This window comes from Hemitrygon akajei, unplaced genomic scaffold, assembly GCF_048418815.1.
Source record: "Hemitrygon akajei unplaced genomic scaffold, sHemAka1.3 Scf000042, whole genome shotgun sequence".
NCBI lineage: Eukaryota > Metazoa > Chordata > Chondrichthyes > Myliobatiformes > Dasyatidae > Hemitrygon > Hemitrygon akajei.
Genome location: NW_027331928.1, coordinates 3,450,626 through 3,522,714, shown reverse-complemented (window position 1 = coordinate 3,522,714; position 72,089 = coordinate 3,450,626). Strand labels below are relative to the sequence as shown.

The window sequence follows — 72,089 nt, the reverse complement described above, 5'->3', positions numbered from 1 at the left end:
GCGCAGAGGGGAGAGATTATTTCCTTGGAATTATTTTGGTGACGGACACATATCTGTGGGGAGAAGGAGGCAGAGTTGGATTAGTTTGGCGACAGGCCTTGCTCTGTGAGAAAATACTTATGAAGAAGGATTAGTTTGGGTTCAGAGACAGATCTGAGGGGAGAGTGTGGAACAATTTGATTAGTTTGGAGACCGATCCAAACTGATCCGAGATATGGGCACAGGGTCGGTTAGTGGGTCCGGACTGACGTAGGGCTGAGGGAGCAGTGAGGGGCAATGGGATTAACCTAGAGACGGACATGAACTGTCTGGAGAGGGAGGAGCCGTGGGATGGATTTGCGGACCAACACAGTGCTCCAGGATCAGATTGTGCCGATGGGATTTAATTTCGGGACCGCGTAAATCTTTGGGGAGAGGGTGGGACAATGGGATTTGTTTCGGGACTGAAATAGATCTGACGTGCGAAAGTGGGCGTGTTCGATTCGCATTGGGACTGCCACAGGACTGTGGAAATCGCGAGAAGACGGACCGCAGGGTGTAGCAGAGGTGGTGTAACAATATAACAATTAAAGCACGGAAACAGGCCATCACGGCCCTTCTAGTCCGTGCCTCTCAACTAATCCCACCGACCTGCACTCAGCCCATAACCCTCCATCCTTTCCTGTCCAGTTACCTATCCATTTTCTTTTTAAGTGACAATATCGAACCTACCCCTTCCACTTCTACTGGAAGCTCGTTCCACACAACTACCACACTCTGAGTAAAGAAATTCCCCCTCGTTACCCCTAAATTTTTGCCCCCTACCTCTGAACACATGTCCTCTTGTTTAAATCTCCCCTACTCTCAATGGAAAAAGCCTATCCACGTCAACTCTATCTATCACCCCTCATAATTGTAAGTACTTCTATCAAGTCCCCCGTCAACCTTCTAAGCTCCAAAGATTAAAGACCTAACTTGTTCAACCTTTCTCTGTAACATAGGTGCTGAAACCCAGGTAACATTATAGTAAATATCCTTTGTACTCTCTCTAATTTGTTGACATCTTTCCTATAATTCGGTGACCACAACTGTACACAATACTCCAAATATGGCCTCACCAACGCTATGTACAATTTTAACATTAAATCCCAACTCCTATGTTCAATGCTCTGATTTATAAAAGCCAACATACCAAAAGCTCTCTTCACCACCCTATCCACATGAGATTACACCTTTAGGGAAATTTGCACCATTATTCCTAGATCAGTCTGTTCTACTGCATTCCTCAATGCCCTACCATTTACCATGCATGTCCTATTTTGATTAGTCCTACGAAAATGTAGCACCTCTCAGCCTTAAATTCCATCTGCCATCTTTCAGCACCCTCTTCTAACTGGCCTAAATCTCTCTGCAAGCTTTGAAAATCTACTTCATTATCCACTACGCCAGCTATCTTAGTATCATCTGCATACTTACTAATCCAATTTACCACCCCATCATCCAGATCATTAATGTATAAGGCAAACAACAGTGGACCCATTACAGATCCCGGTGGCACACCACTAGTCTCCGGCATCTAACCTGACAAACAGTTATCCACCACTACTCTCTGGCATCTCCCATTAGCCACTGTTGAATACATTTTACCACTTCAATATTAATACCTAATGATTGAACCGTCCTGACTGACCTTCCGTGTGGAACCTTGTCAAAGGCCTTACTGAACTCCAGTGTAGTTGGATTAGTTTGACGACTGTCACAGAGCAGTGGGGAGACATTGGGACAGTGGGATTATTTTGAGAACAGCACAGGTCTATGAGGATCGCACGGGTTTAATGGGATTAGTTTGGCGACTGGTTCCTGTTCCGCCAGATCTGTGGGTCTCTCTTCAATTGTTTTAACCATTTTTTGATAGGAATGATGTCTATGGTCTGTTGTACAAGGTGTCCTCTGAAAGTTCCTCCTGCAGTGCATGCAAATCGAGTGGATCGGGTGACAATTGCATTCATGATAAACACCATTTCATCTGCGAGAAGTCTGCCCCCTGCTGCCCGGATATTCCTGAAAAGATCCAGTTTCTCTGTCAACAGCCCGGAGAGCCGACTTGAATCAAATGATTACCCTGGCTTTCCCTTCCTTATCTCTCCTCCACTCTCACTCAATCCATCCTCTCAAAATACCCCTACAGATTCTGCCCCGACTAGCTACTCTCTTCTCCTCTTTTAGGAACCCTATTCTCCTCACTACACATGGAAAAAACATCTATCTCCTTCTTTTTCTCTATCCCTACCCCATCCCGCTCTTCCTCAGTCCCTCTAACTCTCTCTACCCTCTCTCCTACCTATTTCCTCGACATTTCTCCCTGAGCTGTTTCTCTGTTCTCTCTTCCAACCTTTTTTATCTCTCTCCCCCCTCTCTACCCCACTCTCTCCCTCTCCTCTCCATTCCCTCTAACACTTCCGTCTCCCTGATCTCTCCGTCTTTTTCCTTTCCACCCTCTCTCACCTCAATCGTGTCCCGTCTGGTTCTCGATACCCCAACTCTGGGATAAAGTCTGGGCGCATTCCCACTGTCTGTATCCATCTTGAGTTTATGCAACTTTGTAATGTTACAGCTATGCTCCAGGGAATGAACACCCCTTCCTCTCTCCGTCTCGGTCCCTCGAGTCCCGCCAATATTCCTGAAAATCTCCCTGTTCATTCTTTCCGGCTCAATGGCATTTTTACCAGAGCAGGGCGACCAAAACTGTGCGGCCTCACTGACGTCCTGTACCACTGCAGCATGACCTCCTGACACCTGCACTCAGTGCCCTGACCAGTGAAGACCAGCGGGCCAAGTGTCCTGTCCACCCTATCGGATGTTTTCCAACGGAATCGATATTTGATTTAATATCTAAGACTTATTCGGCTTGGAATTTCTCTTTTTTGCAGCATCAGCACGAAGCAAAGATGTAAAATTAATGAAAATTACAGATATTAATAAAACCGCAAAAATGTGGAGTTAGTTCTCGTGCGTTCAGAGATGCGTTTGCGCAGTGGGAAAATATGTCCCACTGCATCTCTTTGCTTTTTGATTTTCTCCCCGTTTAGAAAATAGTCTTGTTTCTGCAACCAATGTGCACGACCATGCATTTTTCAACATTGTATTTCATTTGCCAATGAACATTCTACTAATATGTCTAAGTTCTTCTGCATCTTGCCTTTTTCCTGAACGCTACCTGCCCCACAAACAATCTTCGTATCATCCTGCAGACTTGGACACAATGCCATCTATCCATCATTTAAATAATTTATATTCAGCATAAAAACACCCACCCTTCGCTGTCAGCCAATCAGAAAAGGTTCCTTTTTATTCCACTCGCTGCCTCCCACCAATCAGACAAAACTCCAACCATGTTGGTAACATTCCTGTAATACCATAGGCTCTCAACTTGGTAAACAGAAACATGGGTGGCACCTTGTCAAAGGCTTTCTGAAAGTCCAAACATACAACATCCATTGTATCAATTTTATCCATCCGACAAGAAATCTCGCCAAATAATTCCATCAGGTTCGTCAGGCAGAATGTCCCCCGAAGGGAAACCCTTTGGATGGTGTTTGCACCTTCTTCGTGTTGGCTTGAGGGTGTTTGGCCCACTGTAGATCCTCCGAGACGCTGACAGCCAGAAACCCGGGAACTTCAGATAAAACCATACGACACCGGAGCAGAATTGGGCCATCGAGTCTGCTCTGCCGTTTCCCCATCCCTGATCAATTTCCCTATAAGCCCCAATCGCCCGTCTGCACCTTGTCTCCCCTCATGCATTGTCTAATCAAGAACCTATCAACCTCGGCCTGAATCTCATCCAAATGGCTGGGCCTCCCCGGCTGCCTGAGGCATTGAATCCCACAAATTTATCCACGTCCTAATCATCGCCTTTCCACTTTTGGACTTCTTTCGGTCCTTTATTCTCAGGGTGTGCCTTCTGACCTCGACTCTTCTAGGAGAGCAACCATCCTCTCCACTACCCCCCTCCCGTGGCCATTCAGTATTCAATAGATTTCGAGTGGCTCAACCCTCAGTCTTCAGCATGACAGTGATCCCAGAGCCATCACACACTCCTCATATAATAAGCCTTCCAAACACGGAATCATTCTCGTGAATCTCCTATGAACCGTCTCCAAGTTAAACACATCCCTAGTTAGATAAGGGAACCAATTCTACTCACAATTCTCCGAATGTGACCTCACCAGTGACGTCCTTGCTATTACGTCCCAGTCCTCTCGAAATGAATGCTGTCATCGCATTTGCCTTCTTCACCACCGACTCAAGCTGCAGGTTACACTTTTGTCAAAGCAACACGAGGTCTCCCAAATCCTGCTGCACCGTAAATTTCATTTTTTCTTTCCATTTAGAAAATAGCCTCCGTTTTTATTTCTTTTTTTTAATCAAATTGCTTGTCCAAACAGTTACCGGCATTGTATTGTATCTTCCGCGTATATTCCCATTCTTTTAATCTGTCTGAGCGCTTCTGCAGCCCCCCTGCTTCCTCAACACAACCTGTCTCTCCGTAACGTTGCTACCGACTGTGGTTTCCGGATGAGGGAGTCTATCCTTGGAACACTCTCTAATTTAAGCACATCTCTAGTTAGATAAGGGGTACAATCCTACTCACAATGCTCCAAATGTGGCCTCACCAGTGACTTATGAAGTCTTATAATGACAACATATAACCATGTAACCATATAACAATTACTGCAGAAAAAAACAGGCCATCTCGGCCCTTCTAGTCCGTGCCGAACGCTTACTCTCACCTAGTCCCACTGACCCGCACTCAGCCCATAACCCTCCATTCCTTTGCTGTCCGTATACCTATTCATTTTTTTATAAATTACAAAATAGAACCTTCCTCTACCTCTTCTACTGGAAGCTCGTTCCACACAGCTACCACTCTCTGAGTAAAGAAGTTCCCCCTCGTGATATCCCTATATTTACCCTCTCAACGCTCAACTCATGTCCACTCGTTTGTATCTCCCCTGATCTCAATGGAAAAAGCCCATCCACGTCAACTCTATCTATCCCCCTCATAATTTTAAATACCTCGATCAAGATCCCCGTCAAACTTCTACACTGAAAAAGAATACAGATCTAACTTGTTCAACTATTCTCTGTAACTTAGGTGCTGAAACCTAGGTAATATTCCAGTAAATCTACTCTGTTCTTTCTCTCTATTTTGTTGGCATCTTTCACAAACTCGGTGACCAGAACTGTACACAATACTCCAAATTTGGCCTGACCAATGCCTTTTACAATTTTACCATTACATCCCAACTTCGAAACTCAATGGTCTGATTCATAAAGGTCATCATACCAAAAGCGTTCATCACCACCCTATCCAGATGGGATTCCATCTTCAGGGAACTATGCACCATTATTCATACAGTAGATCAATCTGTTCTACTGCATTCTTCAACGCCCTGCCATTTACCATGTGTGTCCTATTTTGATTATTCCTTCCAAAATTTAACACCTCACACTTATGTATTTCTGCCCACTCCACTAACTGGCCTAAATCTCTCTGCAGACTTTAAAAACCTACATCATTATCCACAATGCCACCTACCCTAGTATCATTTGCATACTTACTAATCCAATTCACCACCCCATCATCCAGATTATTAATGTATATGACAAACCAGATTGGACCCACACAGATCCCTGAGGTACACCACTAATCACCGTCCTCCAACCTGACAAACTGTTATCCACCATTCCTCTCTGGCATCTCCCATCCAGCCACTGTTGAATCCATTTTTCTACATCAATATTACTACCTAACGATTGAACATTCCTTAACTAACCTTCCGTGTGGAACCTTGTAAAAGGCCTTACTGAAGTCCATATCACCAAGACCAAGGAGATGGTGGTGGACTTTAGGAGATCTAGGCCTCATATGGAGCCAGTGATCATTAATGGAGAATGTGTGGAGCAGGTTAAGACCTACAAGTATCTGGGAGTACAGTTAGACGAGAAGCTAGACTGGACTGCCAACACAGATGCCTTGTGCAGGAAGGCACAGAGTCGACTGTACTTCCTTAGAAGGTTGGCGTCATTCAATGTCTGTAGTGAGATGCTGAAGATGTTCTATAGGTCAGTTGTGGAGAGCGCCCTCTTCTTTGTGGTGGCGTGTTGGGGAGGAAGCATTAAGAAGAGGGACGCCTCACGTCTTAATAAGCTGGTAAGGAAGGCGGGCTCTGTCGTGGGCAAAGTACTGGAGAGTTTAACATCGGTAGCTGAGCGAAGGGCGCTGAGTAGGCTACGGTCAATTATGGAAAACTCTGAACATCCTCTACATAGCACCATCCAGAGATAGAGAAGCAGTTTCAGCGACAGGTTACTATCGATGCAATGCTCCTCAGACAGGATGAAGAGGTCAATACTCCCCAATGCCATTAGGCTTTACAATTCAACAGCCAGGACTTAAGAACTTTTTAAAAGCTATTATTAATGCTTTTTTGAGATAGTGATTTAGATGCATATCATATTTTTTACTGAGTTAAGTATTGTATGTAATTAGTTTTGCTACAACAAGTGTATGGGACATTGGAAAAAAAGTTGAATTTCCCCATGGGGATGAATAAAGTATCTATCTATCTATCTATCTATCTATCTATCTATCTATCTATCTATCTATCTATCTATCTATCTATCTATCTATCTATCTATCTATCTATCTATCTATCTATCTATCTATCTAGACAACATCCACTATTTTACCGTCGTCAACTTTCCTAGTAACCTCTTCAAAAAATTCGATAAGTTTTGTCAAACATGACCTTCCACGCACAAATTCATGTTGACTGTTCGTAATCAGACCCTGTCTATCCAGATAATTATATATAACATCTTTAAGAATACTTTCCATTAATTTACCCACCGCTGATGTCAGATAACTGCTAGGTTTACTATTGGAACCCTTTTTAATGAATGGAACCACATGAGCAATACGCCAATCCGCCGGCACCATCCCCTTTTACAAAGACATTTGAAATATTTCTGTCAGAGACCCTGATATTTCTACACTAACTTCCCTCAAGGCCCTAGGGAATATCTTGTCTAGATCCGGAGATTTATACACTTTTTATATTCTTTAATAGCTCCAGACCTTCCCCTTCTTTAACCATCATAGTTTACATAACTACTCTACTTGTTTTCCCGACCTTACACAATTCAATATCCTTTAGCCTTCTCGCTGCTCCCGGCGCACTCCACTGCCCGCAGAACATCCGTGCTTTTACGTCCCAGTCCTGTCGAAATGAATGAAAACATTGCATTTGCCTTCATCACCACCGACTCAAACTGCAGGTTAATCATTTATGAAAACTACACGAGGTCTGCCGAATCCCTCTGCGCCGCAGATTTATTTTAATTTTTTTCTGTCCTTCAAGAAAACAGTCTACGTTTTCTTTTTCAGATTGCAAGTCCATGCAATTCCCAACACTGTATTCTAACTGCCACGTCTATTCTCATTCTCCTAATGTGTTTGAGTCCTTGACCATCTCCTTGTTTTCTCAACACAACCTGTCGCTCGGTAACGTAGCTACCGACTGTGGTGTCCGGATGAGGGAGTCTATCATCCCGTTGCAGAGGGACGGACCGCAGCCCGGGATTTGGAGTCGGTGATTAAAACTGGGGCACGTTTGCGTGCTGAATAATCCACATCCTGTCACGCGCACTCACAGTATTCGGGACAGAATTCCAGACGACTGGGATGGCGGAGTGCTGTGGATGGGTGAGAGGGGAGAATGCAGGAGGGAATGTTTGGGTTTACTTCTCATTTTCACTTGGGTAGTGTTTGATTCTATTGTGCGGGTTGGCGGGGGATAGCTGCAGAGGAACTAAACAATGTCTGAACCGTGAATGTGTGAAGGGATGGGTAAGAGTGAATTCACTCTGTGTCTGTACCAGAAAGAGTGTGATGGGACAGTGTCGAGGAAGCTTCACGTGTCTGAGCCCGAGAGATGTGTGATGGGACCGTGTGGAGAGAGCTTCACTCTGTGTCTGACATTGGGAGTTTGTGATGGGAAAGTGTGGAGTGAGTTTCACTCTGTGATATTGGGAATATGTGAATGGATGGTATGGGGCGGGGGGGAGACTCGCTCCGTGTTTGTCTGATGGAGTCATAGATTCTTATAATTTTGGCGTTGGAACAGCCTGCAAACAGAGATCAGGAGCGGAACAACTAAATGCTTTAAAAGGCAGCGCCTCTCGTTTTTCTCACAACAACCAATCGGTGAAGTGGATTCTTTACCACGGGCAAAAAAAAAATAAGATAGGAGCTATTGTTGGTGGGTTTGTTTTCAATTTATTTATTGTTTCCTTCTGTACAATTGCACTGTTAGAACAGTAGGCATGCCTGGCAGGAGAGTCGAATGCTCCTCTTGCAGGACGTGGGACGCCAGAGGGACCTCCAGTGTCTCTGCCAACTTCACCCGTGAGAAGTGCATTCAGCTTCAGCTTCTAATACTCGGGGTTATGGAGTTGGAACTGGAACTGGATGGGCTCATGATCATTCGGGAAACTGAGGGGGTGATAAGGAGGAAGTTAGACCCAAGGTTCAAAGGAAACTATGTGACAGTGAGGAAGATGAAAAGGGTTTAACAGCCAGGTCCAGTTTACCCGCCCTCCTGTGGCCAAACATCTCAATAACAGGTATAACACTTTGCATACCTCTGGGTGGGGGAGAGGGTTACAAATGACCGGGTAGATGCAAGTCTGACAAATGATGTCTCTGAGGTTGGTTCTGTAGTTCAGAAGAGAAGGGGGCGAATGAGATAAGATCAGCAGCTGTGATAGGGGATTCATTTTATGGGACAGAAAAGAGGTTCTGTGGGTCCATTTGACTGCTACTGAAATCCGCAGACGACCAGAACTGAGCTTGCCATCTGCCGAGCGAACGCTTGGGGGCAGCACATACTCCTGCCTGGAAGCCACGCCATACGACACCACGCTGCTCAGCTCCTTCATTTTCTCTGCCAAGAGCAAGTCTCTCAGTTTACAAATGAACTGGACTGGAACGAGTATCCCAGCTGGAAGTTTTCATTGAGGAGGGGGATTGAAACGGTTTAAACTAGAGATGCAGAGGGATGAAAAACATAATGCCAAATCTGAGAGTAGGGTGGCTATTGGGGCAGATGTTGTTACGATCTCCGGCAATGTCAGGAAGCAAAAGGTTGACACTGCCGGGTCTCATGTTATAAGCTGCGACGTTTCCATACAGGTCGTATTGTGCGAAATAAGAAGTACGAAATTAAGGGGCAAAAGTTTAGGGGTAACACGAGGGGGAATTTCTTTACTCAGAGTGTAGTAGCTGTGTGGAACGAGCTTCAGTAGAAGTGGTAGAGGCAGGTTCGGTATTATCATTTTTAAAAATGGATAGGTATATGGACAGGAAAGCAATGGAGGGTTATGGGCTGAGTGCGGGTCGGGGGACTAGGTGAGAGTAAGCGTTCGGCACGGACTAGAAGGGCCAAGATGGCCTGTTTCCGTGCTGTAATTGTGATATGGTTATATGGAAATGCAGATGAGCTCGGGGCAGGGGTGAACGACCTGAATTGTGATATTGTAGACACTAATGAGGCGAGGTTGGAGGACGGGAAGGAGCGTTACCTCAGCATTCCGGCTTTCGGTTGCATTAGTCGTGATGAAGCGTAAAAAAATCAAGGGCGATGGGCGGCTTGACTGGACACATTCGATTCATTGACAAACACAGGCAGAGAGTAGTTCCAGAGGCTCTTTGCAAGGGATCTGGGTGTCCGAGGAATGCGGGGAGATCAAGCCAAGTCAAGCCAGGTTACTTTTATTGTCATTTCGACCATAACTGCTGGTATAGTCCATAGTATAAACGAGACAACGTTTTTCAGGACCATGGTGTTACATGACACATTGCAGATACTAGACTGAACTACGTTAAAAAAAAACAACAACAACACAAAGAAAAAATCAACAGCACAACAACTACACTAGACTACAGCCCTACCCAGGACTGCATGAAGTGCACAAAAGAGTGCAGGGATTACAATGAATAATAAACAGGACAATAGGGCAAGGTGTCAGGCCAGGTACTGGGTATGGAGGAGTCTGATAGCCTGGGGGAAGAAACTGTTACGTAGTCTGGTTGTGAGAGCCCGAATCCTTCGGTGCATTTTCCCAGACGTTGACGTGTCCCAGATGGACGTTGTGTAGGCAGAATTGATTTACTTTAATTGATATATCACAGCTTTACAGGCCGATTGGTCCGTTCTATTAGGTGATTCACGTTCTCTATTCCGCAGGGAGAGTAAAGAGTGATTTGAACCCATCACGTGGGAAGAACACGGGGTGGGGTAGATCAAGGTCTTTGACGATAGATTGTGAAACACAGGGAACGACCACTTCATAGACAGCATAGGCAGTGAAGGAGCCACACAGCCCTCACCGTGACACCGACATCTCTTATCGTGAGAAGAGTGCGCCCCTCATCGACGCCCAGCAGCGTGACACCGACAGAGTTCCTCACCGTCTCCATAATCAACTCCAGATCCACTCCGATTTCCCGTCAGAAAGACACTTTCCTGCACTCCTCCCCGTCTCTGTCACACACTCCCTCCCCTACACCACTCCCGTCTCTGTCACCCCTTTCCTTTGCAAGCTGCCCCGTCTCTGTGACCAATTCCCTTCCCAGCACAGTTCCCCGTTTCAGTCATAACAACTCCCGGACGACCCTCCCGTCTCCGTGACCCACAGCATTCCCTACAGGCCTCCACATCTCAGTCGCTTCTCCCCACTGTCCAGTCTCTCTCTCTTGGTGTTCACAGGTAATTGCGGGGAGAATGGGATCGGGTTTCCGCCAGTCCCCTTTCAGAGGTTATCCGATCTTTCGCCTCTGGGCCTCTGCAGAGCTCTGAATGCACATCCAGGTCGTGTGGATCCACACCACTTGCTCCAATGGCTGCAATCGCACCGGCCTTTCCCTGGACACGACTCTCCGCCTCTTCGTTCCTCTTCCCTCAGCCCGCCACCCAGTCACGAACTCAAACACCATCTCCGAGAGACACATACAATCCGAGACTACCGGGACACTGAACTGCTGGGACTGGGTGAGTAGGGATGGTGCTGATGGAGGGAGGGAGCTTCGTACTCTGGTATGATGTGGTGCGATCCTGCGGGACTTAACATTTCTGACCCCGGGAACGAATGAATGGTTAATATTTAGTGATCATCACTTGTTGTCCGACGTAAGGAGTGGAGGATGTTTCCCCCAGGATCTGGCCCCGGGGGTGGGTGAAGGGATGGTGTGGAGTGACCTTCACTGCTGCTCTCACACCGGAGTGCGTGATTGGTCGGTACGGAGGGAGCTTCACTCCGGACTACACCCGGAACTATGTGACGGATCTTTGCGAGAGGAGCGTCACTCGGTGTCTGATTCGAGAACAGTGCGATGGGGTTGTGTGGAGGGAGCTTCGCTCTATGTCGGACTCATAGCCAAAGGTTATATAATCTCAGCGTTTGAACAGAATCCAGTTAAACACAGGGAGTGAAAAAACAACATAGTCGCTCACTCGTTTGGCGAGTGTGCATTAACAGCAGATATTCGCCGAAGTTTCGGCGTTTGATCAGCAACCGATCGGGGAAACGGATTCATTAGCGTGTGCAAATAAATATAATTCAGTGAAAGCGGAGCGGCCATTGCTGGAGTGGACACTCATCGACTGGCCATCCGCTGATTTATCTTTTCCATGCGTCAGCGAGGGGATGGTTGAGTGAGGGAAGGAGGAGAATGGTAGAGAGATTTCTTGCCGTTTATTCATTGTTTCCTTGTCTGTGATTCTTAAGTGGGCGAGCGAGCAACCGGAGGTCAATGTACAAATAGAGATCAGTAATGAATAGGGAGAATTCCTACTAGATCAGTATGAATAGTGAGGCGGATCTGTAACGGGAGGTCAAGCATTTAGATATTAAATTAAAGTCCATGACGACTATCCGTCCAGGTGAGGCCAGAAGTCGCAAGACCATGCAGTTTAGCACGTGGCCAGATAGTTGTTTTGTGTGGGAGGGCTGCGGAATTCGGGATCACTGCGCGATTCGCAACGATGGTGGGATCTGCACAGAAGAGAAGCTTTGCACCTAAAATGGTGGCGAACTGATATCTGAGCGGGCAGATTTGCCAGGGCTGTACAGGAGGGTTTCGGGGAGAGATGTTAAACTGGAGTTGCATGGGGGTTGGATTCAGAGTCCCAGAGCAGACAGCAGAGTCGATGTGGGGACAGGTGTTGCAAAGACCTCAGACAAGGGCCGGAATCAAAAGCTTGAACGTGATGCGACTGACGTCAGAGAAATGCGTAGATTCCAAGACTGGAAGTTTTCAGTAAAGGCAGAGCAATTCTTCTCTGAAGGTCACAAAGCTGCTCATAATATTCCGAATTAGACCTCACCTGTGCCTTTTAAAGTCGTAATATTCTAAAGGGATTGGACAGGTTCGATGCAGGAAGATTGTTTCCGATGTTGGGGAAGTCTAGTACGAGAGGTCACAGTTTAAGGATAAAGGGGAAGCCTTTTAGGACCGAGATGAGGGAAAACTTCTTCACACAGAGAGTGGTGAATCTGTGGAATTCCCTGCCACAGGAAACAGTTGAGGCCGGTTCATTGGCTATATTTAAGAGGAAGTTCTATATTGCCCTTGTGGCTAAAGGGATCAGGGGATATGAATAAAAAGAAGGTGCAGGGATCTGAGTTCGATGATCAGCCATTATCACACTGAATGGCGGTGCAGGCTCGAAGGGACGAATGGCCTACTCCCGCACCTATTTTCTATGTTTCTACTTTTCTAAAATTAATTCCTGGCAATTATATTCTTGCCCTCTGGAAATGAATGCTAACATTCGATATGCCTTCCTCACCAACGACTCCCCTTGTAAGTCATCCACCAAGGAATCACACACGAAGTTCCCAATTCCCTTGGCGCCGCAGCGAGAGAACTTTCTCCTCATTTAGAAAATCCTCCGTACTTTAATTTATTCTCCCAAAGTACATGACCATACACTTCCCCACACTGTTCTCTATCCGTCCATTTCCTAGTCAGAAAATAATTGACCTGCTGAGTCTAAAGGTGAAAGTGACAGCGAACCCCTCACCGGGTAGTGAGACTGCCGAAACCTGGAAGCCTGTAGCTGTTTATTCGGGAACATGACACATTTGTGTCTGCCTGAATGTGTTGGGCCCAGTGTTGATCCTCAGGGATGATTACCCCCCAGATTCCCAGGAGCTTCAAATCAGTGGATAGCGGCAAAATGCAGCCATTTCACCCGTCGGGTCTGCTCCAGCATCTGATCTTGGCTGATCCACTTCAGTCTGAGTCCCAATCAAACTCTGACTTAAATATGCCAGTAACCCCGCTCCAGGGCCGCCTGTGACAGAGAGAGAGAGAGAGAGAGAGAGAGAGAGAGAGAGAGAGAGAGAGAGAGAGAGAGAGAGAGAGAGAGAGAGAGAGAGAGAGAGAGAGAGGGAGAGAGAGAGAGAGAGAGAGAGAGAGAGAGAGAGAGAGAGAGAGAGAGAGAGAGAGGAGAGAGAGAGAGAGAGAGAGAGAGAGAGACAGAGACAGAGACACAGAGAGAGAGAGACAGAGAGACAGAGAGGGAGATAGGGGGAGAATGCCATGGAATAAGGAAGGAGGGCGAGAGTGCTCCACTGGAGGAGGAAGGGGAGGAAACCCTGCGGATGGAACGACTTTCAAGGGGAGGTGTTTACTTCACTCCGAGGAGGGTGTGGGCTCACTCACTTCGGTGTGTCATTTCGGGCTTTGACCTGGTGTCGTGGCTTCTCGCGGACTGAAGGCCTTGTAGCCCCGGCGATGAGCAGGAACAGACCAACGCCCAAACCAGGAACCAACGGTGGATGCATATCTCCCGGGAAATACAGGCTCTGTATGATTGACACAAATCCCTCCGACATTCCCTCCTGCCCTCAATATCTCCACCCTTCCTTCCATTCCTTTTCTCTTTCCCCTCCTATTTACCTTCCTCTCCAAATCCTTCGTCTATATTCCTTTTCCCATCCCTCCCCACGCATCTCTTTTCACTCTCTGTAGCGCTCCCCCTCCCCCTTCCTCTCCTCCACTCTGCCTCCTGTCATTCCGGCTCTCCATCGCCCTCTCTTTCTCCCGTTCACCTCCTCTTTACTCTTCCTTTCCCAATCTCTCGCCGAAACTCCTCACCCTCTATTCTCTACATCCCTCCGCCCTGCTCCTGTTTTCACATTTCCGTCACGCTTACCTTCCATCTCTCTCCACACACTCCCCCTTCTCTCACCCCTCTACCGTCTGTACACTGCCGCTCACCTCTCTCTCCGCTGACCCCTAATCTTCCCCTCTGTCCCCTTCCCCTCTTTCTCCCCACTCTCAACACTCTCCCCCCTCCATTCGAATATCTCTGAACCACCCTCTCCCACGTCCTGAATCTCTCTGCCAGCCTGCACTTCCTCCCCCTGCTCTCGGTTCCTCTCTTTATCTGCTGCCCACCTGGTGTCTGCTGGTGTCGGTTTGACCGTCTTCTCATCACGGGTTTCCTCTGACAACGGTCCTTTTCAGCTCAGAGACGCAGAGAGTCCTGTACAAGATGGACGAAGGCAGGACTTACGTGAATGTGAAGTTCGCAAAAACGGGCCCAGAGTCTCCTTCCAACGGTGAGTGGGTCAGAAAAAATGGAGGGAGAGAGCTCAATTCTGTCTTTGATCCCGGGTGTGTGTGATCGGACGGGTGGAGGGAGCCGCTCTGACTCTCACTGTCCTGTCCCCAGCCGAACCTAATGTATCGTACGTCGAACTTAAACTCAGGACCCTCTCTATTCCCCGGGTCCGGACAGGTGGAGGTCAGTTTCATCACTGTCAGTTTGACTGTGTTTAGCTGATGTGTTCATTCCTGTCGGGACATCTCAGTAGAAACGCACAATTAACCCTAACGATTAGTCAGAGGGAAACCACGAACCCATTACGTTCACTGTTCTGTCCCCAGCTGAACGGATGGGAGAGGCGATGATGGGGGAGCTCTGTTGGAGGGTTGGTGATGAGCCTGCACTCGGGCAGGGGAGTGGGGACCGCGCCAGGGAGGGACGGTATAGAGGGAGAGCTATGGATTAGTATGATGAGAGCGTGTTGTGGGAGATGTCGGTGAAGAGAGAATGTCATCGGCAGGGCAGGGTGGAGGTTGTACCGTAGGAGGGATGTTGAGAAGGGAGTATTGAGAAAGGGGCGCTATAAGGATGGGCCGAGGGTAGGAAATACCGAGGGAGGACTGATGAGGATAGAGGACAGTGGGAGGGACTCTGTATGAAATTTTACCCTAACTCTACTCTTTCTTACCTCATTCTCTATTTCCTCTCTCCATCTCCACCTCCCTCTTCCCCGCCCCTCTCCCTTTCTCCTACTACCTCAATAACCCTCTCTCCCTTTCCTTTCTCCTCCCTCTCTCTGTCTTTCATCCTCTCATCCCAGTTTCTCTCACACCTTCTCTCCCTCTTCTCCATTCTCTCTGGAATTTCACCTCACTCACTCTTGCCTCCCTCAATCCCTCAAACCTTTTTCTCCCCTTTCTTTCCCTCATCTCCCTCTTTCTCCCCACTCTCCCCTTCATTCTCTCTCAATCACTCACTGCTCAAACGCTCTACCGTCTCCCTTCCATCACCACCCCTCCTCCCTTCCTCTTCCCGTGCCCTCTTGCCCATTCTGTCCCCACACCCTTTCCTTCCTCTTACCCTTTCTCTCTCTCAATGTTCATACCCTTTCGCTGCGCCCCAATTTCCAACTCATTCCCCGCTCCACACACTCTCAGACGGGGTGTAGGGTGGGGAAGATGAAGCGAACTTCAGTGAAAGGGGCTTCGGGTATTTGTCTCATTGGGTTCTCTTCCAAAGAAGGTGTGACCGGCACAGAAGAGACGGTTTCAATTCAATGTGAGTTGCATTGCAATCCAACCATACATGAATACCCATCAATACAGTCAAACGAGTCTGCGTTACTCCAGGACCCAGATGCCAAACACAAAACCAACGAACACACAACGGCACAGAACCCTCAAAGATAACAAGCAAATGCAGAATATCAGACAAATGCATTCATGCAATATAAATGGATTTCATATGTTATTTCATATGTATTCCAGGCTGAGGGAGAGTTGATACAGGTCTGCATCATGACGAGAGACAGAGATAGACCAGGCAACTGGGGCATTTCTTCCCCAGAGAGAAAAGTTTAATACCACGCAGTGGAAGGACAAAGGGAGTATCTTTTCAGGAGAGGTGAGGGGCGAGGTTTTGTTTACACAGAGAGCGTGGGTGACTGGAATGTGCTGCCAGGGGTGGTGCTGGAGGCAAATCGATAGAGGCGTTTAATCGACTCTTTGTCATGCACGTGTGTGTACAGGGGTTGGAGGGAGATGAACATTGCATGAGGAAAAGAGTGTGATTTGAACACAGAGAATGGGAAGAACAGGGCTGGGTAGATCAGGGAATATGACGATGGATTGACAAAGTAAAGGAACGATTTTTCCACAGACGACATGGGCAGTGAACGACCCACAGGGAGAGGCCGATCAGACCCAACCATATGGCTAATCTGCGTTTTAACAGCGACCCTCATTATGACGGGTATCTGCTGGAGGATTCATGGTGAGTTTCACTCCGGTCGCAACGACCAATCCGCAGAGAATAATAATGGCCACTGTAACAGCGGCAAATTCCCAACATTACCCCGAAACACCCTTCACTGTGATGCCAAGACACCCCTCACTGTGGTACTGACGGGTCTCTCAGCATGACCACGACTCACCGCTCACCGTGACCCCGACACAATCTCCACCAACACATCACTCAACATGATACCGACATATCCCTCAACGTGATACTAACACACAACCTAATGTAATAACGATTCAACATAACACTGACACGCCTCTCGACGTGGTGCCGAAGCGTCCCTCACTGTGACGTGCACATGTCCCTCACTGTGACGCAGACACGTCCATCTCTTTGAAACCGACTCATCTCTTATCATGACAGCAAAAGCAACTCCACCGGAGCACCGACAGAACCCTCACCGTCACAAAGACACATCACTCACCGCGACCCCGACAAACCCTCAGAGCGTCATCCACTCAGTCCTCACGCTGACAACAACAGGAAACTTATTGTGACACCGACACATCCACTTTGACCACAACAGGTCATTCCCCGTGACACACTCCTCACCGTGACATCGACATTTTTCCTAATGTAACACCAATTCACCAAACACTATGACACAGACGCGTCTCTCACTGCAACACCGTCAAACCTCGCACTGTGACCCCGACATATCTCTCACCGTGACATAGAGATACACCGCGATGTGACCCGGTACACCTCTCACATGGGCCCAGAAACACCTATCACAATGACAGCTACACGTCTTTCACTGAAACACCGACTCGGTGTGACAGGGAATCAACTATCACCGCGATAGTGACGCAGCCCTCACCGTGTCACCAACAAAAACCTCGCTGGTACCCTGATATATCCCGCAGCGTGTCCCAGACACGTACCTCACGGTGGCGCCGACGTCCCATATTGTGCCCCCAGCACCCTTCTCCGTGACACTGACACACCACTCTCCGTGACCCGCTCAGTAGCGTGACGCTGACACACTATAAACGCCAAACATCCTTCACCATCTCAGATCACCTCTGACCGAAACTACAAACTCCTTTGGAAGAATATCACGAGATGAACAGTACCCAACGCCAATGTCGACTACTAGTCCATGAGTTAAACTCAACTTTAAATTTACTTTGAGGCAATTACTCACACCTCACCCTGACATAGGCAAAGCCCTCACCGTGATACCGACACATAAATTCACAATGACACCGACATAGTCCTCTCAATCGCACCGACACACACCCCAGCGTGACAATCGGACACACACCGTGGTCATGACATGCCTGTCACAGTGACACAGACACTCTCATCACAATGAGACCAGCACCCACACATTATGCAGATACTCCACACACCGGGAGACTACCGCCTCTCTGACATTTCTCTCGTCGTGACGTCGAGATTCTCTTCATTGTGTCCCGGTACACCTCTCTCCGGGGCACAGAAACACTTATCACAGTGACACCGACGCGTCCCTCACGGCAACTCGGACATGACCAGCGCTGAGACAGGGAATCGGTCATCACAACGATACTGACACAGACCCCATTATAACAACAACAAAACTTTCACCGAGGCATTGATAACCCCTCAGAGTAACACAGACACGCCCCTCATGTTTCCGATGACGCCTCTCACTGTGACACCGGCACATGCTTCACTGTGACATCCTTCACCGTGACACTGACACAACACTCTCTGTGACCCGTTCGGTAGCGTGATGCTGACTCACGTGTCACTGTAAACGCTAAACATCCTTCACCATCTCTCTCAGTATCACAGATTCGTCAGTCGAACGAAACATGCCACCGAAAATCCAATCTGTCCGATCTTAAACGAATGCACAGCGATCTCCGTCACCAGTTAACTGAGATGGAAACGAAGTACAGATCTGTCAACGAAACCAAGGCTCAAATCTGTGAATTGTTGGCCAGCAGAAGAGGTGAGGCATCATCCCCCTCTTTCACCCGCTCCTCATCACAGGGCAGGAATAGAGAGAGGAAGCGTCACTCTGTGCTTGATATCGGGAGTGTGTGAAGAGATGTTATGGAGGGTGATTCACTCTGTGCTTGGCCCGGTGAGTGTGTGATGGGGCTGCGTGGAGGAAGTTTCTCTCTATCACTGAATCCAGGAGAGTGTGATTGGACGTTGTGGAAGTGGATTCACTTTGTGTCTGACCACGGCTTTGTGAGACGTAACATTACAGCATCACTCTATGTCTCACTCCGGGAATGTCTGATGGGACAGTATGGATCCAGCTTCACTCTGTGTCTGACAGCGGGATTGTGTGATGAGGCACTGCCCAGAGAGATTCACCGCATGCCTGACTCCAAAATGAGTTTTGTCACCGTGGAGAGAGAGTTTCACTCTGAATCCGGAAGTGTGTGATGGGACCGTGCAGCGGGGGCTTCACTCTGTGTGTGAATCCGGGAGTGATTTATGGGACGTTGCAGAAGGGGCATCACTCAGTGTCTGATCCCGGGAGTGTGTGATGAGACGGTGTGGAATAAGTTTGGATTTTTAAAAATGGCTTAAAGGAAGAAAGTCGAGGGTAGTTGTGGAAGGAAAGTATTCTGCCTGGAGGTCGGTGGCTAGTGGAGTGCCGCAGAGATCTGTCCTGGGACCCCTGCTGTTTGTGATTTTTATAAATGACATGGAAGTAGAGGTGGAAAGATGGGTGAGCAAGTTTGTGGATGACACGAAGATTGGAGGAGCTATGGATGGAGCTGTATGTTGTCGAAGGTTACAAGAGGATATAGACAGGCTGCAGAGCTGGGCATAAAAATGTCAGATGGAGTTTAATCCGGACAAGTGTGAGGTGATGCATTTCGGAAGGACAAACCAGTAGACTGAGTACAGAATTAATGGTCAGTTACTTAAGAGTGTGAATGAACAAAGGGACCTTGGGCTTCAAATCCATACATCCCTCAAGGTCGCTGCATAGGTTGACAGGGTAATTAAGAAGGTCTATGTGATGCTAGGCTTCATTAACAGGGGGATTGAGTTCAAGAGTAGAGAGGTCATGTTACTGCTGTACAAATCTCTGTTGTGACCGCACTTAGAGAATTGTGTTCAATTCTGGTCACCTCATTATAGGAAGGATGTGGGAGCTATGGACAGGGTGCAGAGGAGATTTACCAGGATGTTGCCTGTTTGGAGAACAAGTCATATGAAGCAAGGTTAGTAGAGTTGGGACTTTTCTCTTTGGAGCGTAGAAGAATGAAAGGGCAGTTGATAGAGGTCTACAAGATTATAAGAGGCATACCTGTTCCCCAGGGCACCAATAGAAAAAAAAAACATCAGAGGGCATAGGTTCAAAATTAAGGGAGGGTAGTTTAGGGGAGACATCAGTGGTAAGTTTTTTACACAGAGGGTTGTGATTGCCTGCAATGAATTGCCGGGGATGACGGTGGAGGCTAAAACTATTGGGGTATTGAGCCTCTTGGACAGGCACATGGATGAAAGAAAAATGGAGGGTTATGAGGGTAGTGTTGGTTTAGTACATTTGTATGGATTATGTGCGTCAGCACAACATGGAGGGCTAAGGGCCTGTACTGTGCTGTGGTGTTCTATGGTTTTATGGTTCTATGGAGTAACACGGAGAAACTGACCCCGGAGGGGTGTGACTGGACGGCGTGCAGGAAATTTCACGACACGTCTGAACGCTGGAATGTGTGATGAAGCCATGGTGAAAGAGATTCACTCTGTGTCTGATTCAGGCAGTGCGTGACGAGACATTGTAGAGGGAGAAAACTATGTGGCTCACTCCGCGAGTGTGTGATCGGACGGGGTGCAGGGGACTCAAAGTTGTGTCTCACCCGGTGTGTGTTTGATGGGACTCTGTGTTCGACTCAGTTGCGTGTGATGAGAAGCTACTGCGGGATGTGGGGTGTGAGTAAATGTCTTTTGTGCGGGGGGGGGAGGGGGCGTTATGTTTTTACCTGACACGGGGAACGGTGACGCGTGCCTGGATGGTGTTCCGCTCTGTGTCAGATATCTCTGTGATAGGCCGGTGCGGAGGGAACTTCTGTCGTTTACTGACCCTTGTGATGTCACGGGGTGGAAGGAGCATCATACTATGGTTGACCACGGGAGTGTGCGGCGGGATGAAGCAGAGAGTGTTTCATTTCCTGACTACGGGATGTTGTATTGGGGTAGTGTGGAGGAAGATTCACTCTGTGTTTGTCAGCAAGACCGTGTGATGGGAGAGTGTTCAGGGAGCTTCCCTCCCTGTCTGACCCAAGGAGTGTGCAATACTGTGAATTAGGGTTAGGGTCGTGTGTGATGGGACGGTGTGGAGTGAGATTCACTCTGTGCCTGACCCCGTGAGTGTGTGATGGTGCGGCGTGGAGGAAGATTCACTCTGTGTCTGACCCCGGGAGTGTGTGATCGGACGGTGTGGAGGGAGATTCACTCTGTGTCTGACCCCGGGAGTGTGTGTGTGATGGGACGGTGTGGGGGGAGATTCACTCTGTGTCTGACCCCGGGTGTGTGTGATGGGACGGTGTGGAGGGAGATTCACTCTGTGTCTGACCCCGGGAGTGTGTGATCGGACGGTGTGGAGGGAGATTGACTCTGTGTCTGACCCCGGGAGTGTGTGTGTGATGGGACGGTGTGGGGGGAGATTCACTCTGTGTCTGACCCCGGGTGTGTGTGATGGGACGGTGTGGAGGGAGATTGTGTCTGTTCGCAAGAGCGCGTGGTGTGAAAGTGGACAGCATGCAGTCTGAACCCATGTGTGTGAAATCCGACTGTGGAGAGAGAGAGAGAGAGAGAGAGAGAGAGAGAGAGAGAGAGAGAGAGAGAGAGAGAGAGAGAGAGAGAGAGAGAGAGAGAGAGAGAGAGAGAGAGAGAGAGAGAGATTAACTCTGTCTGACCCCGCGAGTGTGTGCTGGGACGTTGTGGAGGGAGGTTGACATATTCTGATCCCAGCCGGTCCAATGGGTGTTATGGACGGAGATTCACGGTCTTTTGTTCCTGATTTGTAGAGCTGACGTGTCCTCAGAACTGGATCGAAAACGAAAATCGGTGTTACTTCATATCTTCCTTAGAGAAATCATATGATGGAGCGAGGGAACATTGTCCAAAATTTGATGCAAAGCTCCTCGAAATAAATTCAAATGAGGAAGAGGTATGTGATTCCCGGGGTCGAACATAGATTGAATCATTCCACACTCTCCCATCACACATTCCCGGGGCAAACCACAAAGTGAATCTCCCTCCACACCGTCCCAATGCACACTCCCGGGTCAGACACAGAGTGAATCTCCCTCCACACCGTCCCATCACACACTCCCGGGTTAGACACAGAGTGAATCACACTCCACACCGTCCCATCACACACTCCCGGTGTCAGACACAGTGTGAATCTCCCTCCAAACCGACATATTACACACTCCCGGGGTCAGGCACAGAGTGTAACTCCCTCCATACCGTCCCATCACACACTCCCGGGGTCAGACGCAGAGTGAATCTCCCTCCACACCGTCCCATCACACACTCCCGCGGTCAGACACAGAGTGACTCTCACTTCACACCGTCCCATCACACTCTACCGGACTCAGACGCAGAGTAAAGCTCCCTCCACACCGTCCCATCACACTCCCGGGGTCAGGCACAGAGTGAATCTCCCTCCACACTGTCCCATCACACACTCCAGTGGTCAGATCTAGTGTGAATCTCGCTCCAGGGCGCCCCATCACACACTCCCGGGGTCAGACGCAGAGTGAAGCTCTTTCTCTCTCTTGACCAACATTCTTCATACTCCCAGATTCAGGTATTAAAAGAGACTCCTTCTTAACATTAATTAAATAAGTTTAATTTCGCAGAATGTTGTTTCAAACGCTATCGTTCATCAAGTCAGAACATACTGGATTGGAAAATGCGCACACGGGTGAGATTCGGAATTTTACTGGCCTATGGCTTGGGACTGGGTCAGTGGGATTCGTTTGGAGATACACTGGGACTGTGGGAAGTGAGGGGCTCACAGTCGTAGATCAGATTCTGACACGGGGCTGTGGGGTAGAGTGTGGGGCAGTGCCTTTAGTTTGGGGAAATATACGGTTCTGTGGGGATATAGTGGGTCAGGGGGTTTAGTTTGACAACCGATACGGGACTGTGTGGAAAGTGCGATGCAGTGGGATTAGATCGGTGTCTGTCTCGGGTGACCTCCTGGAGCTGTTTTGACTCTGTTGAAATTGTCTACCCTTCTTTGATAGGGAAGCGGCTTCTAGTCTTATGTACAAGCATGGCACGGGAAGGTCCATCTGCGGTAACTGCGACTCGGACCCATGGAGGGACTATTGCAATGGTCAACACCATTTCATCTGCGAGAAGTCTGAACTTTTGTTCAAGGATATTCCCGAAGAGATCCAGGATATCTGCCAACAGTCTCTAGGGGCAACTTGAATCACATTACAATCCGTTTTTCTCCCCCGTCTATCTTCTCCACTCTTATCCTCATCCTCACATTCCCTCTACACCCACTCTGTCCCTCCCCCAACCATTCTCCTCCACAACTCACATCCCCTTCCCCCAACACTCTCCTACATCCCTCTTTCCCCATCAATCTCCTTCTTTCTCGCCATCTTTCCCACTCTTCTTTCCCTCTGCACCGTTCTCCACACCTCCTTCTCTGTTACCTCTCTCTCTCCTCTCCACCCTTTCTCACCTCACTCCTGGGCACTCTGGTTCTCATATTCCCCACCCTGGTGTAAAGGACTGTGCACATTCACTCTATCTATGCCCCTCGGGGTTTTCTGCACCTCTATAGTGTCACCCGTGCTCCCCAAAGAATAAACTCCTCACGCCGGCCTGGTCACCACAACTCAGCCACGCGAATCCCAGCAACATCCTCGTAAATCTCCCTCTGCACTCTTTCCAGCTCATCTTTTCTGCAGCATGGCGACCAGAACCGAACACAGTACTCCAAGTGTGGCCTCACCGATGTCTTGTACAACTGCAATGTGACCTCCCGACTCCTGCACTCAGTGAAGACCGGCGTGCCACATGTCCTGTCTATCTGTATCGCGTGTTTGCCACCGGAATCTCCATCTGATTTATTGTCTGTGACTTATACCACCCGAGAGTTGATCATTTGTATAATCAGTACTGCGCAAAGATGTAAAGTTAATTTAAGTTCCAAATATTAATAAACACAGCAAATGGGGGAATATCGACGGTGCTCATGGATTCAGGAAGCGTTTAGTAACCTGATGGTGGAAGGGAAGTAATTTGTTTTAAATGGTTGACTGCGGGTCGTCAGGCTCCTGTACCTCCTCCCCGATGGTACGAATGATGACAGGGCATTTCCCGGGAGGTGAGGGTCCTCAGTGATGGATGCCGTCCCTCTTCAATATGTCCTCGATGGAGGGCAGGGCCGAGAAACTGTGTGACAGCCAGGAAGGTGTCAGCGGTTAAGGAGCCAGTGCATTGTACCCCTGTGGCTATCCCTGTGAACAACAGATAATTCACTTTTGGATACTGGCAGGGTGTGGGCAGAGGACCAACTAACAGAGGAAAGCGACGGTAGTCGCGTCTCTGTTAGTGAGTCAGGGTTTCTAAGTGTGAGAGTAAACAGCTAGAAGTCCTTTAACTGAAAACGTAGGATTGGAATCACACTTCACTCTGAGATGCAGAAGCATAAGTCACAGGTATCAGCACCACAATGGAATGAAGGGAATTACAGAGGCACGAAAAGCTGGACACCATCGAAAACGATGAATAGAATAGTGTCTGATGCGATTGTGCTCCGGGGTGGTGGGGGTGTGGAGATGAAAAAACAGATAATATCTGAGCCGTGATTGTGCGATTGGACGGAATCACTCAGGAAGAAATCTCTCGTGGAAAGGTGTGAAGCGTGATTCACACGGGAGTGTGTGATGGGACGGTGCGTAGGGAAATTCACTCTGTATCTGACCCGGGGAGTGTGTGATGGGATGGTGTGGAGGGAGATTCACTCTGTGTCTGACCCCGGGAGAGTGTGCATCGACGGTGTGGAGAGTGATTCACTCTGTGTCTGACCGCGAGATCGTGTAATAGGTCGGTGTGGAGGGAGCTTCACTCTGTGTCTGATTACGTCTGTGTGTGATGGGACGTTGTTGTGGGAGCTTCACTCTGCGTCAGACCCCGTGAGTGTGTGTTGGGACGGTGTGGAGGGAGATTCACTCTGTGTCTGACCCCGGGAGTGTGTGATGGGACGGTGCGGAGGGAGACTCACTCTGTGTCTGACCCCGGGAGTGTGTGATGGGACGGTGTGGAGGGAGATTCACTCTGTGTCTGACCCCGGGAGTGTTTGATGGGACGGTGTGGAAGGAGTTTCATTCAGCGTCTGTCTCCGAAAATGAGTTTTTCACTCCTACTAAATTTGTTGTGTGGGATGGGAGCGCCGAAGCATCTTCACGGCTTTTCTGACTCCGACAATGTGTGATGTATAGTTGTTTAGGGAGCGTCACTCAGTGTCTGACTTCAGGAGTGTTTGATGGGATGGTTTGGATGTATCCCCACTCTGTGGCTGAAAACCGGCTTCTCAGACTCACATAAATATGGCGTTGCGACAGTCTCCAATCAGAGATCGGGAGCGGGAAGTGAAGTGTGTATTAGAAAGCAGCGCCTCGCGTTTGTTTGAACAAAAAAACAAGCGTTCATTAGCACGGGAAAATTAGGATAAGTCATGGGCTACAGATGGTGGATTTGTTTTGAGTTTATTTATTGTTTCCTTATTTATAATTGCACCGTTAGAACAGTAGGCATGCCTGGCAGGAGAGTTGAATGCTCCTCTTGCAGGATCTGGGACGGCAGGGAGACGTTCAGAGTCTCTGACTACTTCACCTGTAAGAAGGTCATCCAGCTGCAGCTTCTGACATTAAGGGGTTGGAAGTGGAACTGGATCATTCGGGAAGCCTAGGGTTGATAGGGATGACTTATTGTGAGGAAGTTAGACAGAATGTGCAGGTCGCAGGAAACTGGGTGAAAGTCAGGCCGATGAAAAAGGTTGTATAGCCAGGCGCTTTGAAGTGTGCCCCCTGTGGCCAAACCCCTCAATAACAGGTCTACCAGTTTGTATTCATTTGGATGGGGGAGGGGTCAAATAACGAAGTAGAGGGAAATATCTCAGGTCAGGTCTCTGGCGCCAATTTTGTCTCTATGGTTTAGAAGGTTAGGGGGAGGGCGAGATGAGGCGAGCTGTGGGGAGAGGGGATCATTTGTTCGGGGATTAGAAAAGTGGTTCTGTGTGCGATAGAGAGATTCCTGGATGGTATTTTGCCTCCGAGTGTCAGGGACACTACCACTCCGAGCGGGTCTTCTGCAATCTTCAGTGGGAGGGTGAGCAGGCGCAGTTAGGTTCGTGCGGGAGTGGCCAGAATTAGAAAGACAACAGCTATTAACACGTGGGTAAGGTGTCGTGATATGAATGAGGGCTTCTGATAGTTGGATCATTGGGTTCTCTTCCAAGGAAGGTGCGACCAGTGTATGAGGCCTTTTTCAATACAATCCTGGTTGAATTTTCATCCAATCTTACATGAATAGCCATTAATGCAGCTGGACGAAACAGCGTAACTCCAGGACCAAGGTGCAGAAACACCTATAATGTGTAAGGCTTAAAATAGGCCACAACACAGCTTGAGTCCAGGGGTCCACAGAATTTGAACGAAATATGGATTCGACACCAACAGAGGTTGTCTTCTGCCGAGCGAACAGAAGGGGGCGGTGCATACACCTGCCTGGAGGCCACACCACAACTCCCCCACATGGCGCAGTCCCTGGTTTTCCTCCGCCACTGAGCAAATCTCACCGTTTCCACTTCGACTGGCCTGGATCTAATATCCCAGCGGGATGTCCTGCCATTAGAGAGGAGGAGGGGTGGGTATTGAACTAGAGATGTAGGGGGATGAAAACAGAATGCCAAGACAGATGGTGGAGCGGTTGTTGGGACAGATGTTGTTAAGACCACAGACAAAGTGAGGAAGCAAAAGGTTGAGCCTGCTGGGACTTATGTTCTGAGCTGCCTCCGTTTCAATGCAGGAAGTATTGTACGAAAGGCAGATGATTTTAGGGCAGCGGTCAACGGCTGGAATTATGATATTGTAGAGACGCCGTTGCAGGGCGGGCAGGAGCGTCAGCTCAACATTCCCGGTTTCGGTTGTATTAGTCGTGATGAAGCGTGAAGTATTCAAGGTTGAGGGGCGGCTTTTCTAGTCACATGGGATTCACTGACAAACTCAGGGAGAGAGGGATTCAGGTGCCTCCCGTTCTGTTGGGTGATTTACGTTCACTGCTCTGCAAGAGGGGCAAAAAGACAGATTCAAACTCATCGTGTGGACAGATAAGTGTCTGGGGTAGATCAAGGACTTTGACGATAAATTGCCAGACACAGAGAACATCCACTTCACAAACAGCATAGGCAGTGAGCGAGACACACAGCTGTCACTGTGACACCTACACACCCCTCACCGTGACATGGACACAACCCCGAGCGGACGCTAAGCGACCCCATACCGTGACACCCAGACGCATCTGGACGCAATGTTGGAACTGGAACTGGATGAACCTGGGATCATTCGGGAAGCTGAGGGGGTGAGAGGAAACACATATAGAGAGATATTTACACCCACGGTGTAGGGTACAGGAAACTGGGTGACAGAGAGGAAGGTGAAACGGGTTAAACAGCTATCTCCAGTGCAGAGACCCCTTGTGGCCAACCTGCTCAATAATATTTTGGATACTTCTGGATGGGAGGAGAGAGGTGCAAAAGACAAAACAGGGGAAAATCTCACCGGTCAGGTCTCTGGCACTGACTTTGGTTCTGTAGCTCAGCCAGGAATAAGGGGTCAGATCTGGCGAGCTGTACCGATAGGATTGCCTTTGTCAGGGGAACGAAAAAGAGGTACTGTGGAAGAGAACGAGATTCCTGAAGGTATGCGGTCACTATCGTCACTAGTTTTTAGGTAGAGAAGGGGACACTGTTCTCAAAACTTATGTATGTGCAGGTGTGGATAAAATTAGAAAGAATATTCAGATAAAATGTGGCTAAAAAGTTAGGGTTGATGCTCACTTCGTATGTACAAAAAATGAAAATAGCAAGCATACGAAGGATGACGGTCAGTACATTCAGGCATTATGTACACACACACACACACACACACACACTGACCCCCCCCCCCACACACACACACACACACACACACACACACACATTTATGCAGTTTGAGGGCCCTTGGGCATTTTGAATGCCACGATAATCTGCAATTGTTCACAACAGAGATTGTATGCTGTCGAGCGAACAGTGGGGGGCAGCACAGTCTCCTGCCTTTAGGCCGCGCCACACCGCCCCCACCTTGCTCAGCTCCTTCATTTCCTCTCCCATGAGCAACTCTCTCAATTTACACCTGAACTGGGATCGAACTAATATCCCACGGTAAGGTTTGCCATTAGAAGGCGAGAGTGGGGTATAAACTAGAGTTGCAGGGACAAGAAAACATGAACTCTATTACAGATAGTTGAGTGGTCGTTGAGACAGATGTTGCTAGGACTTCTGAAAAAGTCAGGAAGTAAAAGGTTGAGCCTGTCGGGACTCATGTTCTGAACGGCGTACGTTTCAATGCAGGAAGTAGTGTTTGAAGGGCAGACCGGCTCAGGTCAGGGGTCAACGCCTCTAAGCCAGACACGGTAGATATTAGTGAGACTTGATTGCAGGCGGGACAGTACCGTTTGCATAAGCTATGAACTAGACACACAACAATCACTGTGACACAGAGATGTTCTTCAATGGGACACTGAAAGTGTTTCTGTGTCACTGCCAAAACCCACATCTGACATGAACACGTCCCTCATCGTGACACTGACACACTGACAGGCTCTGCACCACAGCAGGAACTCACCACTCAACGATACCAACACAGAGTCAGGACCTGCAGTGTAACTCGAGTACAGTCCTCCCCGTATGCATAACACCCTCCCTCTCCAAAACCACACGCCGTCTCCGTCACCCTACTCCTGCACTATTCCCAGTCACCGTCACACAGACTGCAGTACACCACACCCGTCTCCGTCACCTATCCCTCGCCTGCAAGCAGCCCCATCTCCGTGACCCAGACCCTCTCCTGCACACTTCGCCGGCTCTATCATCGCGTACGTACCCATCTCCCCGTCTCCGTGATACACTCCACCCGCTAAACGCTACGCCGTCCCTCCACTCTCCTCCCGCTCTGTGACACAGGTAATTGTGCGGAGTGTGAGGGAGAGATGATGGCTGGTGTTTCACCTCCCCCCGTACCATGGCTATCGATCGCCAGGATTTGAATCTCTCCACAACTCTGCATGCACAGGCCGGTCACGTGTTCCACACCACTTGCATCAGTGTTTGCATTCTCACCTCCCTTTCCCTGGCCTCCTCTCTCCTCCCCTTCCTTCCTCTAACGGCAGCACACAATCCGCTCACACACACCATCTCCGAGAGACACACACGATTCAAGACTACTGGAAAGCCGAAAGGCTGGGTATTGGTGAGTGGGGAGAACGGAGGAGGGAGAGGGTTTCGTACTTTTGCTGACTTCGATAGGGTGTGCTGTGATGGTCCGGGAGGTACTTCACATGTCTGACACCGGGAGTGTGATGGGATAATATTTAGGGAGCTTCGCTGGTTATTAGACTCAGGAACTGCGTGTTTGGATGGTGTGGACGGAGCCTCACTCTGTGTGTGAACCCGGAGTGTCTGTTGAAACAATATGGAGTGAGTTGTACTCTGTGTCCGAACCCGGGGGAGAGTGATGGATCGTTGCGGAGGGAGTATTACTCAATGTATGTTTCCAGGAGTGTGTGATGCGATTGTATGGAGTGATTCTCGCTCTGCCTGTGACTCCTGGCCATGGTTTAGTGGGTTTCGGCGTTTAAACAGACTCCAAACAAAGACAGGGAACCAGAAAATGGCGCCTCACACGTTCTGCTTCAACGGCTGCTATCTGAACAGTCTTACTGTGGCCTCACTCTCCTCCCCTTCCTTCCTCTTTTCACAGCACACCATTCCTTCTCTATGATTCTTTTTTAATAATATATTTTACTGAAGGAACGCACAATATAGAATACACAATGGATTATATTTTCCTTCATTTTGCTTTTGCATCTTACCCCGAAACGAACCTCCCCTCACCCGCCCTCCCCGAACATACAATGACAGCTAATGTATTTACAATACAACACTTCACAAATACAAGTACGGACATTTCACAGCCATACCCCCACACTACTTCAAGACGAAGTCCCACACACATCTACAACATCTCAGATGATCCAGAATAGTCTCATATTACAATTCATCAACCACCCTGTGAGGTAAACCATATGCGTTTTAAAAGGGAAGCAACTTCCCAAGTACAATCAAATGCCCTCAACTAGCAGGTAATTCTTTAAGACCCAAAATATGACAGGATAGCTCCCCATTTCGAATATAACTTCTTCACAGACTCCCTCAGAGTGAATTTAATCTTTTCTAATATCAGAAAAAAAACATTACTTCCTCTAACCAAGCAGCAGCAGATGGGGAAGTGGCAGATTTCCAGACCAGCAAGATTCTCCTGCGGGCCAAAAGCGAGGTAAGTGAAATGATATCCGACTGGTTTGCATTTGAACCCAAAGCATCATCTGCCACACCAAATACAGCTTTAAGAGAGCAAGGTCTCAGTGTCACTACCAAAACCTCACTGATAATTTTAAAAACCAGTTCCCAGTAGCCATCAAGCCTAGGGCAAGACCAAAATGCATGCACTAATCCAGCCGGAGAGAAGGAACACCTGTCACAGCCAGCGTCTGTCCCAGGATATATGTCAGCACGCCTGGCTTTACTTAAATGTACCGTGTAAAACTTTAAATTGTATGAGCCCGAGTCCCGCACATGATGACGAGGAATGAACCCTATTCAGTGTTTTTGCCCGATATTCCTCAGCCAGATCCACACCAAGGTCATCCTCCCAGGCAGTCGTAGTTTTGTTTAGATCTTGAACACCCAAAGACATCAGCTGCGAGTATAGTACAGAGATCAGCCCTTTATTATTAAAGCTAAGAGTGAGTTTGTCGCACAACATAACAGGTGGTAGATCAGGAAAAGAGGGAAATTTATCGTTGACAAATTGGAGAATCTACAGGTATTGAAAAAAATGATTATGCGGAAGGCCATTTTTACTGCACAGGTTATCAAAACTATTAAATATGTTATCAGTGCACAAATCCTTAATGCGCATAAGACCGTTCAAACCCCATTGTCTGAAAACTGAATCGAGGGTGGAGGGAAGTATTCGATGGTTTCCATGAACGGGATCAAAACTGAACTGATGTGAACGTATAGTGGCAGCGAAATTGATTAAACATTTTGAGGGTGGAGAGCACGACAGGGTTAGATGTGAATTGAGAGGATTTCAATGGTAATGTTCTCTGACCCCTCTCCTAACACCCTGAAATAATGTCGTTGACGTAAGTGCAATAGAAAGAGGCTCAACGGCAATGGCAAAAAAGATTCTATGATTCGTCAGTGGGTGGGTGAGCAGCTCGACGTACTGGTCCATATATGTACCATTGAAATCGGTATGTATGGGAAGGTGTTTCTGCGAAGTGAGGTCAGGGATTTAGCTATTGAATTAAAAGGCAGCACCGCCACCCGTCCCATTGTGTCCATATATAGGAAGGCCATACAGTTTAGCACGTGGCTGAAGCTACGGTGCAGGTGGGAGGGCGTCATAATTAATTGTGTTTTTTCCCAAAGAACGTGGGAATTCTGCAGAAGAGCTGGAAGACGGTTTACACATAAACTGGAGGGGAGCTAATATCCTAGAGCATATATGTCAAACTCAAGGCCCGCGGGCCAAATCCGGCCCGCGGTGGAATTATCTTTGGCCCGCGAGATAATATCTAATTACTATTAAAGCTGGCCCCAGTAATCGAAGCGCTTATGGCGTATGATATGGCTAATGCTGAGTTTATTCAGGTACCAGGTTTTCAGGGTTTTTAGTGTTTATTCGGCAGTCTTGCTCGGCAGTCTTCTTCATAAGAAACGGAATTTGTAAAGTGAAACACTTCGTAGTTATAGCAGAGACTGAGACGCATGAGAGCAGGCTAAAAAAACGGAGGCAACGAAAGCTGCGTTCGCACGCGTCCGACTGATCCGGCCCGCATGAAGCTGCATTTTGCTCAATCCGGCCCGTGACCTAAAATGAGTTTGACACCCCTGTCCTAGAGGGAAGGATTGTCAGGACTCAATTTGAGTCTTTGGGAGAGTTGTTGAACTCCAGGTGCAGGGGGATGGGATTCAGAGTTCGAGAGCTGATAGCGGAGTCGATATGGAGAAAGATATTGTTAAGTCCTCAGAAAAAGGTAGGAATCTAAAGGTTGTGCATCACGCGACTGGTGCCCTGAGCTCCGTATATTTCAATGCAGGAAGCTTCTAAAAAAGGCGGTTGAGCTCGGAGATGAATCAACACAGTGAATATGATATTACAGCAGTTATTGAGAATAGGGTGCAGGAGGGACAAGCAGGACAGCACGATATTTCGCGTTTCCCTATTTTCAGTCGTGACAAAGCTGAAGGAATTACAGGAGGAGGGGTGACATTACAGTGCTGAGCAAATGTCACCGCAAAACACAGTCAGAACAGACAAGACAACTTGTCTAAGTGAGGCTTTATGGGTGGAAACATAGAAACATAGAAAAATTATAGCTCAATGCAGGCCCTTCGGCCCACAAATTTGCGCCCCACATCTCCCTACTTTAGAAATTACTAGGCTTACACATAGCCCTCTATTTTTCTAAGCTCCATGTACCAGTACAAAAGTCTGTTTCAAGAGCCTATTGTATCCGCCTCCACCACCGTTGCCGGCAGCCCATTTCACACACACATCACTCTCTGCGTATAACACTCACCCCTGACATTTCCTCTGTATCTACTCCGCAGCACCTTAAACCTGTGACTTCTTGTGGCAACCATTTCAGCCCCGGGAAAAAGCCTCTGACTATCCACACTATCAATGCCTCTCATCATCTTATACACCTCTAACAAGTCACCTCTCATCATCTGTCGCTCCAAGGAGAAAAGGCCGAGTTCACTCAGTCTGTTTTCATAAGGCATGTTCCCCAGTCCAGGCAACTTCCGATATACTTCCTATAGTGAGGCGACCAGAACTGAGCACAGACCTCCAAGTGGGGTCTGACCATGATCCCATGAGGCGGCAACATTACCTCAGGGCTACTAAATTCAATTCGACGGTTTATGATGGTCAATGCCCTCTTAACCAGAGAGTCAGGCTGCGCAGCTGCTTTGATCTTCCTGTGTACTCGGACCCCAAAATCCATCTGATCCTCCACACTGCCAAGAGTCTTGCCATTAATATTAAATACTGCCATAATATTTGACCTACAAAATTAAACACCAAACTTGACTGGATTGAACTCCATTTGCTGTTTCTCAGCCCAGGTTTTCATTCTATCAATGTCCCGCTGTAACTTCTGACAGCCCGTCACTCTATCCACAACACCTCCAAACTTTGTGTCATCAGCAATCTTAATAACCCATCCCTTCACTTCCTCACCCAGGTTATTTATAAAAATCAGGAAGAGTGAAGATCCCAGAACAGATCCTTGAGGCACACCGCTGATCTCCGAGCTGCATGCAGAATATGACCCTTCTACAGCCACGATGGACAACTACTTCTACGGCCAAGCCAGTTCCGGATCCACAAGGTAAGTCCCCTTGGATCCCATCCTCCTTACTTTCTCAATAAGCCTTGAATGCGGTACTTTAACGAATGCCTCGCTGAAATCCATATACACTTCATCTACTGCTCTTCCTTCAGCAATGGGAATGAGGAAATGAGGAATAATAAATGTATCGCCATGTTTTTGGAGTTATATTGTAGACCGGTGAACAGTCTGCTGAATTAGGAGGAACAGATCTATACAGAGATCGCAGTCTGTTAGAACCATAGAACCATAGGACATTACAGCTGAGAAACAGGCCTTTAGGTTCTTCCTGGCTGAGCCGAAACAATTTTCTGCGCAGTCCCAATGACCTGCACCTGGATCATATCCCTCCATAAACCTCACATCTATGTACCAGTCCAAGTCTTTCTTAAAAATTCAAAGTGAGCCCGCATTTGCCACTTCATCTGGCAGCACATTCCACACTCCCACCACTCTCTGTGTGAAGAGGCCACCCCACAATGTTCACATTAATCTTTTCCCCCTTCACCCTTAACCCATGTCCTCTGTTGTTTTTCTCTCCCCTAGCCTCAGTGTAAAAAGTCTGCTTGCATTCACTCTGTCGATACCCATCATAATTTTATATACCTCTATCAAATCTCCCCTCATTCTTCCACCCTCCAGGGAATAATGTCTTAACCTATTCAACCTTTCTTTGTAACTCAGTTTCTCAAGTCCCGGCAACATCCTTGTAAACCTTCTCTGCGCTCTTTCAACATTATTAATATGTTTCCAGTAAGTTGGTGACCAAAGCTGTATACAATACTCGAAATTCGGCCTCACGTGCCTTATACAACCTCCCCATAACATTCCAACTCTTATAAGCAATACTTTGATTTGTATAGGCCAATGTACCAAAACTCTACATGTGAAGCAACTTTTACGGAATGTTTTGTCTGTATTCCCAGATCCCTCTGTTCGACTGCACTCCTCGGTGCCCTACGATTTACCCTGCATGCTCGACCTTGGTTTGTCCTTCCAAAGTGCAATACCTCACACTTGTCTGTATTAAGCTCACCTACCATTTTCCCATCTGGTCGAAATCCCTCTGCAAGCATTGGAAACTTTCCCCACTGTCCACCATATCTCCAACCTCTGCATCATCAGCAAATTTGCTGATTTCAATTTACCACATCATCATCCAGATCATTGATATAGATGACAAATAACCAATGGACCCAGCACTGATCCCTGTGGCACAGCACTACTCACAGGCCTCCACTCAGAGAAGCAATCCTCCACGTCAACTCACTGGCTTCTTCCACTGAGTCAATATCTAATGCAATTACCACCTCATCATGTATACCGAGCGACTGAATCCTCCTAACTAACCTCCCAAGCGGGACCTTGTCAAACGCTTTACTGAAGTCTATGTAGAAAACATCCACTGCCTTCCCTTCATGCACTTTCCTGGTAACCTCCTCGAAAAACTCGAATAGATTTGCTAAACATGCCTTACCACAAACAAAGCCACGCTGACTCTGCCTAATAATTCCCTGTCTGTCCAAATACTTGTAGATCCTATCTCTTAGTACTCCTTTCTATAATTTACCTACTACAGACCTACCGGCCTATAATTTCCTGTATTACTTCTAGAGCCTTTTTTAAACAACAGAACAACATGAGCTCTCCTTCAATCCTCTGGCCCCTCACCCGTGGATACCGAAATTTCAAATATATCTGCCAGGGTCCCTGCAATTTCAACACCAGTCTCCTTCAAGGTCCGAGGGAATACCCTGTCAGGTCCTGCGGATTAACCTACTCTGATTTGCCTCAAGATAGCAAGCACCCTCTCCTCTTCAATCTGTGTAGGATCCATCACCTCACTACTTGTTTCCCTTACTTCCATTGATTCCATGTCAGTTTCCTTATTAAAGACAGATGGGAAAAAATAACATTTAAAATCTCCCCCATTCATTTTAGTTCCATACGTAGCCGATAGCTCTGATCTTTCAGAGGACCAATTTTATCTCTTACTATCCATTTGTTCTTAATATACCTGCAGAAGTTCTTTGGATTTTCTTTCACCTTGACTACCAAAGCAACCTCGTGTCATCTTTTAGCCACCCTGATTTCTTTCTAAAAGATTGTTTTGCACTTTTTGTACTCGTCAAGCTCCTTATTTGCTCATTGTTTCCTATACATGACTTATACCTCTCACTTCTTCTTTATCAGAGTTCCAATATCTCTTGAGAACTAGCGTTCCTTATTCGTATTCACTTTGTCTTTATTCATTACAGAAACATACCAACCGAAAGTTTCTCCTTTGAAGGCCTCCCACTCACCAATCACATTCTTGCCGGAGATCAACTTGTCCCAATCCACTGTTTTACATTCATATTTCTTCAAATATCGCCTTTTTTTACAGTTTTGAACTTCAACCCGAGGACCAGATCTATCTTTATACATGATCAATTTGATAAATACACATGATCAGTGATCTGCAATTTTTTGCGGCCATATAACCATATAACCATATAACAATCACAGCAGGGATACAGACCATCTCGGCCCTTCTAGTCCGTGCCGAACGCTTACTCTCACCTAGTCCCACCGACCTGCACTCAGCCCATAACCCTCCATTCCTTTCAAGTCCATATACTTATCGATTTTTTTAAAATGACAATATCGAACCTGCCGCTATCACTTCCACAGGAAGCTCGTTCCACACAGCTGCTACTCTCTGAGTAAAGAAGTTCCTCCCCTAAACTTTTTCCCCCTAACTCTCAATTCATGCCCTCTTGTTTGAATCTCCCCTACTTTCAGTGGGAAAAAACGCCTATCCACGTCATCTGTACTATCACCCAGATAATTTTAAATACCTCTATCAAGTCTTTCCTCAACCTTCTACACTCCAAAGAATAAAGACCTAACCTGTTCAACCTTTCTCTGTAACTTAGGTGCTGAAACCCAAGTAATATTCTAGTAAATCTCCTCTGTGCTCTTTCTACTTTGTTGACATCTTTCCGATAATTCGGTGACCTGAACTGTACACAGTGCTCCATATTTGGCCTCGCCAATGCCTTGTACAATTTTAACATTACATCTCAACTCCAATACTCAATGCTCCGATTTATAAAGGCCAGCATACCTAAAGCTTTCTTCACCACCCTATCCAGATTAGATTCCACCTTCAAGGAACTATGCACCATTATTCCTAGATCACTCTGTTTTACTGCATTCCTCAATGCCCTACCATTTACCATCTATGTCCAATTTGTATTTTTCCTACAAAAATGAAGCACCTCACACTTATCAGCATTAAACTGCATCTGCCATCTTTCAGCCCACTATTCTAACTGGCTAAATATCTCTGCAAGCTTTGAAAACCCACTTTATTATCACAACGCCTCCTACGTAGTATCATCTGTATAATTACTAATCAAATTTACCATCCCATCATCCAGATCATTAAAGTATATGACAAGTAACATAACCGTTCCAGAACCTGGTGGTGTGAGTCACGAGGCTCCTGTACCTTTTTCCCTGCAGGTTGAGGGCTAATAACCGTTCCTGAACCTGGTATTGTGGTTCCTGAGTCTCCCGTACATCCTTCCTGATAGTTGAGGAGTAATAACTGTCCCTGAATCTGGTGGTGTGGGTCCTGAGGCGCCTGTACCTCCTTCCTGTCAGTTCAGGGGTAAGAACTGTCCCTGAACCTGGCAGTGTGAGGGCTGAGGCTCCTGTACCTCATTCCTGATTGTTGAGTGGTAATAACTGTTGCTGAACCTGCTGGTGTGGTTCCTGAGGCGCCTGTACCACCTTCCCGATGGTTGGGGGATAAAAGCTGTTACTGAACCTGGTCGTATGTGTCCTGAATCTCCTGGAAACCCTTCCTGCTGTTTGAGGGGAAATACCTCTTACAGCACCTGTGGTGAATAGCTTGAGGTTCCCGAACCTTCTTCCTGATGGTTGCGGGTTAATACCTGTCCCTGAATCTGTTGGAGAGCGTTCCGAGTCTCCTGTACCTTCTACCCGAAGGGTGAGGGCTAATATCTGTTTCTGAACCCGGTGTGTGAATTCCAAGGCTCCTGTACCTCCTTGCCGATGGTCGAAGGGTAATAACTGTTCCTGTACCTGGTGGTGTGTGTCCTGAGGCTCCTGTACCTCCTTCCTGATGGATAAGGGTTAGTAAACGGTCCTGAACCTAATGATGTGAATTGCGAGGCTCCTGTACCCGCATCCTGATGGATGAGGTGAAATAACAGTTCCTCAACTTGGGGTGTGTGTCTTCAGGCCCGATATCTACAGTGAACGATTCTGTGAAAAATGGATGGTTGCGGGGTATTCTCCATTCAGTGAGGGTACCCGTGAAAATCTATATCAATAATGACATGATGTCTCTCTGTGGGTTCAGAATTTCTTAGTCAGCAAAACTCAAACCGTCATTTCCTGTTTCTTGTTCCCCATTTACAGAACAAACTTGTTGCCATGGATGGATCAACACGAAAGGGGCTTGTAATCCCATATCTACGCTGGCAAAACCTCACGATGAGGCGAAGAAAGGATATTCAAACAATTATTCAAAGCTGCTGGAAATCAACTCAATCGAGGAAGAGCTTTGTGCCAGACAATGTGAGGAGGACTCGACATTGTCCGAGACCCGACAAGGTGAATCTCCCGAAACACCGTCCCATCACACACTCCCGGGGTCAGACACAGAGGGAATCTCCCTCCACACCGTCCCATCACACACTCCCGGGGTCAGACACAGAGTGAATCTGCCTCCACACCGTCCCATCACACTCTCCCGGGGTCACACAAAGAGTGAATCTCCCATCACACCGTTCCATCACACACACCCGGGGTCAGACACAGAGCGAATCTCCCTCCACACCGTCCCATCACACACTACCGCGGTCAGACACAGAGTGAATCTCCCTCCACACCGTCCCTTCACACACTCCCGGGGTCAGACACAGAGTGAAGCTCTCTCCACACCGACCCATCACACACTCCCGGGGTCAGACACAGAGTGAATCTCCTTCCACACCGTCCCATCACATACTCCCGCGGTCAGACACAGAGTGAATCTGCCTCCACACCGTCCCATCACACTCTCCCGGGGTCACACAAAGAGTGAATCTCCCATCACACCGTTCCATCACACACTCCCGGGGTCAGACACAGAGCGAATCTCCCTCCACACCGTCCCATCACACACTCCCGCGGTCAGACACTGAGTGAATCTCCCTCCACACCGTCCCTTCACACACTCCCGGGGTCAGACACAGAGTGAAGCTCTCTCCACACCGTCCCATCACACATTCCCGCGGTCAGACACAGAGTGAATCTCCCTCCACACCGTCCTATCTCACACTCCCGGGGTCACACAAAGAGTGAATCTCCCACCACACCGTCCCATCACCACTCCCGCGGTCAGACACAGAGTGAATCTTCCTCCACACCGTCCCATCACACTCTCCCGGGGTCACACAAAGAGTGAATCTCCCACCACACCGTCCCATCACACAATCCCGGGGTCAGACACAGAGTGAATCTCCCTCCGCACCGTCCTAACATACATTCCTGGGGTCAAACACAGAGTGAATCTCCTTCACACCGTCGCATTACACATTCCCGGGGTCAGACAGTGAGTGAATCTCTCTCACACCGCCCCTTCACACACTCCCGGGGTCAGACACAGAGTGAATCTCCCTCCACACCGTCCCATCACACACTCCCGGGGTCAGACACAGAGTGAATCTCCCTCCACACCGTCCCATCACAAGCACCCGGGGTCAGACACAGAGTCATTCTTCCGCCACAACGGCTGAGCACACATTCACCGAATCAGACACAGATGGAAGCACCCTTCATACTCTCCCATCACACGAACCCGGGGTCAGACATTGTGTGAATCTCCCTCCATTCCGTCCCATCACCAACTGCAGGGGTCAGACACCGAGTGAATCTCCCTCCATACCGTGCAATCACACAATCACGGGAGCAGAGTCAGCATGAAGCTCCGACCACACCTACGAATCCCACACTCCCGGGGTCTTACAGATTGAAGCACCCTCCGCACCGTCACACTCAGACACCACCCGGTTAAGACACAGAGAGAAGCTCCCACCGCAGCGACCCATCACACACTTTCTGTGTCAGAGACAGAGCGTATTTCTATCCACACCGTCTAATCACACACTCCCGGGGTCAGACACAGAGTGAATCTCCGTCCACACCGCCCCATCACACACTCCCGGGATCAGACACAGAGTGAAGCTCCCTCCACACCGTCCCATCACACAATCACGGGATCAGACAGAGTGTGAAGCTCCCTCCAGTCTGTCCAATCACACTGACCAAGGGTTCGACAAGAGTGAATCTCCCTCCCCACCGTCCCATCACTAAACCAGACTTCGTGGGTGGTGGGAACCGAACTGAAGTGACTATGGTGAAGTGAGGTTGTTTTACAGATAGAGAAAGCTTGGAGAAAGTGCGAGAGGGACGACGGGAGGGTGATAGAGAAGGGAAGCGGTCGGACTGAAGGTTTGAGATGCGTCTATTTTAACACAAGGAGTGTTGTGAACAAAGCGGATGTGCTTCGAGCGTGGATCAGTGCTTGGAAATATGATGTATTGGCCATTAGGGAGACTTTGATAGCTCAGGGATAGGATTTGTTAATTCAAGTGCCAGTTTTTAGATGTTTCAGAAAGGACAGGGGAGGAGTGAAAAGAGGTCGGGGCGTGGCACTGTTGATCAGAATTAGTGTCACTGCTGCAGAAATGGTGGACACCATGGAAGGATTGTTTACGGAGTCTCTGCAGGTACAGGTTTGGAAAACGAAGGGATCATTAACTCAACTGGGTGCTTTTATCGGCCGCCTAATAGTAGAGCAGATAGGGGAACAGATCCTGGAAAGCTGTAATAATAACAACAGTGTTGTCGTGATGAGAGATTTTAATTTCCCAAATATCGATTGTCATCTCCCTAGAGCGAGGGGTTTAGATGGGGTGGAGGTTGTTAGGTGTGTTCAGAAAGATTTCCTGACACAATATGTAGATAAGCCTACAAGAGGAGAGGCTGTACTTGATTTGGTATTTGGAAATGGACCTGGTCAGGTGTCAGATCTGTCAGAGGGAGAGAATTTTGGAGATAATGATCATAATTCTATCTTCTTTGCAATACCATTGGTGAGAGAGAGGAACAGACAAGTTAAAAGAAGCGTTTAATTGGAATAAGGGAAATTATGAGGCAATCAGACAGGACATCGGTGGCTTAAATATCATGGAAAATTAAGGATGAAATTTTGCAAATATTCAGGGGATATTGTGCAGAGTCTGCATAGGTACGTTCCAATGAGACAAGGAAGTTACGGCAGGGTGGAGGAGCCGTGGTGCACAAAGGCTGTAATAAATCTAGTCGAGAAGAAATGGAAAGTTTACAAAAGGTCTTATAATCTGGAAGATTATAAAGCTAACAGAAAGAAGCTTAAAGAGGAAATTAGGAGAGCGAGAAGTGGCAATGAGAAGGCCTTTGCGGACAGGATTAATGAAAAACCAAAGGCATTCTACAAGTATGTGTGAGGAAGAGGATAAGTCGTTGAACAGTGGGAAAGTGTGTATGGAATCGGTCGAAATAGCAGAGGTACTTAACGAAAACTGTACTTCAGCTTTCACTATGGAAAAGCAGTGATGATTTGCAGCAGACCGAAAAGCTTGATCATGTGGCTATTAAGACGGATGATGTGCTGGAGCTTTTGGAAAACTTTCAGTTGTCTAGGGCGCTGGAACCGGACGAAACGCACCCCAGACTCCTGTGCGAGGCAAGGAAGGAGAATGGTGAGCCTCTGGAGATTATCTTTGTATCATCAATAGGGACGCGGGGAAGTTCGGGAGGATTGGATAGTTGCTGATTTCGTTCCTTTTTTCAAGAAAAGGAGTAGAGATAGCCCAGGAAATTATAGATCAGTGAGTCTTACCTCCGCGTTTGGTAAATTGACCTAGAAGAACCTGAGAGGCAGTATTTATGAACAATTGGAGAGACATAATATGGTTAGAATAATCAGCATGCCTTTCTCAAAGGCAAGATGTGCCTTACGAGCCTGACAGAGTTTTCTGAGGATGTGACTCAACACATTGATGAAGAAAGAGCAGTAGATGTAGAGTATATGGATTTCAGCAAGGCACTTGATAAGGTACCCCATGGAAGGCTTACTGAGAAACTAAGATGCATTGGATCCAAGAGGACACAGCTTTGTGGATCCAGATCTGGTTTGCCCACAGTGGGCAAAGAGTAGTTGTAGACGGTTTAAATTCTGCATGGAGGTCTGTCACGAATGGAGTGCCTCAGGGATCTGTTCAGAGACCCATACCCTTCGTAAATTTGTTGTGGATAGTGTAGAGAGCTGCTGGAGGTTACAGCGGGATATTGTAAAAATGCAAAACTGCGCACAGAAGTGGAGTTTAAACCATGTAGATGTGACGTGAATTTAAAAAGCAAACACCAGGAAATCTGCAGATGCTGGAAATTGCTTCATTTTGATAGTTCAAATATGATGGCAGAATATAGTATTAATCGTAAGACTCTTGGCAGCTATATAGGACCCTGGTCAGACCACACTTGGAGTACTCAGTTCTGGTCGCCTCACTACAGGAAGGATATAAAGGTCATTGAAATGGTGCAGAGGAGATTTAGAAGGATTGGGGAGCATGCCTTATGAGGATAGAGTGACTGAACTCAGCCCCTACAGCTTGGAGCGAAGGAGAACGAGAGGTGACCCAATAGAGGTGTACAAGATGATGAGAGGAATTGATCGTGTGGATAGTCAGAGGCATTTACACAGGGCTGAAATGCTTGCCGCAAGTGGACACAGGACCTGGGGAGCAGGTACAGAGGAGATATCAGGGGTAAATGTTTTATTCAGACAGTGGTGATTGCGTGGAGTGGTTTGCTGGCAAATGTGGTGGAGGGGGACACAATAGGGTCCTTTTTGAGAATTTTGGATCGGTACATGGAACTCGGAAAAATAGAGGGCTCTGGTTAGGACCAGTAATTTCTAGCATATGGACATGTTCGGCAAAACCCTGTGGCTAGAAGGGCCTGTATTATGCTGCAGGATTTTTTTTTTCTATGATTTCTGTGTTTATCCATTAGATGAAACTATAACTCGGGACACTGTCAAGAGTCTTACCATGAATACAGAATAGAGCGCTACGTGTCACCCTGCATAATTTCTAAGGTAGGAATACGTTCTGAACAGCATTCTGGGCCGAAGGTCCTGTATTGCGCTGTAGGTTTTTTGCTTTTAATGTTTTCTGAGTTTTTTTCTGTTTACTGAAACTGTAACTTGGGGACACTGCCAAATGTCTTACCATTAATACTATATTCTGCCATCATATTTGACCTGTCAAAATTAACCACATTACACTTATTTGGGTTGAGCTTCAACTGCCACATCTCAGCCCTGTTTTGTACCCTATCAACATCACGCGGTAACCACTGAGTGCCCTACACACTATCCAAACAATCTCCACCCTCAGCAAACTTGCTAATCCCTCCCTCCACTTCCTCTTCCAGGTCATTTTTAATAGGGCAAACAACATTTCTGCCTCTATTTTGTCTATCCCCTTCCATGGTGATAGAGGGCTTTATGTAAACTTAGTAGTTTCTGATGTAGGAACATGTCGGACACAAATTTCTGAGCCGCAGGGCCTGTATTTTGCTGTAGGTTTTCTGTTTTGCTATATTTCTAAAGGAACTTATAAGCCAGTTAGACTAACGTCAGTGATTGGGGAAACATTGGAGTCCATTTATAAAGTTGAGTTTGAGGTTGCGAGGCACTTGGTGACTCATGATGAAATACGTCATTCAGATTGGTTCTCTGAAATCATGCTGGCAAATCTGTTTGAGTCCTTTGAGGAAGTAATCAGCAGCTGGACAAAGGACAGGCAGTTGATGTCATTTACTGGACTTTCTGAAGGCGAAAAGGTCAAGAGCCATGAATGAGTTTGCTAAACAAGATAAAATCCTATGGCGTTACTAAAAAAAACGCCGGCATGGAGAGAGGAATGACCCACAGGCAGGAGAACCTATTTGTAAATGATTGAGGGGAATACATGTGTTTTTGTCAAAGTTTGCCGATGGAACGAGCATAGGCGTAGGGGCAATCCCGTTAACAACATCATAGAACAAAATTCCTATCTAAGGGTCTCTTAAAAGACCCCATTGAATCCGCCTCGACCACCACCACTGGAAGTGCATTCTCGCTCTGTAGCAACCCACCACTCTCTGGGTGAAAAAAACCCATTTCTCCGACAACCCCTTCTACCATCATCCAAGCACCTTCAAGCTATGAACCTACACCTCCAGAAAAGATTTATTATCATTGGCAAACAACGTGAAACAACGGGAGGGTGTCCAGTGAGCTTCACTCAGTGTCTGAACTCAAGAGTGTGTGATGGAACGGTGTGGAGGGAGATTCACTCTGCGTCTGACCCCGGTAGTGTGTGATGGGACGGTGTGGAGGGAGATTCACTCTGTGACTGACCCCGGGAGTGTGTGATGGGACGGTGTGGAGGGAGATTCACTCTGTGACTGACCCCGGGAGTGTGTGATGGGACGGTGTGGAGGGAGATTCACTCTGTGTCTGATCCCGGGAGTGTGTGATGGGACGGTGTGGAGGGAGATTCCCTCTGTGTCTGACCCCGGGAGTGTGTGATGGGACGGTGTGGAGGGAGATACAATCTGCATCCGACCCCGGGAATGTGTGTGATGGGACGGTGTGGAGGGATATACAATCTGTATCCGACCCTGGGAATGTGTGTGATGGGACGGTGTGGAGGGATATACAATCTGTATCCGACCCTGGGAATGTGTGTGATGGGACGGTGATGTTGCAACTATATAGTACCCTGGTCAGACACCACTTGCAGTACACTGCTCAGTTCTTCTTGCCTCACTACAGGAAGGATGTGGAAGCCATAGAAAGGGTGCAGAGGAGATTTACAAGGATGTTGTCTGGATTGGAGGGCGTACCTTACGAAAATTGATTGAGTAAACTCGGCCTTTTCTCCTTGGAGCGAAGGAGGAGGAGAGGTGACCTGATAGAGGCGTACAATATAATGAGAGGCATTGATCGTGTGGATACTCAGAGACTATTTTCCCCCAGGGCTGTAATGGCTGATAGTACATGGCACAGTTTTAACGTGCTAGGAAGCAGGTACAGAGGAGATGTCAGAGGTAAGTTACTATTTTACACAGAGAGTAGTGAATGCGTGGAATGGGCTGCCGGCAGCAGTAGTAGAGGCGGATTCAATAGGGTTCTTTCAGAGACTCCTGTGCATGTACATGGAGCTCAGAAAAATAGAGCGCTACCTGACACCCTGCATAATTTCTAAGGTAGGAATACGTACTGAACAGCATTCTGGGCTGAAGGTTCGGTATTACGCTGTAGGTTTTTTTTTCTTTTAATGTTTTCTGTGTTTTTTACTGTTTAATGAAACTATAACTGGGGGACACTGCCGGAAGTCTTACCATTAATACTATATTCTGCCATCATATTTGACCTGCCGGAATGAACCACTTCAGACTTATCTGGGTTGAACTTCATCTGCCACTTCTCAGCCCTGTTTTGTACCCTATCAACGTCCCGCGGTAATCTCTGAGAGTCCTACACACTATCCAAAACAATCTCCAACCTTAGTGTAATCAGCAAACTTGATAATCCATCCCTCCAATTCCTCTTCCAGGTCATTTTTAATAGGGCAAACAACCTTCCTGCCTCTATCTTATCTATCCCCTTTCATGGTGATAGTTGGATGTATGTAAACATAGTAGTTTCTGATGTAGGGACATGTTGGCACAACTTTCAGAGCTGAAGGGCCTGTATTTTGCTGTAGGTTTTCTATAGGAGCTTATAGTTAGGCTAACGTCAGTGATTGGAAAAGTTTTGGAGTCTATTAATAAGGTTAAGTTTGAGGTTGCGAGACACTCGATGACTCATAATGAAATATGTCAGTCAGATTGGTTTCTGTCCAGTTGGCAGAATCTGTTTGAGTTATTTGTGGAAGTAACCAGCAGCTGGAGAAAGGACAGGCAGTTGATGTCATTTAATGGACTTTCAGAAGGCGATTAGGTCAAGAGCCATGAATGAGTTTGCTTAAAAAGATAAAATCCTATGGCGTTACAAAAAACAAACAAACGCTGGCATGCAGAGAAGAATGTCTGACAGTGCAGGACCACCTATTTGTAAATGATTGAGTGGAGTACATGGGTTTTGTCAAAGTTTGCCGATGGAACGAGCATAGGCGTAGGGGCAATCCCGTTAACAACATCATAGAACAAAACTCCTATCTAAGGGTCTGTTAAAAGACCCCATTGAATCCGCCTCGACCACCACCACTGGAAGTGCATTCTCGCTCTGTAGCAACCCACCACTCTCTGGGTGAAAAAAAAAATTCTCCGACAACCCCTTCTACCATCATCCAAGCACCTTAAAACTATGATTTTACACCCGCAGAAAAGATGGCTTATCATTGGCAAACAACGTGAAAGATCGGATGGGTGACGAGGAAGCTTCACTCAGTGTCTGAACCCAAGAGTGTGTGATGGAACGGTGTGGAGGGAGATTCACTCTGTGTCTGACACCGCGAATGTGCGTGACGGGACGGTGTGGAGGGAGATACAATCTGTATCCGACCCCGGGAATATGTGTGATGGGACATAGAAACATAGAAACATAGGTGCAGGAGTAGGCCATTTGGCCCTTCGTAACTGCATCCGGCATTCAGTATGATCTTGGCTGATCATCCAAATCAGAACCCTGTACCTGCTTTCTCTCCATACCCCCTGATCCCTTTAGCCACAAGGGCCATATCTAACTTCCTCTTAAATATAACCAATAATCCGGCCTCAACTGTTTCCTGTGGCAGAGAATTCCACAGATTCAGCACTCTCTGTGTGAAGAAGTTTTTCCTCATCTCGGTCCTAAAAGGCTTCCACTTTATCCTTAAACTGTGACCCCTCGTTCTGGACTTCTCCAACATCGGAAACAATCTTCCTGCATCTAACCTGTCCAATCCCTTTAGAATTGTATACGTTTCAATAAGATCCCCCTCAATCTTCTAAATTCTAGTGAGTATAAGCCTAGTCGATCCAGTGTTTCTTCATATGAAAGTCCGGCCATCCCAGGAATCAATCTGGTGAACCTTCTCTGTATTCCCTCTATGGCCAGAATGTCTTTCCTCAGATTAGGGGACCAAAACTGCACACAATATTCTAGGCGCCGTCTCACCAAGGCCTTGTACAACTGCAGTAGGACCTCCCTGCTCCTGTACTCAAATCCTTTTGCTATGAATGCCAACATACCATTTTCCTTTCTCACCGCCTGCTGTACCTGCATGCCCACCTTCAATGACTGGTGTACAATTTCACACAGGTCTCGTTGCACCTCACCTTTTCCTAATCGGCAACCAAACAGATAATAATCTGTTTTCCTGTATTTGCAACCAAAGTGGATAACCTCACATTTATCCACGTTAAATTGCATCTGCCATGAATTTGCCCACTCACCTAATCTATTCAAGTCACCCTGCATCCTCTTAGCATCCTCCTCACAGCTAACACCGCCGCCCAGCTTCGTGTCATCCGAAAACTTGGAGATGCTGCATTTAATTCCCTCGTCTAAATCACTAATATATATTGAAAACAACTGGGGTCCCAGCACTGAGCCTGGCGGTACCACACTAGTCACTGCCTGCCATTCTGAAAAGGTCCCGTTTACTCCCACTCTTTGCTTCCTGTCTCACAACCAACTCTCTATCCACATCAATACCATACCCCCAATACCGTGTGTTTTAAGTTTGCACACTGGTCTCCCGTGTTGGACGTTGTCAAAAGCCTTTTGAAAATCTAAATATACCACTTCCCCTATCCCCTATCCACTCTACTAGTTACATCTTCAAAAAATTCTATAAGATTCGTCAGACGTGATTTTCCTTTCACAAGTCCATGCTGACTTAGTCCGATGATTTCACCTCTTTCCAAATGTGCTGTTATCTCATCTTGGATAACCGACTCTAGCATTTTCCCCACCACCAATGTCAGACTAACCGGTCTATAATTCCCCGGTTTCTCTCTCCCTCCTTTTTTAAAAAGTGGGGTTACATTTGCCACTCTCCAATCCACAGGAACGAATCCAGAATCTAAGGTGTTTTGAAAATTTATCACTAATGCATCCTCTATTTCTTGGGCTCCTTCCTTAAGCACTCTGGGATGCAGACCATCTGGGCCTGGGGATTTAGCTCCCTTTAATCCCTTCAATTTACCTAACACCACTTCCCTACTAACATGTATTTCCCTCATTTCCTCTATCTCACTAGACCCTCGGTCGCTTACTATTTCCGGAAGATTATTTATGTCGTCCTTAGTAAAGTCAGAGCCAAAGTAGTTATTCAATTGGTCTAGTTATTCAATTAAGCCCTTTGTCCTCCTCTGCTGCTCTCTGAATTTTTCCCAGTCTTCAGGTGTGCCATTTTTTTTTTTTGCTAATTTATATGTTTCTTCTTTGGACTTGATACTATCCCTAATTTCCCTTGTCAGCGACGGTTGCACAAATTCCCTGGTTTATTCTTTTGCCAAACTGGGATGAACAATTGTTGTAGTTCATCCATGCGATCTTTAAATGCTTGCCATTGCATATCCACCGTCAACCCTTTAAGTATCATTTGCCAGTCTATCTTAGCTAATTCACGTATCATACGTTCAAAGTTACCCTTCTTTAAGTTCAGAAACTTTGTTTCTGAATTAACGATGTCACTCTCCATCTTAATGAAGAATTCCACCATATTTTGGTCACTCTTACCCAAGGGGCCTCGCACGACTAGATTGCTCCTTTATTACACGTATTTCTAATTTCCTGTTTAATGTCATCCGCAACCTCACTACTACTGTTAAGTGGCCTGTACACAACTCCCACCAGCGTTTTCTGCCCCTTAGTGTTATGCAGTTCTACCCACATCGATTCCACATCCTCCAGGCTAATGTCCTTCCTTTCTATTGCTTTACTCTTCTCTCTAACCAGCAATGCTACCCCACCTCCCTTTCCTTCCTGTTCTTCCCTCCTGAATATTGAATATCCCTGGATGTTGAGCTCCCATCCTTGGTCATCCTGGAACCATGTCTCTGTAATCCCAACTATATCATATTCATTAATAACTATCTGCATATTCAATTCTTCCACCTTGTTACGAATGCTCCTCGCATTGACACACAAAGCCTTCAAGCTTGTTTTTAAAAACCTCTTAGCCCTTATACAATTATGTTGAAAAGTGGCTCTTTTTGCTATTTGCCCTGGATTTGTCAGCCTGCCACTTTTACTTTTCAACTACTACTTTTTGCTACTACCCACATTTTACACCACTCTGTCTCTCTGCACTTATTCCCATAGCCCTGCCACAACAGTTTAAATCCTCCTGAACAGCAGTAGCAAACGCTCCCCCAAGGACATTGGTTCCAGTACAGCCCAGGTGCAGACCGTCCTGTTTATACCGGTCCCACCTCCACCAGAACTGATTCCAATGCTCCAGAAATTTGAATCCCTCCCCCTTGCACCATTTTTCAAGCCACGTATTCATCTGAAATATCCTCCTATTTCTACTCTGACTAGCACGTGGCACTGGTAGTAATCCAGTAATTGTTACCTTTGTGGTCTTACTTTTTAGTTTATCTCCTAACTCCCAAAATTCACCTTGTCGGACCTCATCCCGTTTTTTTACCTATATCGTTGGTACCTATGTGCACCACGACCACTGGCCGTTCACCCTCCCACTCCAGATTGTCCAGAATATATAGCTGCAACATTACCTCTCTGCTCTAATTTGAATTCCGGTTTTGATGAAGGCAAATACACCATACGTCTTCTTAACCACAGAGACAAAATTCGCAGCTGCTTTGAGCGTTCTCTGCAGTCGGACCCCAAGATCACTCTAATCCTCCACAGTGCCAAGATTCTTACAATTAATAATATATATTTGCCATACGGATCCACTTCACACGTATCTGTGTTGAACTCCATCTGCTACTTCTCAGAACAGTTCTGCATCCAATCAATGTCCCTCTGTAACCTCTGACAGCCCTCTACACTATCCACAACACCTCCAACCTTTGTGTCATCATCATACTTACTAACACAGCTCTCCACTTCCTCATCCAGGTCAGTTTTAAAAATCGTGAACAGTAAGTGTCCCAGAACAGATCCCTGAGGCACGCCACTTGTCACCGACTTCCATGCAGAATATGACACGTCCACACCCACTCTTTGCCTCCTGTGGGCAAGCCAGTTCTGGATCCACAAGGCAATGTCGCCTTGTTATCCCATGCCTCTTTACTTCCTCAATAAGCCATGCATGTGGTAGCTTACCAAATGCCTTGCTGGAAGTCACATACACTATCACGACAGTTCTTCCTTCATCAACGTGATTAGTCACATCCTCAAAAAATCCAGTCAGGCTCGTACGGCACAAATTGCCCTTGACAAAACCATTCAGACTATTCCTAATCATATTATACCTCTCAAAAAGTTCATAAATACAGCATCTCATTATCTTCAAAATCAACTTACTAACAAGTGAGGTAAGTCTCACTGGTCAATATTTTCCTGGGCAAAATCTAATCACTTTCTTGAATAAAGGAAAAACATCCGCAACACAGCAATAATCCAGAACCTCTCCCGTCCCCACTGATGATTCAAAGATAATCGCCAGAGGCTCCTTGCTTCCCATGGTAGTCTGGGGTACATCTCATCCGGTACCGGCGACTGATCCAAATTGAACTTTTCAAAAGCGCCAGCACATCCTGTTTCTTAATATCTGCATGCTCAAGCTTTTCAGTCTATTGCAAGTCATTACTACTATCACCAAGATCCTTTTTCATAGTGAATGCTGAAGCTACGTATTCATTAAGAACCTCCGCCTTTCATCCGGTTCCAGACACACCTTTCCACTGCCTCACATGATACGTCCTATTCTTTCACGTCTTATCCTCCTGCTCCTCATGCACTTGTAGAATGCCTTCGGGGTTTTCCTTAATCCTGCCCGCCTAGACTTCACATGGCCCCTTCTGGTTCTCCTAATTTCCCTCTTAAGCTCCTTCCTATTAGCCTTTTAATCTTCTGGAACTCCAACGTTACCTAGCGCTATTAACCTTTCATAAGCTTTTCTTTTCTTCTTGACAGAGGTTCGTCACTCTCCGATCATTTCTGATCGAGTCTAGCAGACTCTTTGGGAACAATATCAGGAGATGAACAGGACCCGGTACCAATATTGACTAAATGTCCTTGAGTTGTATTCGACACTTGAATTCAGGACAGTCGTAAATTCCCTTCTCGACCTTTGCCAGACCACCTGTCTCAGGAATACTTGCCACAACAACTCTATCCCCGAAAGCAAATTCTTCTGCCAACTGTTGAACAGCAGGAATGGTGAGGTAAAATCCCCCATCCCCCGCTCCTAGTCTCAACTGAGAAAGAGAAAAATAGAGTCAGAGACAGAGAGAAAGAGCGAGAGAGAGAGAGAGAGAGACAGAGAGAGGGACAGAGGGACAGAGAGAGAGAGAGAGAGAGAGAGAGAGAGAGAGAGAGAGAGAGAGAGAGAGAGAGAGAGAGAGAGAGAGAGAGAGAGAGAGAGAGAGAGAGAGAGAGAGAGAGAGAGAGAGAGAGAGAGAGAGAGAGAGAGAGATCGGTTTACTGAGTCTGTGATCTGTGGTATGTGTGTTGGGTGGTGTGGTGGGCGTCGCACCTGTTGTCTGACCACGCAAAACAAATCTTCTGGATTTTCTTTTCATGTAACTATGAAAATGGACAAGGTGGATGTAGTGTACATGGACATTCAAAAAGCCTTTGATAAGGCCCCACATAGGAGATTAGTGGCCAAAAATAGAGCACATGGTATTGGGGGTAGAGTACTAACATAGATATAATATTGGTTGGCTGACAGGAAACAAAGAGTAGTGATTAACGGGTTATTTTCAGAATGGCAAGCAGTGACTAGAGAGGTACTGCAAGGCTCGGTGCTGGGACCGCAGCTATTTACAATATACATTAACGATTCAGATGAAGGGATTAAAAGTATTTGCAGATGACACAAAGTTGGGTGGCAGTGTGAAATATGAGGAGGGTGTTAGAAAAATGCAGGGTGACTTTGACAGATTGGCTGTGTGGGCAGTTGCATGGCGGATGCAGTTTAATGTGGATAAATGTGAGATTATCCACTTTGGTGGCAAGATCAGCAAGACAGATTACTATCTGAATTGTATCAAGTTAGGAAAAAGGAAAGAACAACGAAATCTAGGTGTCCTTATTTATCAAACACTGAAAATAATAATGCAGGTACAGCCGGCCATGAAGAAAGCTAATGGCATGTTGGCCTTCATAACAAGGGGAGTTGAGTATAGGAGCAAAGAGGATCTTCTGCAGTTGCACAGGGCGCTGGTGAGACCACACCTACAGTATTGTGTTCAGTTTTGGTCTCCAAATTTGGGGAAGGTCATTCTTGTTATTGAGGGAGTGCAGCACCATTTCACGAGGTTGAGACCCGGGTTTTCGGGACAGTCATATGTTGAAAGATTGGAGGGACTGGGCTTGTATACACCGGAATTTAGAAGGATGAGAGGGGATCTGATTGAAACATATCTGATTATTAAGGTATTGGACACGCTAGAGGCAGGAAACATGCTCCTGATATTGGGAGAGTCCAGAAACAGAGGCCACAGTTTAAGAATAAGGTGTAGACCATTTAGAATGGAGTTCAGGAAAAAACCTTTTCACCCAGAGAGTTGGGGATCTATAAAATGTTCTGCCTCAGAAGGCAGTGGAGGCAAATTCTCTGGATGCTATCAAGAAAGAGTTAGATAGAGCTCTTAAAGATAGCGGAGTCAAGGGATATGGGGAGAAGGGAGGAACAGGTTATTATATAACCATATAACATATAACCATATAACAATCACAGCACGGAAACAGGCCATTCCGGCCCTCCTAGTCCGTGCCGAACTCTTAATCTCACCTAGTCCCACCTACCCGCACTCAGCCCATAACCCTCCACTCATTTCCTGTCCATATACCTATCCAATATTACCTTAAATGACTCAACTGAACTGGCCTCTACTACTTCTATAGGAAGTTCATTCCACACAGCTATCACTCTCTGAGTAAAGAAATACCCCCTCGTGTTTCCCTTAAACTTTTGCCCCCTAACTCTCAAATCATGTCCTCTTGTTTGAATCTCCCCTACTCTCAATGGAAACAGCCTATTCACGTCAACTCTATCTATCCCTCTCAACATTTTAAATACCTCGATCAAATCCCCCCTCAACCTTCTACGCTCCAATGAATAGAGACCTAACTTGTTCAACCTTTCTCTGTAACTTAAGTGCTGAAACCCAGGTAACATCCTAGTAAATCGTCTCTGCACTCTCTCTAATTTATTGATATCTTTCCTATAATTCGGTGACCAGAACTGTACACAATATTCCAAATTTGGCCTTACCAATGCCTTGTACAATTTTAACATTACATCCCAACTTCTGTACTCAATGCTCTGATTTATAAAGACCAGCGTTCCAAAAGCCTTCTTCACCACCCGATCTACATGAGACTCCACATTCAGGGAACTATGCACTGTTATTCCTAGATCTCTCAGTTCCACTGCATTCCTCAATGCCCTACCATTTACCCTGTATGTTCTATTTTGACTATTCCTGCCAAAATGTAGAACCTCACACTTCTCAGCATTAAACTCCATCTGCCAACGTTCAGCCCATTCTTCTAACCGGCATAAATCTCCCTGCAAGCTTTGAAAACCCACCTCATTATCCACAACACCTCCTACCTTAGTATCATCAGCATACTTACTAATTCAATTTACCACCCCATCATCCAGATCATTTATGTATTTATGTTATTGATTGTGGATAATCAGCCTTGATCACATTGAATGGCGATGCTGGCTTGAAAGGGACGAATGGCCTACTCCTGCACCCGTTGTCTATTGACTATTGTCTGTTTCTAGAGGAACAGAGTATAGGAGCAGGGATGTGATTTTGAGGCTCTACCAAGGCACTGGTAAGTACTCACTTGGCGTACTGTGTGCATTTTTAGGCTCCTTATTTAAGAAAGGATGTGCTGACATAGGAGAGAGTTCAGAGAACATTCACTAGAATGATTCCGGGAATGAGAGGGTTAAGGTATGAGGAACGGTTGACCGCTCTTGGACTGTACTCCTTGGAATTAAGAAGAATGAGGGGGGACCTCATAGAAACATTTCGAATGTTGAAAGGCATGGACAGAGTGGATGTGGCAAAGTTGTTTCCCATGGTGGGGGAGACTATTACTAGAGGGAATGATTTAAGGATTGAAGGGCGCCCATTCAGAACAGAGATGCGAATATTTTTTTTAGCCACAGGGTGGTGAATCAATGGAATTTGTTGCCACCTGCGGCAGAGGAGGCCAAGTTATTGAGTGTATTTAAGGCAGAGATTGATAGGTATCTGAGTAGCCAGGGCATCAAAGGTTATAGTGAGAAGGCGAGGGAGGGGGACTAAAAGAGTGATTGGATCAGCTCATGATAAAATGGCGGAGGAGGTTCGATGGGCCGAATGGCAGACTTCAGCTACTTTGTCCTATGGTCTTACGGTCTTAAGTGCCTCTAGTTGCAGCTTCGTTGAGGAGTTGGAAATGCAACTGGATGAACTCATGGTCATTCGGGAAGCCGAGGGTGTGATACGGAGGTCATATTTGGAGAAAGTTAACCTGCACTGTAATTCGAAAACAATCGAAAACACTTCACCCCGAATGCATAACACCCTCCTTCTGCAAAATCCCTCCACAAATCTGTCAAACTCTCCCTCTCCTACACTACTTCCCGTCACCGTCACACACTGTCTCCAGTACATCACTCCCGCCTCCGTCACCCATCGCTCGCTTACAAGCAACCCCGTCAGCGTGACCCAAACCCCCTCCTGCACAGTTCGCCATCTCCAACATCCCGTACGTACCCATACGCCCCTCCCCCGTCTCGGTGATACAGTCCATGTGCTAACCGCTCCCCATCTACGTCGTCACTCCACTCTCCTCCCACTCTGTGACACAGGCAATTGTGGGGAGTATGAGGGGGAGATGATGGCTGGTGTTTCACCTCCCCCCGTACCATGGCTATCGATCGCCAGGATCTGAATCTCTCCACAACTCTGCATGCACAGGCCGGTCATGTGATTCCACACCACTTGCGTCAGTGTTTGCAGTCTCACCACCCTTTCCCTGGCCTCCTCTCTCTTCCCCTTCCTTCCTCTAACGGCAGCACACAATCCGCTCCCACACACACACACCATCTCCGAGAGACACACACGATTCAAGACTACTGGAAAGCCGAAAAGCTGGGTATTGGTGAGTGGGGAGAATGGAGGAGGGGTTTCGTACTTCTTCTGATTCCCGTAGAGTGTGCTGCGATGGTGCGGGAGGTACTTTCATGTCTGACCCCGAGATTGAGATGGGATGATATTTAGAGAGCTTCGCGGGTTATCTGACCCTGGTAGAGTGTGCTGGGACGGTGTGGACGGAGCTTCACTCCTTGTAAGACCCCCGAGTCTGTGTTGGGACAATGTGGAGGGAGCTGCACTCTGTGTCTGACCCCGGCAGTGTTTTTATGGGACGTTCCGGAGGGAGCGTTACTCAGTGTATATTTCCAGGAGTGTGCGATGGGATTTGATGGAGTGATTCTTGCTCTGTCTGTGACTCCTGGTCATGGGTCAGTGGATTTCGGTGTTTAACCAGACTCCGATCAGAGGTAGGGAGCAAGAAAATTGTAAATCACATCTTCTGCTCAAACGGCTGCAATCTGAACACCCTTTCTGTGGCCCCACTCTCCTCGACATCCTTCCCCTTTTCTCCACACACCATTCCTTCTCTATGATTCTTAAGTGAGTGAGTGAGCAGCATATATGTACAAATGTAATGGGTATGTATGGGGAGGTGGTTTTGCAAAGTGCGGTCAGGGATTTAGCTATTAAATTAAAAGACAGGACCACTACCCGTCACAGTGTGTCCAGACATAGGAAGACCATACAGTTTAGCACGTCGTCTAGATGGGAGGGCTCCAAAATTTGGAAACATTGCATTTTTTCCAAGGAAGGTGGGATCTGTATAGATGAGATGGAAAACTATTTACATTTCAACTGGAGGGAACTGATATCCCAGCGGGAAGGTTTGTCAGCACTGCGCATGAGAGTTTTTTGGAGAGTTGTTGAACTCGAGGTGAAGGGGAATGTGATTCAGAGCTCCTGAGCAAATAGCGGAGTCGATATGGAGACAGATGTTGGTAAGACCTCATAAAAAGGCAGATAGCAAGAGTTTATGCATAATGCGACTGGTGTCCTCAGCTCCGTATGTTTCACTGCAGGAAATTTTAAAGAACGGCGGGTGGCTGAGATTAGGGAATGATTCAATACCGTGAATTATGACATTGCAGCCATTTCTGAGAATTGGGTGTAGGAGGAGCAAGCAGGAGAACACTATATTTCGGGTTTCTCTATTTTTAGTCATGAGAAAGCGGAAGGAATTGAAGGAGGACGGGTGACATTACTAGGCTGAGAAAAATGTTACCACAGTGGACAGCAGGACTGGCATTAAAATTCCTCAAAGTGAGGCTTTCTGGGTGGAAATGACGAATAAGAAATGTATGGCAATTTTACAACAAAGAACATTGAATGGTACAGCACAGTATAGGCCCTTCGGCCCACAATGTTGAGCCGACTCCTAAACCCTGCCCCACATATAAACTCCCACCTTAAATTCTTCCAAATACCTGTCTAGTAGTCTGTTAAATTTCACAAGTGTATCTGCCTCTACCAGTGACTCAGGCAGAGCATTCCATGCACCAACCACTCTCTGAATGAAAAACCTTCGTCTACTATCCCCCTTGAACTTCCCTCCCTTTACCTTAAAGCCATGTCCTCTTGTACGGAGCAGTGGTGCCCTGGGGAAGAGGCGCTGGCTGTCCACTCTGTGTACTCCTCTTAATATCTTGTATACCTCTATCATGTCTGCTCTCATCCTGCTTCTCTGCAAAGAGTAAAGCCCGATCTCCCTTAATCAATGATCAGAATGCATACTCTCTAAACCAGGCTGCATCCTGGTAAATCTACTCTGTACCCTTTCCAATGCTTCCACATCCTTCCTCTGGTGAGGCGACCAGAACTGGAAACAGTACTCCAAGTGTGGCCGAACCAGGGTTTTATAGAGCTGCATCATTACATCGCGATACTAAACCTCGGACCCTCGACTTATGAATGCTGGCACTCCATAAGCTTTCTTAACTGCCCTATCAATCTGTGAGGCATCTGTCAGAGATCTGTGGACATGTACCCCAGATTCCTCTGCTCTTCCACACTACCAAGTAACCTGTCATTTACTTTCTCCTCTGCCTTGGAGTTTGTCCTTCCAAAGTGTATCACCTCACACTTCTCCGAGTTGAACGCATCTGCCACTTTCACTGGGAAATCAATTCACAAGGGTATACGTCCTATCGAAAGGACAGACAGGTGTGCAGAGTTGGTGTGGTGGCTCTGCTGGTGAGAAATGAAATTCTGTCCCTTGCGAGGGCTGACATAGAATCAGGAGATGTAGAGTCTATATGGAGAGCACTGAGAAATTGTAAGGGCAAAAAGACCCTAATGGGAGTTATCTACAGGCTCCCAAATAGTAGCCTGGATATAGGTTTGCAAGTTGAATTGAGAGCCAAAATTAGCATGTTGCAAAGGTAATGCTACGGTTGTGATGGGGGATTTCAATATGTTGGTAGTAACTGGGTGTCTTACCAGCAAAGATAGAAGTATCCGTTAGAGTCTGGTACTATTTTCAAAACTGTGTTTATTAGTAAAATATACAAATCAATATCAACAATGCAAATATACAGATAATACACGTTAGCAATACGAAACCTAAAAGTGTGGGTATAATAATAATCAATAATAAACAAGCTCTATCGTTGTCTAAGGGATAATAAATTATCATGGGAAAGTATGAAGTTCAGTTCAGTTCATGTAGGCTGAGGTAGTTGTTGGTTCTTTTGTTGTAACCGTTGGAGGGAGGGAGGGAGAGAGAGAGAGAGAGAGAGAGAGAGAGAGAGAGAGAGAGAGAGAGAGAGAGAGAGAGAGAGAGAGAGAGAGAGAGAGAGAGAGAGAGAGGGCGAGCAAACAGTGACAGCTGCTGTCAGTCAAACCTTCCTTTACGTTCTTGATCCGTCGATATGTTGTTGCGGCCATTCAGGTATGACCCCTCTCGCCTTTAGCTAGACCGTTCTTCTATGGTGGACTCGTCACCCAGGCTAGGATGGACACACATACAAGCCCACACCGGCCTCGCTATAAACACTGTGAGCTAAAATTGACCGATCCGTAGTTCGATCTCCGATGCCCCACACCTTCTCGTAGGTTCCAACACTTAAGCAGTGCTCACTAGTGTGTCCCTTGGTGTGCCTGAAGGGTGTCTTCCCAGACCTCACTTTTAACCCTACTCACGTGGTCTCAGGTGTCAATCAGTTTTGAATGGCTTAGTCCATCAAACCAGCCCACTCCGGCTGTCCACTGAGGAATTTTAATGAACAGAATAGTACCAAGTAAACAGCCCTCTCCGGAGCCATAAGTCTTACAAGAGTCATAATATGGTGAAATAACAAGTCTCTCTCTCCCGGTGTTATCTCTCCCTTATCTGAAGCAAATGTTCCAGTCCCAGTATGTTTTTGTTCCATCTCTTTTTCTCATTCGCAGCATGGCAACAGTAACGGTTTGTAATTCTCCCAGGGGAGGGAAAAAATATGGGCAACTCTGTACCCTTCTGCCCATCGGCGTTGTTCATCCTTCGTAACAGTAGACTGGGAAAATCAGGTTGGTACTGGACCTGAAGGCAGGAAATTTGGGGAGTCCCTCCGAGATGGATTTTTAGAGCAGTTTGTACTGGGGCCTACCAGGGAGAAAACAATTCTGGAGTTAATGTTGTGTAATGAACCAGATTTGATAAGGGAACTCTAGGTAAAATAGCCATTAGGAGGTAGTGACGATAATATGATGTTTTAATCTGCAATTTGAGAGGGAGAAGGGAAAATCGAAAGTGTCAGTATTACAGTTGAACAAAGGGGACTATGTAGCCATGAGAGAGGAACTAGCCAAAGTTGACTGGAAGGATACCGTAGCAGGGATGACAGTGGAACAACAATGACAGGTATTTCTGGGAATAATACAGAAGCTGCAGTGTCAGATCATTCCAAACAGGAAGAAAAATTCTAAGGGGAGTAGGGGGTGACCGTGGCTAACAAGGGAAGTCAAGGACAGTATAAAAATAAAAGTGAAGTTTAACGTTGCAAATATGAGCGGGAAACCAGAGAATTGGAAAAATGTTAAAGAGCAACAGAAGATTACGGAGAGAAGAGAAGAGGTACGAAGGTAAGCTAGCCAAGAATATAAAGGAGGATAGTAAAAACCTCTTTAGGTATGTGAGGAGGAAAAAGTTGGACCCTTGAAGACAGAAACGAGTGAATTTATTATGGGGAGCAAGGAAATGGCAGACGAGTTGAGCAGGTACTTTGGATCTGTCTTCACTAGGGAAGACACAGACAATCTCCCAGATGCAATAGTGGCCAGAGGAACTAGGGTAACAGAGGAGCTGAAGGACATTCACATTAGGCAGAAAATGGTGGTGTGTAGACTGATGGGACTGAAGGCTGAAAAATTCCCAGGACCTGACGGTCTGCATCCCAGGGTTGCAGGGTTAAGGAGGTGGCTCTAGAAATCATGGACGCATTGCTAATCATTTTCCAGTGTTCTATAGATTCAGGGTTAGTTCCTGTGGATTGGAGGGTAGCTAGTGTTATCCCATTTTCAAAGACGGGAGGGAGAGAGAAAACAAGGAATTATAGACCAGTTAGCCTGACGGCAGTGGTAGGGAAAATGCTGGAATCACTTATAAAAGATGAAATAGCGGCACATTTGGATAGCTGTAAGAGCATAGGTCTGAATCAGCATGGATTTATTAAGGGGAAATCATGCTTGACTAATATTCTGGATTTTTTTGAGGATGTAACTATGAAACTAGACAAGGGAGAGCCAGAAGATGTAGTGTACCTGGACTCGTAGAAAGTTTTTGATAAGGTCCTACATATGAGATTAGTGGGCAATATTAGAACACATGGTATTGGGGGTAGGGTACTAACATGGATAGAAAATTATTTGGTAGAAAGGAAACAAAGAGTATGGATTAACGGGTCCTTTTCAGAATGGCAGGCAGTGACTAGTGGGGTACTGCAAGGCACGTTGTTGGGACCGCAGCTATTTACAATATATATTAATAATTTAGATGAAGGGATTAAAGGTAACATTAGGAAATTTGCAGAAGACACAAAGCTAGGTGGCAGTGTGAAATATGAGGAGGATGTTAGCAGATTGTAGGTTGATTTTGACAGGTTGGGTGAGTGGGTAGTTGCATGGCAGGTGCAATTTATTACAGATAAATATGAGGTTATCCACTTTGGTGCCAAGAACAGGAAGGCAGATTACTATCTGAATGGTGTCAAGTTAGGAAACGGGGAAATACAACGAGATATAGCTGTTCTTGTTCATCAGTCACTGCAAGTAGCCATGCAGGTACAACAGGCAGTGAAGAGAACTAACGGCATGTTGGCCATCATAATAAGGGGAGTTGAGTACAGGAGCAAAGAGATCCTTCTGCAGTTGCACAGGCCCCTGGGGAGACCACACCTAGAGTATTATTTTCAGTTTTGGTCTCTAAATTTGAGGAAGGACATTCTTGCAATTGTGGGAGTGCAGCGTAGGTTCACGAGGTTGATTCCCGGGTTTGCGGGACTGTCAGGTGTTGAACGATTGGAGCGACTGGGCTTGTATACACAGGAATTCAGAAGGATGAGAGGGGATCTGATTGAAACATATATGATTATTAAGGGATTGTACACATTCGAGGCAGGAAACATATTAGCGACGTTGGGAGTCTCCAGAACCAGAGGCCACAGCTTAAGAATAAGGAGTAGGCCATTTAGAACGGAGTTCAGGAAAAAAAAAGTTTTACACCCAGCGAGTTGTGGTTCTATGGAATGTTTTGCCTCAAAAGGCAGTGGAGGCCAATTCTCTGGATGCTTTCAAGAAAGAGTTAGATGGTGCTTTTAATGATAGCGGACTCAATGGATATGGACAGAAGGGACGAACAGGTTATTGATTGTGAATGATCAACCAAGATCATATTGAATAGCGGTGCTGCCTCGAGAGGCCGAACGGTCTACTCCTGCACCTATTGTCTATTTTCATCCCAGTTTTGCATCTTATCAATGTCTCTGCAATCTTCGACAATCCTCTATACTATCTAGAACACCACCAAACTTTGTGTCGTCTGCAAACTTGAAAACCAATTCTTCTACCCCACATCCATGTCGTTAATAAAAATCACGAAAAGTAGGAGTCCCAGAACTGATCCTGGGGGGACGGCACGAGCCACAAATGTCTAATCCGAATATACTCCCTCCACTACGATACTCTGCTTTCTGCAGGGAAACCAATTCTGAATCCACCTTGCCAAACTTCCCTGGATCCCAGGCCTTCTGATATTCTGAATAAGCCTACCGTTTGGTATCTTATCAAATGTCCTCGTGGAGCAGCCTGGGAAATATTCCGTCAGGCCCCTGGGACCTATTTGTCCTAATGTATTTTAACAACTCCAACACCTCCTCTCCCTTAATATCAACATGCTCCAGAACATCAACCTCACTCATATTGTCCTCACCGTCACCAAGTTCCCTCGCACTGGTGAATACCGAAGAGAAGTATTCATTGAAGACCTCGCACATTTCCACCGCCTCCAAGCGCATCTTCCCACTTTTATCTCTAATCGGTCCTACCTTCACTCCTGATATCCTTTTGTTCTTTACATAATTGAAGAATGCCTTGGGGATTATTTTACCCTGCTCGCCAAGGACTTCTCATAACACCTTCTTGCTCTCCTCAGCCCATTTTAAGCTCCTTTCTTGTTACCCTCAATAGACTCATCTGATTCTTGCTTCCTAAACCTCACGTATGTTGCCTTCTTCCATCTGATTAGATTCTCCACCACACTTGTCACCCACCGTTCCTTTACTCTAGCATTCTCTATTTTCCTGACCGGGACAAATTTATCACTAACATGCTGCAAGAGATCCCTAAACATCGACCACATGTCCATAGTACATTTCCCAGTAAAAGGATCATCCCAATTCACACCCTCAAGTTCTAGGCTTATAGCCTCATAATTTGCTCTTCCCCAATTAAAACAAAAAGTCCTGTCCTCTGTGATTCTGTCCTTTTCCATAATAAGGTTACAGGCCATGGAGAGGTGTCACTGTCCTACAGATGCTCACCCACTGAAAGATCTGTGACCTGACCCGGTTCTTTAACCAATACTAGATTCAGCAGGTGATTAGATACTAATCAGGTGGTAATCAATATTAGGGAAGTTAAAGTCACCCATGATAACAACCCTGTTATTTTTGCACCTTTCCAAAATCTGCCTCCCAATCTGCTCCTCAGTATCTCTGCTGCTACCAGGGGGTCTATAGAACTCCCCAGTAGAGTAACTGCTCCCTTCCTGTTCCTGACTTCCACCCATACTGACTCAAAAGAGGATCCTGCTTCATTACCCACCCTTTCTGGAGCCGTAATAGTATTCCTAACTGGTAATACCACCCTCCTCCCCTCCGCCCCGGCCTCTCTATCCCGTTTAAGCACTGAAATGCAGGAATGTTGAGAATCCATTCCTGCCCTGGTGCCAGCCATGTCTCTGTGATGGCCACTACATCATAATTCCAGGTATTTATCCAAGCTCCCCAGTTCATCAACTTTGTTCTTGATGCTTCTTGCATTGAAGTACACGCACTTGAGCCGTTCTAACGTACTACCTTTACACCCTTTATTCTACTTCTCTTCCCTCAAAGCCTATTTATATGCTAGATCTGGTTTTAATCCATGCACTATACTTGCAGCTCTCCAATGACATTTATCCTTCTCCACCTCACTATCTGCTCTAACACTCTGATACTCCTCCCCCTGAAAATCTAGTTTAAACCCCCCAGAGCAGCTCTAGCAAACCTTGCCGCAAAGATGTTAGTCCCACACCAGTTCAGGTGCAACCCGTCCCGTCGGAACAAGTCCAAACATCCCCGGAACAAGACCCAGTTGTCCAGAAACACGAAGCCTTCCTTCCTGCACCAACACCTTAGCCGCGTATATATCTGCATTATGTCCTATTTCTGGCCTCACTAGCACGTGGCAGGGGTATCAATCCTGAGATTGCAACCGTGGAGGCCCTGTCCTTCAATTTTACACCTAAATCCCTAAACTCTCTTTGCAGAGAGTTTTATTTTCTTCCTATCGGTAGCGTCTGACTGGGTCCTATAAATTTGCAACATTGCCTCTGATCTCACGATTTTTGAAGTTCAATACACTGTATGCTTTCTTAACCACAGAGACAACCTGTGCAGCTGCGTTGAGTGTCCTCTGGACTCGAACCCGAAGATTCCTCTGATCCTCCACACTGCCCAGAGTCTTACCATTCATCCTATATTCTGCCATCACATTTTACCTACCAAAATGAGCAGCTCTCCCTTACCTGCGTTTACTTCCATCTGCCACTTCTCAGCTCAGATATGAATGCTCCGCTGTAAGCTCTGACAGACCTCATAATTGGGTGTATCTACAACACCCCGAACCTTTGTATCATCCGCAAATTTAAGAACCACAGCTCCAGATCCCCATCCAAATCATTTATGGAATCACGTAGAGTTGACATCCAAGAACAGATCGCTGAGAAACTCCACTGTTCACCGGCTCCCATGCAGAATATGACACGACTGCAACCTCTCTTTGCGTTCTGTGGGCAAGCCAGTTCTGGATCCACAAAGCAATGTCTCCGTCGGCCACGTGTCTCCTTACGCGGGATACATTATCAAATGCTCGGTGAAATCAAAATGTACTACAACTACTGCGCTAACTTCATCAATTTGTTCAGTCCCAGTCCCGAAAAAAAAAATCAGGCTGGTAGGGCACGACCTGCCTTTGACAATTCCATGCTGACTATGACCAATCATATTATGCCTCTTCAAATGTTCATAAATCCTGCCTCTCGGGATCTTCTCCATCAACTTACCAACCACTACAGTAAGACTCAAAGGTCTATAATATTCTGGTCTATCTCTACTCCCTTTCTTGAATAAGGGAACAACATCCACAATCCTCCATTCCTCCGGAATCTCTCCCATCCTCATTGATGACACAAACATCATCGCCAGAGGCTCAGCAATCTCATCCGTCGGTTCGCACATTAGTTTGGTCTTCCTTTCCCGGCGACTTTTGCAGATTGATGCTTTCTAAATGCTCCAGCATATCATCGTTATCAATATCTACATGCTCAAGCATTTCAGTCCGCTCTGTCATCCTTAAAATTGCGAGAATCCTTTATCCAAGTGAATACTGAAGCAAAGTATTCATTATGTACTTCTGCTCTCTCTTCCTGTTCCATACGCACTTTTGCACTGTCACACTTGATTCGTCCTAAACTCTCTAGTCTTATCCACTTGTTTTTCACATACCTACAGAGTGTCCTGCAGTTTACCTTAATCCTGTCCTGCAAGCCCTTCTTATGGCCCATTCTAGCTCTCCTAATTTATTTCTTAGGCTCCACCTGCTGGCTTTATAATCTTCTAGATCTCTGTCATCAACTAGTCTTTTGAACCTTTCGTAGGGGCTTCTTTTATTCTTGACTAGATTTACAGCAGCCTTTGGACACCACGGTTCCTGTACCCGACCAGCTTTTCCCTTTTTCATTGGAACAATCATATGCAGAATTGCGCGCAAATGTCCTCTGAATATTTGTCACATTTCTTTCGAACATTTCTGAGAGCAATTGATCACAATTGAGCCACAGCCACAATGAATGGCGTTGCTGGCTCGAAGGGCCGAAAGTCCTACTCCTGCACCTATTGACTATTGTCTGTTGTCAATTTATGCTTCCAACCTCCTGCCTGATAGCCTCATATTTCGCCCTACTCCAATTAAACGCTTTGCTAACTTATCTGTCCCCATCCTTCTGCAATGCTATGATAAAGGAGGTAGTGTCTGATCACTATCTCCTTTGGAGATATGATACCGTGGCCATTACAGAGACTTTGATGGCTCAGGGACAGGAATGGTTACTTCAAGTGCCGGGGTTCAGATATGTCAGAAAGGACAGGGAGGAAGGCAAAAACGAGCTGGGGCTGTGGCGCTGTTGATCAGTGATACTGTCAGGGCTGCAGAAAAGGTGGACCCCGTGGGGGCTTTTTTTCTACGGAGTCTCTTTCAATGCAGGTTAGGAATAGCAAGGGGTCAATAACTTTACCGGGTGTTTTTTTAGACGGCCCAATAGTAACAGGGATATCGAGGAGCAGACAGAGAAACAGATCCTGGAAAGGTGTAGCAATAACAAAGATGTCGTGATGGGAGATTTTAATGACACAAATATCAATCGGCATCTCCTCAGTGCAAGTGTTTTAGATGAGATGGAGTTTGCTAGGTGTGTTCAGGAAGGTTTCTTGACACAATATGTATATAATCCCACAAAAACAGAGGTTCCATTCATTTGGTATTGGGAAATCAACCAGGTCGGGTGTCACAATTCTCAGTCGGAGATATTTTTGGAGATAGTGATCAGAATTCTATTTCCTTTACAATAGCAATGGAGAAAGATAAGAACAGACAAGTTAGAAACGCTTTTTGTTGGAGTAAGATGAATTATCAGGCTATCGGATAGGAACCTGCAAGCTTAAATTGAAAACAGATGTTCTCAGAGAAAAGACGGCAGAAATGAGACAAATGTTCAGAGCATATTTGTGTAGAGTTCTGTATAGGTACGTTCCAATGTGACGAGGAAGTTATTGTAGGGCACAAGAACCGTGGTGTACAAAGGCTGTACTAAATCTAGTCAAAACGAAAAGAAAAGCTTACAAAAGTTTGAGAGAGATAGGTAATGTTAGAGATCTGGAAGATTATAAGACTAATAGGAAGGAGTTTAAGAAGGAAATTAGGAGAGCCAGAAGGGGCCTTGAGAAATTCTTGGCGGGGAGGATTAAGGAAAACCCCGAGGCTTTCCTCAAGTATGTGAAGAGTAATAGGATAAGACGGGAATGAATAGTACCGATCAAGTGTGACTGGCGGAAAATGTGTTTGGAACCGGAGGAAATAGCAGAAACTTAACGAATATTAACGAATGATCTTTGCATCATCAAGGGGGACGGAAAAGGTTCCAGAGGATTGGAGGGTTGCGGATGTTGCTCCTTTATTCCACGATGTGTTCGAGATAGCGCAAGGAATTATAGACCAGGGAATTATAACTCAGTGTTTAGTAAGTGGATGGAGAAGATCCTGAGAGGCAGGATTTATGAACATTTGGAGAGTTTTAATATGATTGGGAATAGCCAGTATGGCTTTGTCAAGGAAGGCCGTGCCTTTCAAGCCTGATTCGATTTTCTGAGGATGTGACTAAACACATTGATGAAGGAATGTGTTTAGTCACATTGATGTAGTGTATATGAATTTCAGCAAGGAATTTGATAGGGTTTCCCTGGAAGTATTATTGAGAAAGTAAGGAAGCATGGGATCCAACGAGGAAGGAGAAGTGAAGGAATAAGCGAGTTGGATGAGGAAATATGTGGGAAGAGGAGGAAATAATGCGGTTAAGTTCGGATAAAGTAAGAGGATGTAGAGGAGAGAGGAAGTGGAGAGTAATAGCGAAGTCGTTGAGGTGGGGCAGGTGAGTGGGGCAGAAGGAGACAGTGCCATGCGAGGATGGGAGGATGCGAGTGATTGAGGAAAACGAAAGGAAGAGGAAGACTGGGACATGGAATCAGGAAGGTGTGGTGGGAGAGAATGGGAAGCTCGGAGAATGGATGGGAGGAAGGGTGGAGACGGGACGGAGGAGATAGATCGAAGGGACGGGGAAAAACAGAAAGCATCTGTGGGTGTGTAAGCACATTTGCGTGTCAGGGCTAGAGGAGTATTGGTCGTGGAGAGAAGAAAAAGAGAGGGGCAGATGGGGGAGAGACTGGAATAAGATAATCGGGAAGAGGAGACAGTGGCTCAAAAGTGGGCGAGAGGAGGTACTTAAAAGAGCAAGGGTTGAAGAGGGGAGGAAAGGATAGAAAGAGAGAGAGAATGGTGGGAGAGAAGGGGAGAATGAAAAGGGGAGAGTAAGAGGGCCTATGGAGGGAAGGAGTTCCGAGGAGAGCTGTTCACCTCACTCGGAGGGAGGGGGTTCACTCACATCGCTGGGTATTGGGTGGTTCTCCTGCTGCCCTGCTTTCTCGCAGACAGGGAGTCCGTAGCCCCGGTCATGAGCAGGGGCCGTGGGAGCGTCCAATCCGTAAAACAGGTAGAATGTGTCCCGGATATATGAGGCTCTATATGAGTGAGAAAATTCCTCGGAAGGTTCCCTCCTACCTCATTCCTGCTCTCCGTCTCAACTCACCTCAACCAAATCATTTCCTTTCTATGTTCCTACTTAGATTCCACATTCACTCAGTCCTCCCAGAATCCCTCTTCTATCTCCAGCGCGATCTTCATTCTTCATCACCTCCTCACCTCTTCCTTGTTCCATCCTGATCTCACACTCTTACCTCCGTTCACCGACCCTCTCTCTCCAATCACTCTCTAACTCTCGGCCTTCAATTCTCCAAGTCTCACCATCTCCGCTCATTTTCTCCCATCTTAATCACTCCTTCCTCCCTGCTCTCTCCACATGCCACTTCTCTCCATCCCTTCTCACCAGTCTGTCCATTGTCACCCACCTCTCTATCTCTTCTCGACACCAGTCCTCCCCTCGTTCTCCCCAATCTCATCAGCTCTTCATCCGACGTTGGTTGGTACCGGTCTAACCCACTTGTTAACACAGGCTTCCTCTGACAACGGTTGCTTCCCCTATCCGAGCTCAGAGACGCAGAGAATCCTCGGCAGGATGGACCGGAGCGTGAGCCACATGACTGTGAAGTTGGGAAAAAACGACTCACGGTCTCCTTCCCGAGGTGAGTGCGGCAGAGAGACAGGCGACTGATGTGTTCTGCAGCTTATCCTGGTGTGTGTGATCGGACGGGTGGAGGGAGTTTCACATTATATCTGCCCGGGAGTGTGTGATGAGTGAATGTGGAGGGAGTTTCACTCTGTGTCTGACCCCAGGAGTGTGTGATGGGACGGTGTGGAGGGAGAATCACTCTGTGTCCGACCCCGAGAGTGTGTGATGTGACGGTGTATAGGGAGCCTCATTCTGTCTCTGACCCGCGCTGTTTTGTCCCCAGCTGAATCTGATGTATCGTACGCGGAAGTTAATTTCAAGACCCTCTCGGCGCCCCGGGTCCGGACAGATCGAGGTCAGTTTCATTTTTGTTGATTTCACCCTGTTTAGCTCATATGGCCAATCCTGTCGAGAGATCTCAGGGCAAACGTCCGTAATGATTGCCTGTTTCAGCAGAAGACGGAAGGAACACGTGGGAGAAACGATGGGGGTGGTGTGAACTTTGTGGGTGGGTCAGTGCAGAGGGTGTTGTGAGGAGTGAGCAGCCTTGGAGGGGCGGTGTTGAAGGAGCGACGTGTAATTGTTTTAGGAGAGTGTGGGTGAGAAGGCTTGGTGAGGAGAGACAGCATGGCATGTGCCATCTGGAGGAAGGGGCAATGAGGAGCGAGCGCTGGGAGATGGTGTTGCGGAGATCAGTGAGCGCCGTGTCCGTGTGGTGAGGAAGGTACGCGATATAAATCCATAACTGCTCTCTCACTTTTCTTACCCCCTCTCACTTTTCCTTCTTTCCAATTCTCCCCCCTTCCTCACCTCCTCACGCCTTCGCCGCTCTCTATTTCTCCCCTCCTTCCTCTCCCCGTTATCCCCACTGTCACTCAATGTCCCGTTCTCTTCGCCCTCTCTCATTATCCCCTCTCCCTCCCGTCTCTCCTCTATCACAGTCACCGTCTCTACCACTCCCCGTCTCCCCCACTCCCCGTCTCCCCCTCGCGCTCGTTCCCTCTTTCTCCGTTCCCTCTCCTACTTCCCAGTCCACCGCTCCGGTCTTCCAAACACTCTGTCCCAAAATGTGCCCATCAATCCCGTCACGCCCTATCCTCCTCTCTGTCCACGCCTCTCTTCCTTTCCCGGACGCTCTCTCCCCTCGCTCTTCTCCCTCTCTCTCTCTCAAATTTTCTTCTTTTCTCTTCCCCATCTCTCCCACTTTTCTCCTCCCCTCACTCTCCCTTCTCAATTGCCCTCTTTCACCCTCTCTCACACCTTTCCATGCCCTCTCACTTTTGCCGACTCTCTCCCCTGCCCCCTCTATCTCCGCCTCTCTCACCCTTTTCTCTCTCCTCATTCTTTCTCTTACATCTTCCCGCCCAACGCCCCTGTAGTTACCTTCCTCACTCTGCTGATCGCTCTCCTCTGCTGCCTCCTGTTTCTCTTCTCTCTCTACCCCTCTCCCTCACTCTCATATTCTCACCCCTTCTCTCTCCCTCACTTGCCTCCATCTCTTCTCTCTCTTCCCGACACCCTCCTCTATTCCCTACCGCTCTCAATCTCTCCCTAATCTGCCTGTCCGACTCTCTCTCCCAGACGGTCTGAACACCACTTACTCAGAGCTGAACGTTAGGAAAGAGGAAACTCGCATCGATGAGGATGAAGATTCTCCCATTTCCTCGGGACCCGGCAGTCTGCCAACCACCACACTACCAGGTCAGAGTTTACAGTGATGACGCCATTATGGATTGGTTATTTGTCATATTCCCAAGTGTCCAAGTTTCTAATGCATCTGCTTCGACCACTTCCTCTGTCAGCTCGTCCCATAGACTGACCACAATCTGGGTAATAAAAGGTTGTTAGTCGTCTCCCAAATTACATCTCTTTCCCCCCTCACTTTAAACATTGCGTTCTGGTCCTCGGTTCTCCAAGTCTACGGAAAATATCTGTACGCACTTACCGCTCTTGGTTTCATACGCCTCTCTAAGGTCACCCCTACACTCCAAGGAATAAAGTCCCAACCTGCCCCACATCTATCCGTAAGTTAGTCCCACGAGTCCGGCAACATCCTCGTTCTGCTCTTTCTGTTTGCTCGACTCACACTCCCTAATCGTCCCACCCTACCCACCCCACTGTCTCTGCCCCTCTCCTACCGGAATCTCGTCCTCTACTAGGTTCCCGACTCTCCCCAACCACTCTTCTAAAAATCATTCGCCGCCTATGACCTTCTTTCTCCGAATCTCCCCAGTCTTCCCCCTCCGTCCCTCTCTCCTCCCCTATTCCCTCCCCCTCCCTTCCTTTTTCCCCCTCTCTCGTCCCTGTCTATCTCCTTCAAATCTAACAGGCCCTCCGTCCCTCATCTGTTTCCCTCCACGTTATCGACTCTCACCTCAATCCTGTGCCCTCTGTTTCCCGATACTCCGGACCCGAGGAATGTCTGTGCTCTTTCACCCTGCTTGCGCCCCTCGTAGTTTTATACAACAGAGGTAAGGTCACCCCTGCGCTTCAAGGAATAGTCTCGAACTGTCCGACCACTCTCCATGCCTCACTCCCCCGAGACCAACATCCTCGTAAACTTCCCAGCACCGTGGCCTTTCCTAAATCAGGGCGATCAACACTGAACAAGACCGGCGTCACTGTACATCTACAACGTGACCTCCCGACTCCTGTACCATCACCTTCCAGAGCAGTGTACCATCTGAGACCATGTTAATGTCTAGGTAGATTACATCTACTTCCCGTACCTGATCAGTCCTTCCGATTCAAATTAGCCAGACTACTCCCTCTGTATCTCAGTCATTGTAATATCTCTCTCCCTCCTCCATCTTCCACCCTCCCTACTTACCCATTCCTCCCTCTCTCTTTCATCAGTCAATTCTTTCTCCATTTCTCCCTATCTTCCTCTCTTCCATCTGCCAGAGTGATCTACCAAATGGGATCTTGTGACTGTACTTGTTAAAGTAATTGTACATTTTAAACTAATTTTACGCATTCACCACTCTCTGTGTAAAAAACTTACTCTTTACATCTCCTTTCTACCTACTTTCAAGCAGCTTAAAACTATGCCCTCTCGTGCAACCCATTTCCGCCCTGAGGGAAAAGACTACACGATCTACACGATTAATGCCTCTCACCACCTTGTACACCTCTGTCAGGTCACCTCTCATCCTCCGTCGCTCCAAGGAGAAAAGGCCGAGTTCACTCAACCTATCCTCATAAGGCATGCTCAGCAATCCAGGCAACATCCATGCAAATCTCCTCTACACTATGTCTATGGTTTCCACGTCCTTCTTGTCATGAGAAACAAAGGAACATAGAAATACAAGAGCTCAAAGTTGAGCTGAACATCTCCCTGCGTTACTTGGCTTACCGATAGCCCTATATTTTTCTAAGTTCCAAGTACCTATCCAATACCCGGCAGCCCATTCCACGCACTCACCACTCTCTTCTTAATTTAAAAAACCTAACCTTGACATATCTCTCTATATCTGCTCACCAGCACCTTAAACCCGTGTCCTCTTGTGTCAATCATTTCATCCCGGGCAAAAAAACAAACAAACAATCTTCTAACTTCCACACGATCAATGCCTCTCATCACCTTATACACCTCTATTTGGTCACCTCTCAACCTCTGTTGCTCCAAGGAGAAAAGGCCGACTTCACTCCACCGATTCTAATAAAGCACGCTCCCCAATCCAGGAAACCTCCTTGTAAATATCCTTTGCATCCTTTCTATGGCTCCCACATCCTTCCCACAGTGAGGCGATCAGAGCTGAGTACAGTACTCCATGTGGGGTCTAACCAGAATCCTGTATAGCTGGGACATTACCTCTTGGCTCCGAAATTCAAGTCCACGATTGATGAAGCGCAATGCACCGTACCCCTTTTTAACCACAGAGTCAATCTACGTAGCAGCTTTGACAGTCCTATGGACTCGGATCCCAAGATATGTCTGATCCTCCACACTGCCAAAAGACTTACTTAATACTATATTCTGTCATCATATTTGACCTACCAAAATGAGCCACCTCATACTTATCTGGGTTGTACTCCATCTGCAAATTCTCAGCCCAGTTTTGCATCCTATCAATGTTCCGTTGTAACCTCTGACAGCCCTCCACACTATCCACAACACCCCTACACTTTGTGTCATCAGCAAATTGACAACCCCATCCCTCAACCTCCTCATCTGCACATTTATAAAAATCGCAAAGAGTCGGTGGCCCAGAACAGATCCCTGAGGCACACCGCTGTTGTCCGTCGTCCATGCAGAATATGACCCGTCTACAAGCACACTAAGCCTTCTGTGGGAAAGCCAGTTGTTGATCAACAAAGCAATATCCCCTTGGGTCCCATGACTCCTTACTTTCTCAATAAGTCTTACATTGGGTACCTTATCAAATGCCTTGCTAAAATCTATGTATACGACATCTCCGGCTCTAACTTCATCAATGTGCTTAGTTACGTCCTCAGAAAAGTCAATCAGGCTCGTGAGGCATGACCTACCTTTGGCAAACCAATCCTAACTATTCCTAATCATGTTATGCCTCTCCAAGTGTTCATAAATCCTGCTTCTCAGGATCTTCTCCATCAGCCGAGCACCCACTGAAGTAAGACTC

At 47.0% G+C, this 72,089-nt stretch overlaps 1 long non-coding RNA gene across 2 annotated transcripts; it reads left to right on the top strand.

Moving 5' to 3' along the window:
- The first annotated feature begins 37,844 nt into the window (after positions 1-37,844).
- Positions 37,845-50,844, top strand: LOC140720413 (uncharacterized). 2 transcript variants are annotated; one of them, XR_012097178.1, is made up of 4 exons: positions 37,845-38,033; positions 41,071-41,206; positions 42,522-42,606; positions 50,599-50,844. It is a non-coding gene; the product is annotated as an uncharacterized lncRNA (long non-coding RNA). The 2 variants fall into 2 exon arrangements; XR_012097179.1 differs by lacking the exon at positions 50,599-50,844 and adding an exon at positions 44,332-44,598.
- The last annotated feature ends 21,245 nt before the right edge of the window (positions 50,845-72,089 follow it).